Source organism: Apium graveolens, chromosome 9, assembly GCF_009905375.1.
Source record: "Apium graveolens cultivar Ventura chromosome 9, ASM990537v1, whole genome shotgun sequence".
Lineage (NCBI taxonomy): Eukaryota > Viridiplantae > Streptophyta > Magnoliopsida > Apiales > Apiaceae > Apium > Apium graveolens.
In genome coordinates this window covers 126,722,602-126,794,690 of record NC_133655.1, presented here as the reverse complement: position 1 = coordinate 126,794,690, position 72,089 = coordinate 126,722,602, and the positions used below count along the sequence as shown (strand labels likewise).

Genomic DNA, 72,089 nt, shown 5'->3' with positions numbered 1-72,089 from the left:
TCTTAACTCGGTTGTCTTCATTACGTGTCCTGTAAGTTATTTTATACATTGACACAGCTTGTCCATAAGATACTCTGACTGAATTAAGGAATAGATAATGCTATGTTAAATTATTAATCTTCTTATCAAACACACAGGAACCTCAAAGGAAATAACTTTAGTGGAACCATTCCAGCTCAACTCCTTGAAAACCAAAGGAAAGGGGTTCTATCATTAAGGTTAGTAAATTTTGTTCCTTCTACTGCAGAAAGTGTTAAGATGTCTGTATATAAACTCTGTAGAGTGTATACTGTTTTTGAGAATACCATGCCAAACTCAGCTTCATATCTAATAGACTACGTAAACAGTTTTGACGGCAGTGGAAACGACACAAATACTAATGCTCCTCCAAATGACAAAAATACTGAATCATGTGGAACGGAACCATGCCAAGACAAAAGCAAAAAGAAGAGCAATAAGTCAATTCCTGTAATTGTTGGATCTGTAATTGGCGCAGTATTATTCTTGGCCGCAATATTGTTTGTCATATGGATAGTGATGAAAAGGAGAACATTCAGAGGTACTGAAAGAAACTAATGCTTTATAACTTGAGAAGGTTTCCCTATTGATGACTTGTTATACTATTCTGTATATGTTGATCTACATTCTTTTTTCCCGATATGGCAGATAGGACAACGGGTAACCAAACCCAAGTATATATTGGCGACATAGAGCAAAAGAACAGACAATTTACATATTCTGAAGTCTTGAGTATCACTGGAAACTTCCAGAAAGTGCTTGGGAAAGGAGGCTTTGGCACAGTGTACCATGGGTCTGTAGGTAGTAGTGAAGTTGCTGTAAAGATGCTCTCTCCATCATCAAGTCAGGGCTACAAAGAATTCCAAACTGAGGTATGTCATAATCTTAAGTTATGCTTTAATTTTTGCATGAACATGCACTACTAGTGTGTTTTAATTGTAGGCCAGTGTTCTGCTGAGTGTTCACCATAAGAACTTAACATCTCTGGTTGGTTACTGCAATGAGGACGCAAACATGGGAATCATTTATGAGTTTATGGCTAATCGAAGCTTAGATCAGCATCTCCTAGGTAAGTGTTGATTCACATTCTGGAAGTGTTCTTTCTTTCACTCATTTTGTTTGTAATTTACAGATTCTCTGATTTTTTTCAGGTTGTGGTATTTAGTTCTATATATTGGACAAATTAGATAAATTATAATTTAAAGGTTGATCACATGATCACATGGTTCCTACTTTCACGATTTCAGGAAAAAATGATGGAAGTCTAAGTTGGGAAATCAGACTTAAGATAGCAGTGGATGCAGCACAAGGTTAATAGTGAAACATTACTACAACTAATAACTATTTTTCTTTATATTTTATACTCTAGTTGTTGCTATAATTCTCACTACTGTTATAATGAAAACAGGATTGGAGTATTTGCACCATGGATGCAAACCAGCAATCATCCACAGAGATGTGAAAACGAGTAATATATTACTGAATGAACATTTCCAAGCAAAGTTGGCTGATTTTGGGTTGTCTAGAGCTTACTCGGATGAAGGAGGCACTCATGTATCAACTGTTGTTGCTGGCACTCCTGGCTACCTTGATCCTGAGTAATTAAATTTTACTTTTGTTTTTTTTTTTATATTTAGTTATTTCATTGCAAGCTGATTATTACATATTAGTATTACAAAAACAACACTTAGTTGATAGTGCATCCTTTTATTATTGAGCAAGGGTCACAAAATGTCATCAAAGCTACAATTTACTTCTTAAGTTACCAACTCTCCGTTAAACTGAATGTGAGGTATCAGGAGTAACTATGATTTAATTAGAAATATCATGCTTATGTGTTAATTTACTTTTTTTTTTTTTTCTGTTGCAGTTATTATACTTCAGGAAGGCTGACCGAAAAAAGTGATGTGTTCAGCTTCGGGGTTGTCCTACTTGAGATGATAACAGGACAACCAGCAATTTTAAGAAATGAAGACAGGACTCGCATTACAGATTGGGTTGACTCTACTGTGAAGAACGGTGATATTGAACAGGTTATAGATGCGAGGTTCAGAGGTAAGTATGATGTAAACGCTGTGTGGAAAGCAGTAGAATTAGCACTGGCATGCGCATCTCGGAACTCATCTAACAGGCCAACCATGAATGTGGTAGTGACAGAATTAAAAGAGTGCATGGCTATAGAGATTGGAAGACATGATACAGATCCAAACAATTCAATTGGAATGGTCTCTATGGATTTGGAGAACTCCTTGGCACCTAGACCAAGGTAGTTCCCTACTATGTTATGTAGAGATCATATAATTGCTCTCAGAACTGTACCTATCTTATTTTTACTTCTGTTTCGCCCTATCAAACTGGGATTTGTTTTATTTTTCAATGTTGTGTAGTAAATAAATAATGATCAAGTTGTATTGTCTATATCCATTTTGTAACATTCACTACAAAGATATAGGTATCTTAAGTTGGTTCATTTCTTGGGATTGATTTTTAAGTTGATCTTACAACTCTACTGGTCATTTTCGTTTATATACCTCCGCTAATCCCTCCCAAATATAAGCTCAATTCTTTGCCCTAAGAGAACTAACAAGAGCCTTATTATCATCGACTGAAAAATCAAAACAATAATTTTAAGTCCCAACTCTTAACTAAATAAAAGCCAGCAATGGTACGAGACTAATATTAGAACACTAATGATAAGCCATAACCATATATATGGAAGAAGAGAGAGGCAAACTTGAGGAATGAGTGATAAGATGTGTTTGGAACCAGATTTCTTCCGGAGCAGTTGAACGAATACGACTCGGTCGGACCTCCATTTACCTTAGGCGTGACTAGTTTTAACGTAACCAACCACAGTTAAACCTCCTTAGTAATATCGTTAAAAATATTTATTTAGGCAAATTATTTTCACTTATATTAATTAAAAATATAAATTATTTTTTAATAATTATTATTTCATTTAGGTTCACCATGAACCTACCAAAAGTATAAAATTGTGAATGAATCATCATAAAACATGAATATTTGTATTAGATTCAATTTATTTATAATCGTAATTTTGTCATCTATCAAATTATATTATATTATATTATATATAAAAATTGGTGCAAAGGGAGTTAAATTGTTTTTGTGGTCGTGAAATATCACTTATTTTAAAATTGGTGTTCTTACATTGTCACCTATTTCCTCCATCTCATGTTACATATTATTTTTGAAAAATTTAGTCATATTAAAAAAAATGTTATTATACGACTCTTTTGAAAAAAAATGTATATTAAAAAAATGTTAGTTGGATAAAAATTTTCATCAAATAATATTTTATTTAAAAAAATTGAAAATGAGAATATATCTTCTAAAATTTAAAAAATCAAATCTTGGAAATAATAATTATGAAAATAGATTTAAAATTTTACCCTTAAATTTGTATTAAAAAAAGAAATTAATAAATAATTTGAAATAATTTATTATCTCAAAAAAGAACATGTAAAATGAGAGGAAAATATTTTCTTATTACACTTGTTTCCAAACTCCTTTGACTAACATTCTTATCATAAAATTGTGTTTCCTAATTATAATTATAAAACTAAGTACAAGAAATTTCTAAGAGTGTATCTTATACTAAACATGACATACTTAAGAAGAAAATCAAATTAAGAAAAGTGCATGGATAAATGCAGTGATCAAACCAAACTTATTTATATTTTATCTTTTTTAATATTTTGATATTTAACCGTGGTTAATCAAAATATCAAATTATTAATTGAAATTCTCAACAACTAACGTGAATAATGAGCAATAGGAGTTTTTCTTGAGACTTCAAATGCCCGATGTAAATTAAAAAATGCTTTAATATCACAAAAAATATTAAGTACCTAAAATAAATATAATGGATTACCATTACAGAAATAGAATAATACCATATTGTTTAAATGAATTGTTTATTAAAAAATTTATTAGGACTACATAATATAGTAATATAAAAAAATAATAAAACATAAAAGTTAATTTATATGTAAATATTAAATAAATTTATGGTAAATATGTAACCACTAAAAATAGATATATTTTAAAATAAATTAATCACCTTAAAATTTGAATTATGTTACCACTGTATTTATAGACTTATATATAGTAATTGAAACTTTAATATAGAAATTAAGAGTAGTAGATCTAGATCATTTATGTAAAGATAAAGATAAATTCTTATTACATATTTTGCTAATTAATTTGTTTTTAAAATTTTTGTTACTTAGATAAATCTTTGAGATTAATATAACATTTATAATTTTAATGTTACTCAAAATAAGAATAAAAAATTATTTTATATTATTTTCTATTTTTAAACATCTTTTCAATTTACACATTTATTTTATTAAAAAAATACCTATTTTTCTTTATTTTCTGAAAGGAGAAGGTCTATATATACACACAAACATTGCCGAGAATATGCCCCTGTAAAATTGAGGTATGTGATGTGGACACTTGCACGCATTCTCAGACACAGCTGGCAACAATAGGCCGGAGTATGTTAAAGTATATTCTTGGCACACGTATTTTAACACATATTTAAAATTAGTTTTAAATATAATTTTTTTTAAATATATTCTTCTGAATAAAAATTTGTTATTTATTAAAAATAATTACAATTGTTATATCCAATAAGAATCGAACCCTTAACTCTTACTCACAAATTTCATGTTATTGCCATCAAGCTACATAACTTTTTGAGTCCAAATTAAATTTTTTATTAGATAAGCCATATACTCTTCTTTTATCAAATTCTATTTTTTATTACTTTAACTTTTAAGTAAAAAAAATGTTAGTTTATACAAATATATAGTTGTGATGTAAATTTTGTAGTTAGACAAACACACACGTATACATATCAATTATATTATAATTGTTATGATATATATTTTATAAATTTAAATAATTTTTATACTTTTTTGGATTTATTTTAAAAAATTCACAATTTCATTTAATTCAGTTTGACTTGTATGTTTATCGAGTCAAAAGTATTCGGTTTAATCCGGAAATACTTGGAATGAGTAATCAGAAAAAATAATCAAATATACGAGAATCGAACTTGTGACTAAATTTTATGTTAGAACCATGGTGCTATAATGAATTTTAATTTTATTTTAAAAGTTTTGTTTAAAAAATTATATTTTCTCCTTTTTTTAATTTTAACTTTTGAGTAAATAAAATAATATTTTATATAATTATAAAGTTGCAATTTAAATTTTGTAATTAGACACACACATATCAATTATGCTTTAAGATATATTTTATAAAATTAAACATTTTGGATTTGTTTCAAAAAATCATAATTCTGTTTTATTCAGTTTGACTTGTGTGATTGTCGAGTCAAAAGTATTCGGTTTAATCCGGAGTACTTGGAATGAGTACTTGGACTAAAAAATCAAATATATTAAAATTTTAACTTTAAAAACTAATTCATTAGATCATCTCCAACCATTGCTATATTTTAAAATAATTTTATCTTCTGATTTGACCTTTTTTAACTTATATTACCATTTCATCTTCAATCATTCCTTCAAATTTTACTTTAAATCGACTTAATCACTATTTACAATAATTAAATAATTTTAAAATACACAGAAAGTTGGGCTTACATGATATAGAAATATTTGAGAGTGTTCATTATAAAACCAATATCTTCAAATCTACAGTATAACTCCAAATTTCAAGTTGCACGGTGCTTTCCTTTATTTATAAAGATAGGGTAATTCATAGTTGGAGCCCCGTAATTTCATATATAGAGTAAGAAATAAAGTAATATGACATATAAAAATGTGATCGGAGCCTTATTATAGAAATGTATCATATAAAAAATTATATATTACTTTTAAAGATGAAACCAATCAAAACAATATGCATTACTCTTATTCTTATCATTATTACATACATACTCCTACATAACAAAAAAATATTAATTATAATTCATTACGGAGGTAAAAATGTTAATTTTGTATAAAATTGGACATATATAAATTACACAACGAGATGAGTAAGTAAATTTTGTAAGACTCTTAAATAATTAGGTAATTGTGTTGGTTTAATATTTTTCTTACCTTCTATTTATTTTTAGACTTCTTAATTATTTAATCCGAGTATATACAAGTTTGACCTGAGTTAGACTCAAAATCAGGTTTTATTTGACTAAAGAAAAATCAGCTCGTGTATAAGTTCAATTATGTGTACTCGGTCGATATCTTGGCTAAAATGTTCGAGTTTTAGAACAATGAATTGGGTTAGTCGAGCACTGTCACGGAAAAATAAAATACTAAAATTTGATATAATATAAATAATATATTAAATATAGTGCATTTCATTACTTGTATTAAGTATATTTTTAAAATAAGAAAATTAGTGCTGAAAGTTTTATTAAATTAGACAACATTCATTTTTACACGCTCATTTTGGAAAATTTATTTTTTATCATGATATTTTTCTGAGTGTACTTCATTCGTTATTATCTTCTAATAGATAATGTTAGTTTTTTATTAGTTTTAAATATTTTACACTCTTATTAATTTACGCGCTTAGTTAACCTAAGTGTTAACAATTGAAAATTGAGACGAATTAGTAATGAATCTACTCTTTTTTAATCTTCATTTTTTAATCTCAACGAAATAAATAGGAATGGGAATTCACGTCATCCTTTTACCCCGCTCGATCCCAGCCCGTTCGGTCGGGTATTTCGATAAGTTTTCGAGGGCGGGCCTAGCAACGAGGAAGGTTTTATAAAATTTTGGAGGTCGGGCGGAGTTTAGGATTAGTGTCTCCCCGCCCGATTTCCCCGACCCCGATTATATATATATATATATATACATAACAACATATTTATATATTATATTAAATTAATTATTATAAAAATATTAATAAAATATTATTTTATTCCTAAATTAATCTAAAACTTTGTTGATTAACTTTTTTATATTATAATAAAAAATATTTGTTTGGATTTTAATTTCACATTTCTTTATATTGTAAATCAATTTTAATATGATTTGATTTTAAAAATATGAGATATTACTAATGTTTTTGTATAATACAAATTAGTAGATTTTTTTAAAAAAACAAAAAATATACATGATTATTATTTTTAATTATATCCAGAATTCTCGCATAATTTCTCATTCGGGTGAGGACTGAAAAGGAATAGAATCTCTGTTCGGGGTGTAGGGTGGGTTTGGGGATCATATAGCACTTCCTCATCCCGAAATGATCCAATGCATATCCCTATAAACAACTACAAGTATTTTTTGTTATATTAATATAGTTTTAATTTTTTTTGTAATTAGATTTATCTACCTTAAACTAAGTATATAATATCAAAATTATTGGGGGTTGAGCGAAAATCGAAATTTACGATAAAAATAAGTTTTCACCACTTAAGTTGTCTATATGTTCGAAAAGGAAAAAATAAGAAAATACAGTGATGACCTTTATGTCATCTCATTTTCATTGCATATTTATTTATTTAATTTTTTATGAAATGTAATTAAATTTATAAAAATACATTATTCACTTTTATGTAATTAATGTATGAATATAAAATAGAGTTAAAATATTCATTTACTGTATTCAAAAATTAATTTCTTATATAAACATAAATTCATTTGAAATAATATTTCGATATAAATACAGGTTCGTGCCTCGCACGGCTTTTACCCTAGTTATATATAAATACCCATCATAAAAGAGTTCACACGCGATGTCGGAAGGACCAAATCATAAAAGGGAGTTATCAATACACCTCAGGAGTTCAGGGGCTCAACATAATTTGAAATCACCCCTAGGATTGCACTCAAGTAATGTAGCTGTTTTCCTTATACGTCAAATGTCCAGCTTTACTTGTTGCAAGTTGTATACCCGGAAGAAAACATTGTGTTCTTTTGTGTGTAAACTGCAAATGAACAGAGGTGTTCGTGAATAAAACTCGGGATCGGTTCGTTTAAGTAAACTCGGCTCGACTCGTTTTTTTAAACGAGCCGATCGCGAACAAAAAACAAACTCTGATAATTAAACGAGCCAAGCCGAGTTTTTGGTATGTTCGGCTCGGACTCGGCTCGTTTAGCTCGGACTCGGCTCGGACTCGGCTCGGACTCGGTAACTCGGCTCAGCTCGGATAAAATTTTTATATATAACATATAATAAATATTTACTAATCACTTGTATAAATATTTTAATTTTTTTAATTAAAATTTAATACTAATTTTAAAGTAAAATTATTAATTTAATAAAAATTTTGTTAGATATTTTTGATAATGTCATGACTAATATGATTTATGTTTAGTTTTCAGATCTTACTTAACAGGACAAATCAGTACTTATACTGGAAGTCAGGATTTAAGGATATCAGTACTTATATTATCAGGAGATAATCATCAGAAGTTGGATATCAGAACTTAAGTGCTGAAGGACGATCGGATAAGGACAGTAGCTGATTAAAGGAAAGAAGATCGAGATAAACATAAGAAGAGATATGCATGAAGAAGGAATTCTGTGAAGAATGGAATACTTGGAAGAAAAGATATCTGATTGATATATTTTAGGAAGCAGAATTATATTCCATATCAATTAGCGATTATCTTGTAACTGTGTGGTATATTAACACAGACATAGGGTTTACACTATAAGTGTTATCATATTCGAGAAGATTATTCATTGTAACCCTAGCAGCTCTCGTGATATTTGTTCATCACTGAGAGGTAACAGTTCCATACTATAACAGAGTTTATTGTTTCAATAAAGTTTGTTTTCTGTTACTTAAGATATTAAAGTTTGATTTGATTGTATTTTACACTGTATTCACCCCCTCTACAGTGTGTGTGACCTAACAAGTGGTATCAGAGCCCTTCTGTTAACACACATACAGTTAAAGATCCAAACACAATCATGTCTGACACAGAAACTCCAACTAAACCTACCAAAGCTGGACAGACACCTCAGACTCTGAAAGTGAGGAGAACTATGCATTGATGGCAAATGCTGATAAAGAAAGTGCTGAGAGCAGTTCTGAAGCTGCTGAAACAAAGGTACATCAGACTACTTATGCTTTTCATTCTAAAGATATTAATGAGTTGAGAAGATATCTTAAAACCATGTTTGTTAGTTATAGAGATCAAACTTTAACATGTGAAAGATTAACTTCTGAAAATCTTGCTTTTAAGAAAAGAAATGATTTCTTAGAAAAAGAGTTAGTTATGTTCCATCAAACTCAGAAGGATAGAGATGATGCCTTTTATGTTAGGGATGAAGTGCTAAAAATGAATGAATCTCTAAAAACTGAGTTAGAAAAGGAAAGAGAGATAATCAGGACTTGGACTAACTCTGGCAGAACAACTCAAAATTTGCAAAGTAGTGAAAATTGGAAAGAGGGCTTAGGTTATGGAGAGGATAAGAATGATAAAGAAACTGTAGAAATTAAGCCTGTTGTTAAGCAAAAGCCAAAGTTAAAACCTGTTAAGTTTGTAACTGTAAAGTCTGATAATGATAAATCAGAAGTTAGAGAGGGATTAACTTCTGACAAACTAAAACAGGAAAAGACGGCTGAAGTAAACATAGGCTTAATGACTAAGAAGCAGCTTAAGCATAAACTGAAATATGTTAAGAATGTAAAAAAGGTAAAATCACCTAGAAAAATAGGAATGGAAAGAAAGGTGTGAATAAAAGCAATGATTATAAACCTGTTCCTGATGCTCCTAGGAAAACATGTCATAACTGTGGAAGTTCTAACCATCTGGCTTCTTTTTGCAGGAAGAATAAGAACATTAACTCCTTACCTTCAAAATCAGGAGTTAAGAGTCAGTCTGTTAGATATAAACCACAGAATCCTTGTTTTCATTGTGGTAGTTTATGGCATTCCATTTATACTTGTAAGGAATATCATAGTTTGTACTATGATTATTATCAATTAAAACCTTCTTTGAAGAAAGTTTCCATTGTTCCTTCTAGTGTAAATTCTGATTCAAAGTCTAATAGTGTAAGTTCTGATAAGAAAAATGTTAACATAAACTCTGATGCTAAATCCGCTGCAAATGTTAACAAACTTGATAAGGCCAAAGGATCCAAGCAAGTATGGGTCCTTAAAACTAATCATTAGTGGTCTTTGTGATTGCAGGGCAACAGGAAAAATATTCTAGTTCTGGACAGTGGATGTTCAGGACATATGACTAGAAATAAAGCCCTGCTATCAGACTTTGTGGAGAAAGCTGGCCCAAGTGTTTCTTATGGAGATGGCAATATTGGAAAAACATTGAGATATGGAAATATCAATCTTGGAAATGTCATCATTAAAGAAGTAGCTCTGGTTTCAGGACTTAAACACAATCTGCTGAGTATAAGTCAAATATGTGACAGAGGTTATCATGTTGATTTCTTTGAAGAACACTGTGAAGTTGTGAGTAAATCTAAAGGAAAAGTTGTTCTGAAAGGATACAGGCGTGGTAACATTTATGAAGCTAAGCTTTCAACAAGTACTGATGATTCTGCAATCTGTCTGATGAGTAGAGCATCAATTGAAGAAAGCTGGAATTGGCACAAGAAACTCTCTCATTTAAATTTCAACAATATAAATGAGCTGGTCAAGAAAGATCTTGTGAGAGGACTGCCAAAGTCAGTATTTGCTCCTGATGGCCTTTGTGATTCTTGTCAGAAGACCAAACAGAGAAAATCTTCATTCAAGAGCAAGACTGAATCATCAATTCTTGAGCCTTATCATTTACTACATGTTGATCTATTTGGTCCAGTAAATCTCATGTCTATTGCAAAGAAGAAATATGTATTGGTCATAGTAGATGAGTTCACTAGATACACATGGGTGTATTTCTTGCACACAAAAAGTGAAACTGCATCTATCTTGATTGATCATGTCAAACATCTGGATAAATTGGTCAAAGATTCTGTGAAAACCTTAAGGAGTGATAATGGCACTGAGTTCAAGAATTTGACAATGGAAGAGCTCTGCAAAAACCATGAAATAAAGCATGAATTTTCTGCTCCTGGAACTCCACAGCAAAATGGAGTTGTTGAAAGGAAGAATAGAACTCTCGTTGAAGCTGCACGTACAATGCTTGAAGAAGCAAAGCTTCCAACCTATTTCTGGGCTGAAGCTGTGCAGACTGCTTGTTTTAATCAAAATGCAACACTCATTAACAAGCAAGGAAAAACACCATATGAGATGGTGAAGAAAAAGAAGCCAAATCTGAAGTACTTTCATGTATTTGGATGCAAGTGTTTTGTTCTCAAGACTCATCCTGAACAGCTATCCAAGTTTGATCTAAAAGCTGATGAAGGAATCTTTGTTGGATATCCACTTTCCACAAAAGCCTTCAGAGTCTATAATTTGAGAACAAAAGTGGTCATGGAATCTATCAATATCTCCTTTGATGACAAGAAGATTACTGGTCTTGAAGATTTTATTGACCATGATCAGCTGAGATTTGAAAATGAAGACTCAAATTTTGATACTGAAAATCCTGACAGTCTAAGTCCTGATACTGTAAATTCTGATGGATTAAACTGTGATGTTATTGAAACTGTGGTGACTACGCCGAAGGAAGATGCACCTATGCAGGGGGAGCATACTCAAGATCTTACCACATCTCAAGAAACATCAGAACATACATCTGGCTCTTCAAGTTCTGATTCGTCAAGTTCTGATAAGCCAAGTTCTGATAGTGCTGAAAATCTAAATTCTGAAGAATCCAACTCAGAGAGCATAGTTTCAGGGGGAGCATCAGAAAATGAAAATGAAGACAACATGGATCATGGGGGAGCATCCAGTTCTAGAGAAAACCTTCCATCTGCAAGGAAGTGGACAAAATCACATACACCTGATTTGATAATTGGAAATCCTGATGCAGGTGTCAGAACTAGAACAGGTACTTCAAACGAATGTCTTTACAATTCTTTTCTCTCTCAGACTGAGCCAAAGAAAGTGGAAGAAGCTCTTCAAGATGCTTATTGGGTGCAAGCAATGCAGGAAGAGTTAAATGAATTTGAAAGAAACAAAGCCTGGACCCTAGTGCCAAGACCAAAGAATAGATATGTTGTTGGTACAAAGTGGGTATTCAGAAACAAAACTGACAGTGATGGCATAATTACAAGGAATAAGGCAAGGCTGGTTGCAAAAGGATATTCTCAACAGGAGGGAATTGATTATGATGAAACATTTGCACCAGTTGCTAGGTTAGAAGCCATAAGAATATTTTTGGCTTATGCTGCTCACAAAAAGTTTACTGTCTTTCAAATGGATGTGAAAAGTGTTTTTCTCAATAGAGAATTAGAGGAGGAAGTATATGTTGAACAACCTCCAGGCTTTGTAGATTCCAAACATCCAGATTATGTCTACAGGCTTGATAAAGCACTTTATGGACTTAAGCAAGCTCCTAGAGCATGGTATGAGACTTTAACTCAGTTTCTTCTAGAAAGTGGATTCAACAGAGGAACAATAGACAAAACACTGTTCTACCTCAACCATGGAAATGATTTACTTCTGGTCCAGATTTATGTTGATGATATCATCTTTGGGTCTACAAATGACAGACTTTGCAGGAAGTTTGCCAAACTGATGCAGTCAAGGTATCAGATGAGTATGATGGGGGAACTTAGCTATTTTCTGGGCCTTCAAGCCAAGCAGAATGAAGAAGGCACTTTTATTTGTCAAACTAAGTACACCAGAAACTTGCTGAAGAAATTTGGAATGCAAGATTGTTCAAGTGCATCCACTCCTATGGCCACTGCAACAAAACTGGATAAGGGTATTGGTAAATCAGTAGATGTTACTGATTACAGAGGTATGATTGGCTCTCTACTCTATCTAACTGCTAGTAGACCTGATATCATGTATGCTACCTGTCTTTGTGCAAGATTTCAAGCAGATCCAAGAGAACTTCACTTAACAGCTGTGAAAAAAATTTTCAAGTATCTTAAAGGAACAGCTGATCTGGGATTGTGGTATCCTAGAGAATCAGATTTTAAACTAATAGGTTACTCAGACGCAGATTTTGCAGGTTGCAAAATTGACAGGAAAAGCACAAGTGGAAGCTGCCAATTTCTTGGAGGCAGATTGGTTTCTTGGTTCAGCAAGAAACAAAAGTCAATTTCCACATCAACTGCAGAAGCAGAGTATATTGCTGCAGGAAGCTGTTGTGCACAGATTCTTTGGATGAAGAATCAGTTACTGGATTATGGGTTAACATATTTCAAAATCCCTATTTACTGTGATAATCAAAGTGCTATTGCTATGACAGGTAATCCAGTTCAACACTCTATGACAAAGCACATCAGCATCAGGTACCACTTCATAAGGGAACATGTGGATGAAGGTACAGTGGAATTGCACTTTGTTCCAACAGATCAACAACTAGCAGATATCTTCATAAAACCATTGTGTGAAGCCACTTTTACAAGATTGGTAAATGAACTTGGAATGGTTTCAGGTTCTTTCTCTAAATCTGCTTAGTTTTGCTCTGTTATATCAGACTTTATGATCAGTATTTACAGAATTTAATCTTTTTGTGTATTCTGTGCTTAATTGACAAATGTGTTTAAGTACTGACTGTTGTCTGATATATGGTTCTAAACTTTGATAAGTGATATGTCTGTTTAAGTAACTATTCAATCCTATGAGGATAACTGTGCTAGATGCTGACCCGGTAGTCTTCAATAAACAAGGGATCCCATGTAAGAAGTAATTATTTCTGTGGAAATCTATTGACACAAGCAAATTCTGATAATTGAGCTTAGTTGAGTTTACTTTGTCTATCTTATTACTAAGTCACAAATTAGAATAATGATACTCATTTGTTAAGTTCTGATACTAGTAAATCTGCTGAATGCACTAAGTGCTGATAAACCTCACTTATCAAAAGAAAAAGCAAAAGGATCAAAGAATAAAATCAGGTACTCCTTTGAGATCTTGAGTAAAAATGTGGAAGGGACGACCCAAGTGCATTGCTGGTATTAAGTAAATATGCATTAGAAAAGCAAAATATTTTCTTGGTGACTTTTCACACTCTATGATTACTGGAGAAATACTCTGATAATAACATAAATTCTGATAAGCAGTCGTGACTTACTTACACTGAGAAGCCACTGTGAAATGGAATTTAAAAAGATGCATAAAATTAGCACAAAATAGTTGAGGTGGACTCAAGCATGAACTCATTCAACAGTAGGTTTCAGAATAATGACAGCTTTTTAGCAAAGTTTTAGTTATGCCTTATTTCTAAGATGTACTGAAGTGAATCAGACTTTACTCTGTATCTGACATTTAGCTTCATGCACACACTAATCACTCCATATGAATGATGAAAATTACTGTGGTGATCTATGTTGTTTTCGATGAACAGTCATTGTGTCATATTGCACAAATTCTGAGGACAATTTCTGGATGCATGTTCTGATGATTAAGTTCTAAAGAATATAAATCAGAACTTGTTTGCAGACTTACTAAGATAGGCATTCCTTTTTCGAGTTAAGAAATTATGTTCTGATGACTGTTAAGTTCTGATATAAGTCTAAGTTCTGATATTACAGTCTAATTCTTTACTTGACTTATCTGTGGATAAAATTTGATAACAGTCTCGGTTCAAACTAGAATATATTGAAGTGGAAGATTAATAGTCACTATGGTTAGGGTTAGTGGTACTTGTACTTGAACAGTCAACTTTTACTTGCTTCTTGTGCGCATTAAACCATGTTTTCTCTTTCCAATGAATGTTTTTCTTTTTCCAAGTTTGGGGAGACGAGGTAGAATTAATTCTACCTGTCAACATTAAATTTCTTTGCGTCTCCTGGCATTCTCTTGCCTATATAAGCAACCACTTCCCTTCAGCCTTCTCACCAAATCTTTTCTCACAAACTTACCTTCATACTTTTTCTTTCAAAAACACCATGGTCAGATACAACATTTTTTTGAACTACGAAACCTTCAATATGGAGCTAAGCTGTGCTAAGTGGCAGCAGGAATGGCACGTCACTGCCATTCCTGATGAGATATGGGACTCTGTCCCACAGGAGGTACTCACCCACCTCCTGTTCTTCTATATGAATTACCATCGCCATCTGGAGCGATTGGAGGAGGAAAGGCTGGAAGCTCTCCGCCAGCAAGAGCGAATCATTCGACTCGCCATTCTGTTTGTCGAGAGTAGGAAGAAGAAATGATTTATTTTCTTCTTCCTATTTTTCTTCATCATCAGCCTTGCCCTTCTTTTTGAGCTAGGACAAAGGCTGTTGACGTTAGGTTTAGCAACTTAGGGAAATCTTGTACAAGTACTGATGTAATTTTAATTTCATGAATGTATTCACTTGATATATTAACGAAATTTGTTTTTGTTTCAAGATTTTGTCTCTAAGTTATTTTGTCATGTATTGATAAATCCTGATAAATATTCATATTCTAATGACCATATAAATTCTGTTTTAATTTAAGTTCTGATTTTACTTTATCAGTACTTACTCATCTGATTTATCTTGGTCATTTCACTTGATTTATTTTCAGAATATTAATGTTGCAGTGAAAAATAATTAAATAAGTGGGAACGATTTCAATTTTGAATTAAAACTGTTTCACCTTGATTAATGGAATATTTGGATAAGTGGAACGGTTTTTCCTTGAAAAACGGCAAGTGGGTAAGTAATGATTACTGTTTTCTCGAGCCCAGTAACTATCCGTTATTACTGCATGTCTGACAGGTGTCCAACGATAACATTTTTTTTCAGAGTATAAGTAAGAGAGAGAGCGGATTTTTTAATCTTTTATTTCCTTTCATATTTTTTTTTCTCTACTTGCTTTTACTCTCTTTCTTCTTCTAACGTTGGTTTTTCATACAGACAATTTATCAAACACCTAACAGGCACTCTTAAATCTAAATTTTTCACATGGCACCTAAGGATTTAATCATTGATGGAGCTAAATTTGTTCCAAATAACTATGCTGCAATTCTTGATCATGCTGAAGCTCCATCTGAATTGCATTTTGTGCAAGATCTTCTTGCACACAGTGAGATTGGGTATGCATTGACCCAACCTTCAGTCTTTTCGAGCCAACAAGTTCTGACGTTTTGGCGGACTGGGCACTTTGATAATGGTGGTACACATGGCACTCCCAGTATTGTTTTCGAAGTGGGTGATTCTTCCTATGCAGTCACTCCTGGTACAATACACAAGGCTCTACATCTCCCAGAAAAATGTACATTTTCAATTCCAGAGGAATCAGCTCTTCGGGATTTAATGGCCCATTTGGGGTATGAACAGAGTTTGGCAAAGCTTGGGCAGTTGAAACGGGCTCATATCAGAAGAGAATGGAGCTTCTTCTTCGACTGCATCACTAAAGCTTTTGGGAACAAGTGTTCAAATTTTGATGATATTCCTATAATAAGTCAGCATATCGGGTATGCTATTATAAACCAAACTCATTTTGATTTTGCAACTGCTATAATTGATTTTATTGGGGATAGGATGACAGAGGATAGGAATGTTGTTTACTTTGCTAGATTCTGTCAACTTATATATACTTTTTGTACTGATGAACCTCAATTAGTCAGTTCCTCAACTCCACTTTTTTATGGTTGCAAAACGTTACTTTAATGACCTGATAAATGCTGACACTAAGAAATCAGTGGTTAGACCTTTACAGATTCCTCAGTCTGTAAAACAGATCTTAGTAAATGTTGATCCTGGTATTTATAGCTCTGTTTATTCTGATGTCCAACCAACAACAACCACCCAAACACCACAACAACCATCAGCACCTACCACTCATTCTACTCAACCAACCCTCAGGCAATATATATAATCCTATCTCTCCACTTCACAGACAGTTCAACCCTCAACCTCAGTACCTACTGTGAAGCCTTCATCTTCCAAACCTAAGAGGACAAAGACTGTTCCTCAAACACCTTAAAAGAGAAGGAGGATTGCTTTGAGAGATGAATCTGATACTGAGGAACATGTTCCTTCTTCAGAACCCGTTGTTAATGAAGCTGAGAAAGAGACTTCTCAGAAGGATTCTGGAATTGGGGGATCTAGGCTTCTCAAGAGGCTTAGAAGAATGACAGTTCACTAGTACAAAAATGCTTTTTTGCGTCGCACTTTTAGCGTCGGTTGTATAGGGAACCGTTGCCTATACTGCTTTTATACGTCGGTTATAAGTTAAACCGACGCCTCTTGTAACTTTTTCTAGATCTATAGCATCGGTTGCCTATTTAACCGACGCTATTAACCATTAAATGTGTCGGTCACTGAAAAACCGACGCCTAAAAGTGTTTTAGAGCGTCGGGTTTCAAAATGCCGACGCTATAGGTTGGTTTTAAGGTGTCGGATATTAGGAACCGACACTATAGGTTCTGTTTAAGGTGTCGGGTATTAGGAACCGACACTATAGATTCTGTTTAAGGTGTCGGGTATTAGGAACCGACACTATAGGTTCTGTTTAAGGTGTCGGGTCTAGAAATGCCGACACTAAATGTTCTGTTTATAGTGTCGCCTTCAGAAATGCCGACGCTGTAGGTTATTTTCATTTTCATGCTAGCTACCCTTTACCTTAAATTATTTATGATATATTTTAATCTTCTTTAAGAAGTACAAATTAAGAAAGTTGGTCATAAATTACAATTTCAATATTTTTATAACAATTTCTTACTTAATTAATTAATTTTACTTAAATAATTAAATATAATGAATAAAATTTTTTTAATTATCCAACAAATTTCCTTACAATAATAATTTCAATCCATTTTTTTAAAACAATTTGGTTATCAATTTTTTGTTATTAAACCAAAAGTTTGCATAAAATTCCGATTTTCACCGGATCAGAGTTTTATGTGGATCATGTTGGGCTTTTTTCCATATCAAATTTAAATTTTGGTTTTTACTGGATCATATCTGACAACATCTTCAAGAAAAAAATGTGGCCCATTTAAGTCTGCGAGCCAGGTAGACTTTTGCTAATCCAATTTTTCTAATATTTTCTGGGTCGGACGAGTTTGTCAAATTCATATTTTTTGTGTATCTTTGATCCCGCCACCTAACTTATATTATACAATTTAAGTGATTTATTGTAATTTATAAAGTATATTATTTTGTTGAAATTAATTATATATTATTTTACTAATACAAATATTTTGTATTAATTTATTCTTAGAAATTGAATGATAAATTTACATTTGTAAGAAATTATTGATATTTAGATATTAATATTTAAATAATTTTAATTATTTTTAAAATTCAAATTTTAACTGGTATTTAGTTTTACCAATTTTTTTAATTATATTGTGAGTAATTAAAGTATCCGATTTTTTTTACAAATGATTATTTTAAAATTTATAGAAATATTAGATTTTCAAATAATTGAGAATTTTCATTAATTATATTATCATGTGAATAATAATATGATCTGTCATACTATATAAGGAAAAGTTATTAAAAATACTACTCTTCGAGAAGAGATCCAATTTCGATTAACAAAATAAAAATTTTAAATTATTAAAATAGAAATATTTGTTTCAAAATAAATATCTTAGAATTCTCTTCTAAAATTATTTATATTAAACTATCTTTTGACTATTTTTTTTATATAAATATTTTGTTATCAAATTCTTTATATTTTATTTCAATAAAGTTATTTTTTATAAAAATATATATTTAAATTTTTATATTAAAAAATAAAATATAATAATTATTAACATAATTCAAAATTTTGATGTAACATAAGATGAGTAATCTAAAATTCTTTCGAAAATTTGTTTTGTTTAACTAATTTTTTTATATATTTATATAGGGTGTGTTTGGTATTGCTGTTGCTGACAGCAATAGCAGCTTTTCGCTGAAAAGCAGTTAAAAAACTGTTTGGTAAAATTCAAAAGCTGCTTTTCGAAAAAGTGCTTTTGGCTTAAAAGTTGCTGTTAGAAAAAGCAAGTCCCATACTTTTAGAAAAAGCTGCTTTTCAGCTTTTGTGGGAAACATTACCAAAAGCATTGTTATTTTTAATTTTTTGCATCAAAACATATACATATCAAAAAAATTATCAAACAATCATCTCATTTTTCCAACAACACTTTTTTAACAGCACTTTTTCTAACAACACATCAATTTTTAACAGCAATCCCAAACAGAGCCTAAATATTTTGTTATCAGATACTTTATATTCTATTTCAATATAATTATTTTATATAAAATATATATATATTTTTAAATTTTGATATTAAAAATAAATAAAAATATGATAATTATTAACACAATTCAAAATTATGATTTAAACATAATGATGAGTAATCACATCTAACCAAAATCATTTTTGAAAATTTATTATAAAAATGTAATAAAATTTAAAATATATTTTTAATTTTTGAAATTAAAAATAAATAAAATATAATAATTATTAACGTAGTTAAAAATTTTGATTTAAACATAATGATGAGTAATCACATGTAACTAAAATTATTTTTGCAAAATTTATTATAAAAATATATTATGAGTATATTTATTTATATTTTAGATCAATTCGAAATCCATTTATATAAAAATTATATACAAGAAAAAGATTATATTTTTTTAAAAAAAATATAATGGTGATATAAAAGAATCCAAATATAAATAATTTACTCTATATTTCACGCTACTCTCGGGAACCCCGCTATTTCTTTCAATTCAAACCCAGATCTTTATATCGGTCTCTGTTCTCGACCATTTGCGAATCCAAACACTAATTAGGTTTGAATAAGTCAGATTCCTACTAATGCATACACAATCGCTGTACCTATACTGCCACCACCGACAGAGACAGAGATCGGCGAAAGAGAGAGAACATGAATCTGTTTGTCCGGCGGAACCCTAGTTGAGTCACGGCGGTGAGTAGACATTCTCGTCAGCGGCGAAAATGAAGGGCGTTTTCAAGTCTTAGCCTAAATCTCCGATCGATATAGTTCGGCATACTCCTGATATCCTCATCTTTGCTGATTGCTCTGCTTCTGAGGTTTACACTAGCAAGCGCGAAGAAAAGGTTCGTAATTTTGCTTTTTTGATGCTTTTTTTGGTATCTCGTCAAGGTATCTCCCCTCTATCCTAGTCCTGTATGTGATTTACTGATTGTTGGTATTTATTGGATGTCGGAGTCAGTTTCTTGTAGTTGTATATGTTACTTATCAATATATGCTGGATGATTTTACAGTTTTTAAGTTCACCCAGCTTAAAATAACAAGAGTAGGGATTTTCATAGTCCTGTGAGGCAGTGAAATCACAGTTTTTCCTATTTCCTTTAACAAGTCAAATATAGGTCGGTTTGATTTCATTATGGCAGGGGATAATGTTTTTTTAATGGAAAGATCCAAGTCCCCTGTTAGGTTTTTGGATATACATTGTCTGCAAAGTTTTCTGTTGAACAGAAAGGTATAAAAATTTGTCTGGTATTTATTACCAGACATTAGTACTTTAATTGTTCTCGTTCGTAATCGTTATGTCAGTCATTACTCTGTGTTTTATTGTTTTCTTATCAAGGAAGAAGTATACTCTATCATTCTTATATATGTCAATTCTACGATTAAAAGTTTGGTCGCTCATTTGTGCCTGCAACTACATGACTACGCCCAACTACAATACATGTTTATGTTTTCTGGATTCTTAGATATGCACTTTTTTATTTGAGTTACATAAATTATTACGAAAGATATAAAGCTAGCAGAAGTAGGAAGCATGTCAAATTAATTGTACATTCCTATATTGAGGATTGAGATCCATATCTGAAGTAAGTTTCTGTACATTTTTTTGTTACATTCATCCTGATGTCGTACTTGGCACACATTACATTCTATCACCAAATGTATGTTCAAGTCAAAAGTTGGAGATGGTAGTACCTTGGTCATCCGTACAGGTGTGATCATACATACAGGTGTACTTATTTTGTTAAAACCATTAGCGCCACTAATTTTCAGAAATAGTCTCTTTACCATTAATAGTTTTATGTACACCTGGTCATGCTCCTTTACTGCTTGTATCCTGATCATAGTTTTATTTAGTTATAGGTGCTTAAAGACTTCGGCTTAATTACACACTGGAGCCTCTTTTACTGCTTGTATATTGTTGACGCCTAAGAATTGTCTCTCAGTGCCTATAGCTAATATTTTGAATGCTCAGACTTCAATATATCATAATTCTTTTCCTACCATAGGTTAATATATTGTTTTTGAATAGTATTTACTTAGAAAATTAAATTATAGTGACAGCACATTTCAGTCTACTTCTTAATATTCCTTATTTATGGCAATAGAATCAAGCAATACACAGACTTCTAAACAAATTTTATAATATTCAAAGCTCTGGTCTTGCAGAGTATAAACAAAATCCGAAAAATGAAGTCCCCTGTGCTAGTGATACATGTATATGTAGTTACTCATCTATATGTTGTTACTTTTATTGCTTGACCATATTTTATAGTTGTGATGTTAATGTTGGATTTGACGAACTTGCAGAATGCAGATGTTGCAAAGTTTTCAATCTATATACATTCCAAGCCTGGTTTTGTGTTTGACAAATCAACTACTGTTTCTGAATTATTTTATAATCGACAGCTGAGTAGGAGCATCCAGGTGTTTGATTCGTGGACACATAATAATACTCTTGATAATGCACTTTGATATGTCAAACCGATTAGGCTAGGTGATAATAATACTCTTGATAATGCACTTTGATAATGCAAAGCTAGGTGTTCTTTAATCACTAGATTCCTCATCACTTCTATAGGTGTGCTTGGGAAAACCTACTATGATAGAAGCAGAAAGATTGTTATTGGAAGAAGCTCTTGCAGATTCAAAAAACCAGAGATTTGTTCTTTTGTCAGACAGGTTGCTTTGATATGCTTTTTTTCCCTTGTGATTCTATAACTACTGAACTGCATATTTCAATGAATACATGTTGTTAGATTCTTTTCTTGGAAGATTTCTAAACTATTGTTCATGCTGAAAGAGAAAGTTTCCATTCTTTGATAGAGTTTGTTTAGGAAACTATAGTAGTTGATCTATTTCTGCCTAGTAGTCTAACAGATGTCAAAAACAAAGTAATATTGGGTACTATTCATACATGGCCCCTGCTTCAAAGATATTGTCCACAAAGTAATAGTGATACATGTATTCTTTTATTTGTGATTTTTTTATTTGACAATACATCTAGTTAAAAGGAGCCAGTCCAGAACAACCCCCCCTCTTTAGATTGTTGATAAATTTAGTCTTTCTTGCCTATTTGGCCGAGTCCTGCGGGATGATTTAAATTCTGATGTTAATAATATATGTATGATGAATTGCTTCTGATATGGTTTCCTTATAGTAATTCTGCTTGTACTAATGGTGATCTATACTAATGGTGTGTGTTACTAATTTTTGACTTTTTTTTGGTGATCTACAGGTTGCTAGCAGAGACTTAACCCACCCACGACATCTCTGTGCTAAGTATCAATTTCATTTGAACCCACCTATGTACCCTCCAGTCAGGTCCTTGGACCAGCAACAATTCATGCATGTTCATTGTCCACTAGTTTATCCCGGGATTTGATCATTCTGGACAGGTTGTGCCTAGAAACAGAAGGTATTGTTTATCTGATCAAGATTGAACTGTAATTCCAGCGGCGGCAAAGATACAGGGGAATTGGTTGCAGGTCCTGTGTGATTTGAGTAACTATGCAAGTAAAATGTTAAAAGTTCATACTTATGTATATAGAAATCTTTGATTCAGAAAGATATTTAGCATAATTATCTATGAAACCTTGATCGATACATTTTCCTTAAAAATCAAATATATTTATTATTTGTTATGGTTTATTTGTGGTTGTTGTTTGTTATACATAATATCTCATCAAAGTCTTCTGGAGGTGCATTGTGTATGTAAGACAACAAGTTAAGGTTATCAATAAAATAATAAAAGTATTTTTTTAAAACACTATAAGCGTCAGCATTCTTGTTAACCGACGCAATAGGTCTATACTTAGAGCGTCGGCATTTTCGGTAACCGACGCTTATTCATATACCTACAGTGTCGGCAGTTTAGTTAACCGACACTTATGCCTATACCTAAAGCGTCGGCATTTTAGGTAACCGACGCTTATGCCTATACCAATAGCGTCGGTTTCTTAGATAACTGACGCTTATGCCTATACATTTAGTGTCGGCATTTCCGATAACCGACGCTTATAACAATTTTAAGCATCGCCTAAATAACCGACGCAATAGATCCATACCTTTAGTGTCGCCTACATATACTACGCCACTTGACCGACGCTAAAAGTATGTTTTGACTGACGCTATAGACCCTTTTTGTACTAGTGGTTCCTGAAACTCCCAAGGAATCCAAATCTACAAAGAGATACAAGAAACAGAGGGCAAATAGGCCAGTTTCAGATGATGAAGAGGAAGCAGCTAAGGAAGGGGATCAGGAATCTCTGATCTCACAAGAAAAGGAATTTGCTAAGTCACTTCTTCTCCATCAATTCCATCTCAGGAAGCTGTTTCTGAAAAGGTCAAAACACCATCTGTAACTCCTGATGATCCAGGCACAAGTGCTGATATTGATGTTCAAAACTTGGTTGTGCCTGAAGTAATTCTCTTAGAAGCTCCAACAACAACTAATCCTTCAACAACACCTGTTACTGATGCTGTTCAAACTCCAGAGCTATCTACTACACCTTCTCTGCATCTAGATGCTGATGATCAGAATTTAGGTGAGCATCAGGATATGGCTGTTGATCAGAATTTAGAACCAGATCAGCAATTAGAGGATGCTGAAGCCTCCATTGCTACTCACACTGTTGTTTTATCAGAAGATACTGATTCTGTAAGTTCTGATGCTGCAAATGCTGGAGATACTGGTGATGCTGCTCCAAATGCAGATGCTAATGCAGCAGGTCCTTCAGGACATGCTCCTCAACAAACTATTCTTAAGTCTGAACTTGTTAAGAAGTTTGTTACCAGAGAAGCACCAGTGCCTTGGAGTGAAACTCCTGCAGGACATGAGTGGACTAAGGAATAGAACTCAGTCACCTGTGTTCCAACTGCACAGAATCTGGCTGAGCAATTGACAAAAGTTGATGAGATGTTAAATACTGATGATTTCAAAACACAGCTTAGAGTCACTGCATTGAGTACTAAACATTTACAAGGTCTTCATTCAAATACTCATGCAGAGTTACATCTCTTAAGGGAAGAACTAATGAAGCAAGAACATGTTCACAAGATTGATAAAAAAAAGTTCTTCCAACCTACCTTTGACATGATTGCTTATATTGAGAAGACTCAAGATAATCAACAAACTCAGATTGATGATATTCTGAAAAATCAAGCTTCTCAGCAATCATAACTTAATGAAATCCAAGCCTTAGTGGAATTGCTTGTCTCTCTTCTACTACCTGCTGATGCCAAAAAATGGGGAGAAAGTAATTAAGTCCAAATGCAAGACTGACAAGACACTGAAAGGGAAGGATGATGATCAAGGAAACTCTGGAACGGGTAGAGGTCATAGTCAAGGTAGAGGATTCACATCAAGAAAAGCTGAAATCACAAGTCACAGGACAAGTTCTGATACTGGGAAGAGAATTAGTTCTGCTATTGGTAAAAGAATAAGTTCTGATGAACTTTTAGATCTTGATGAAGAAATGTCAAGACAGTTATTTCTTCAGGAAAATCCAGGAATGGACTTGGAGAGTTTAATGGAAGAAGAAGCCAGACTTAAATCAGAGAAAGTCACATCTAAATCTGAAGTTTCTGGTAAAAAGCCACTTCCAAAACTCAAAGGCATTGTGATCAAAGAAAGGACACATACTGAAGCAACATTGGCTAAATCACAACCGCAGATAGATCCAAGATCCAAGGGTAAAGAAAAGGTTGGTGAACCTATCAAGGTTTATGTGCCTCCTGAGGATGAAGAAATTACTGATGAAAAGGATGATCTTGCTCTGACTTTAAGAAAAGTTTTTAAGACAACCTCTGACATGGCTCAAGTTGTTCAGAGTCAAGAGACAGTAAGTTCTGATATTTCGAAGAAGCAAGTAACCTCTGACATAGCTCAAGTTAACTTGATATCAGAAGATAGACCAAAGACACTCCTACCAGGATTCACTAAAGCAAAACAAACTCACCCTTTGAAAACTACTGCAAGTGGTTTTAAAGCTAGAGTAGTTACTGGAAAGGAAACAAGAGATAAAACTGGATTGAGAAGTGCTGATGAAAGGAGAATACAGAACACTACCAATGATCCAACTTCCTTGAGTGAACCAGGTATTGGAGCAACTCCTGAGAGATTGAATCAACTGAAATCTGTACAAATAGTTTACCATACCTACTTGAAAGAACACTTCTTGTTGTACTTCATGACAGATGGTAGGGTTTATCATATAAGGCAAAATGTCATTCCATTGAAGTATTTTGAAGAATTGGAGCATGTACTATTCTTACTTCAAGTGGATGACAGATTGACAGGAACTGCTGCAAACTATTTGAAGGATCAGATTCAGAGACAAAAAAGGCTTTATTCTGTTAAGTCTGACAGCACATATGTTCCAAAGTACAGAGATCACAAGTGTGATATAGTTGAAATGAAGCTCAACACTGCTCAAATTATAACTACCTTTCTAGGGTACAGGGCTGTGAAATTCAATCTTAAGTCTGATAAAGCTTATTTGATCAGACTGGATCAGGATATAAGAAAAGCAAAAATTAATGATCTCAGGGCTGCAATCTTTCAAATTGGTGAAGATACTGCAGAGCTTAAAGATGCTAAAAGGAGGATGATTGATGAACTTAGATATGCTGAGAGATGTTTGTTGAAGAACTATCTCAGAACAACTCCTGACATCAAAGAGAACAGAAGATGAAGCCAAGTCAAAGATCTACAACTGCTTAAATTCTGATAGTTGTACAGACTGAAGTTTTTATCAGAAGTTAAATATTGGTAAAGCTTTAAGGACTGTAAGTTGTAGTTATCTAATCTAATTCTCATGCATTTGTACTTAATGTTTTTGACATCATCATATATCTGTAAAACTTGTATATTATGCTAATTTACAAGTTGGGGGAGATTGTTAGATATATTTGATAATGTCATGGCTAATATGATTTATGTTTAGTTTTCAGATCTTACTTAACAGGACAAATCAGTACTTATACTGGAAGTCAGGACTTAAGGATATCAGTACTTATATTATCAGGAGATAATCATCAGAAGTTGGATATCAGAACTTAAGTGCTGAAGGACGATCAAATAAGGACAGTAGCTGATTAAAGGAAAGAAGATCGAGATAAACATAAGAAGAGATATGCATGAAGAAGGAATTCTGTGCAGAATGGAATACTTGGAAGAAAAGATATCTGATTGATATATTTTAGGAAGCAGAATTATATTCCATATCAATTAGCGATTATCTTGTAAATGTGTAGTATATAAACACAGACATAGGGTTTACACTATAAGTGTTATCATATTCGAGAAGATTATTCATTGTAACCCTAGCAGCTCTCGTGATATTTGTTCATCACTGAGAGGTAACAGTTCCATACTGTAACAGAGTTTATTGTTTCAATAAAGTTTATTTTCTGTTACTTAAGATATTAAAGTTCGATTTGATTGTATTTTACACTGTATTCACCCCCTCTACAGTGTGTGTGACCTAACAAATTTAATACATATTTTAACAATAAATAATTTAATTAATTTCATAGATATCACTAGAACTTGATTAATTTAATAAATAATTTATAATTAAACTTAAGCCTAAATTTCACCTCACACTTTTATTAAAGGAATCTATGATAAAATCGACCAAAATTACGATTTCGAATAAATTAAAATAGTGAGTTGTTAAAATAAATAATAACATTATAATATTTTTACAAAAATATAAAATAATTTTTATTAATTATATTTTTCAACCACTTAAAGGGGCTTACTTCCTCTATTTTATTTTATGTCTTTTCTAATCTAAACCAATTTAACTGAAATATCAAAAATTACTAAATATTTGACAATCGACATTAACAATTTAAAAGTAATATACGTTTTCTAAAGTTATGAATGTTTTAATAATTTAAAATAAAAATTATTTTGTTCTAAAACTCGACTTGTGAAATAAATTGATAAAATTACATGGATTAAGAAACAAGTGTAGAGTGTGAGTGTGCGTATATGATTTTAAAATAAAATTAGTATTTGATCTCCATATAACTTATAAAATTATAAATTATACCTTAAGCTAGGTCGATTAAAAAATATATGCGAACTATTAGTGGACAACTCGACTCGGCTCGAGTTCGGCTCGACTCGGTTGTTCGTGAGCAAACTCGTGTTCGACTCGGCTCGGCTTGTCTATACACGAGCCGCGCGTGAACATTTTTTTCGGCTCGATTTTTAAACTCGGCTCGACTCGTTTTTAAAAAAATTAGGCTCGGCTCAGCTCGGACAGAACTCGGCTAGGTTTTGTTCGTTTGCAGCTCTACTTTTGTGGATAAACTTAAATGTCTTAAATTTTTGAAGTTTTAAGTAGCTCAATCCTGATTATAAACTTAAATTTTTTGAATTTTTTTTCCAATTTTGAATTTTTTTCTAAAAAATTAATTTTAAATTTTAATTTCCGTTCATAACCAAATTTCGTATTTTAGTTTCGATTTTAACTCAATATATTTTAATTTGATTTTCGGTTGAAATTTTTCAGACTATTTCGATTTCCATTAAGGTTAGGTTATCTCTTCTATATATAATAGGAGAACAAGGGTATAATTTCATGAGATTAAAAAGTCTCAATAAAAAGACTAAATTACCCCTGTTTTTAAGATTGAGACTAAATTACCACTGTTTTTAATATTTATATAAAAGATGTGATTTGTGGGAACCACTGTTTTTAATATTTATATAAAAGATGTGGTTTGTGAGAATCGAACTCAAGTTATTTCATTCAACTATACAACCTCTTACCACTACACTGTATTGTCACATGTACTTTCTATCATACACATAATATGTAAGTGTGCTAAATGAATATTTTATTTAACTTTAAAGATACTTACTTGAATTCCGCAAAAAAAAAGCATAGTTAGTTGAATATTTGTACAGTTAATTTTAAAGAATTGAATTCCAGATATAAAATTAGGCATAGTACATAAATGAATTATTATCTTATTTATTAATCGTTTTTTAGTTTGAAAATATATCTCATATTTTTAAACATATTTTTTTATTATAAAAAGTAATTAAAATGTACATATATAATTTTAAAAAATATATTGAAAATAGAATCGCTTATATATAAATAATTTATATTGGTATTACATATTTAGATAAGTTCGAATTATAATGAGTCAATGCATTTTAGAACTTGGCCCATTGTTCAAAAAATATTCGAAATTTGACTACATGACCCGGCCGAAAAACATCATCACATTCTACGTTTAATAAATTTTTAATATTTTATGTTAATATAAATTAATGTGTTTGAGGTCTTTATAGGATCAAATCAATTGATTATTTATATTAAAATTACTAACTTCACTGATAACGTATTATTATTTTTGGAATTTGTCCCGATTTTAAGAATATTTGAAATTTGAAATGAGATCTCACGAGATTTATTAAAACTACGATGATATATTAAATCGATTTATTTTTCATTTTTCACTTTAAAAAAACTAGCTTTTAAAAAGAATTATTTTAGATAGCAATATTCATTGATCAAGATAATATTGTACAAATATTTTGAATTATTTTAATATTTTGAATTATTCAAATAAAAGTTATATCTATACTATATTGTAGCATTTGATTCAATGCATTTTATATTATTTAAGGACAAAAACATATATTGTTCAATAATTTGAAGGAATTAACAAGGTTAACTGATATTTACAAAACTTTATCGAACTGAATTTTTTTAATTTTTGGAGAATAGTATAAAATGTTATCAAATTATTATATGAAGAAATATTAGAGTCGTAATGAAAGAAACTTAAAAACGGTTTAAATAACGATATAGTTACAATTTTTCTTTCGAATTCTTTATAAAAATCATGAATATCAATAATAAGTCTTAAAAATATATAATTCATTTTTAAGTTACAACCATGATTGATATTCGGTTGCGTATAAAATAGATATGGATTTTTTGTCAGTGATAATGTGAATACCATATATAAATTATAACAATTTATTTATTACATAATTTCAATTTTTGAATAATTATAAATGCATGTTATTTAAGTAATCAATTGCCTCACTATATGTTAATAATGATTATACATGTACATAAATCAAATATTTAACATATAAATAATTGAAATCATCATAATTTACTAAAAAAATGTAACATACAATGATTTACATGCTAACACACACATACATATAACTTAATCTTGCTTTGTTAATAGTAGTGTAAATAAAAAACTAACATTTTTCCATACATACATACGTTGAATTTCAAAAACTAATATTTTTTTTAATTAAAATCAACTTTAATATTAGCAATAATGTAAATTTTACATTATTGTATATTATGATTGCAAGTCATTCTGACTTCGGTTATGAATCTTTTATCTTTTTAAATGGAGTAAGTTAATTGTAAGTTAGTAGTTAACTCAGTAATAATATAGAGCTGTACATATAGTTTATTTAAATAAAATTTAAGATTTTGGTCAACTCTGTATTCAACATATATATTAATTTTTAGTTTTTTATTTGTAAGCATACTAACGCCATTCTATAGATTAAGTTTAATCGTTTCGTTTTAAACGTACACTTACTACCCTGTTTATTTTCATTCATTAAATATAAAATAACCTGTAAGAAAAATATAATATAATAATAGTTGGGGGATATTCACTCCTAAAAGTGAGAAAGCATCTAATGTTATAAAGGGGACATGAAACTTGTTGGAGAGAAATTTTTAAAAAAACTCTTAAAAAAACTCTGGAAAATGACTCGTGTCTCGCACGGATTATTATGCTAGTAACCATAATGCACAGATTTAAATAAAGAGAGTTTAACCTGATATAGATGTTAAATATAAGCAAGAACAATACTGTTAAACAGAAATGAAAGCAGCTATATTGATAACTGATGAGTTTTACAATCTGAGAGAGTTAACTAAAACAAATGCAACTGAAGCAAATTTATCTAAAACTACTGAGCCTAAACTGATAGATACAAACCAGGGCTAAACACCTTAGTTTTCTCCACGACTTATTCTCCTAACTACACATCCTAACAACTGTGGAGTCCTACTCTTACTGCAATACTAATACTAGTGACCAGCTGATTTATTTAAACAATAAAACAAATAAAACGTTTAGATTAATTCCAACATACACCCCCTTAATCTAAACTGACTTGAGCTGCTTAACACCCAACAGATTCCTCATTTTCTCAAACTTTGCTACGGACAGTGCTTTAGTGAGAATGTCTGCACGCTGCTCATTTGTGCTGACATATTTAATTTTAATCAGACCTTGTTCCACGCATTCTCGTATAAAATGATAGCGAATGTCTATGTGCTTGCTCCTACCATGGAAGACCGGATTCTTGGCGAGATCAACAGCAGAACGATTATCGATATATAACATGACAGGCCCGGGCTCAACATCTGAAATGTAATTAAGAACTCGTTGCAGCCATATCCCTTGACAAGCAGCTGTTGTGGCTGCCATAAATTCTGCTTCACACGACGATAATGCAACACATCTTTGTTTCTGAGAAATCCAAGTTATGAGACTGTCATCCAAGTAAAACGCCACTCCACCGGTGCTCTTACGATCGTCCACACATCCTGCCAAGTCGCCATCTGAATAACCTGCCAGCAAATAGTTACCTTTTCCAGCCTTGTACAGTAATCCAAAATCCAAGGTTCCTCGTACATAACGCAATATTCTCTTAGCTGCAGAGAGATGTAACATAGTTGGGCGTTCCATGAACCGACTGACCACTCCTACTGCATAGGCGATATCAGGCCTGGTGTGCACTAGGTAGCGCAAACCTCCAATTATGGATTTAAATTCTGTCGGGTTCACAGGTTCACCATTTTCATCTTTGTGCAGCAGCAATTTCGGTTCCATAGGATATCTGACGGGATTACAGTCACTCATACCCGCCTTCTCCAGAATTTTCTTAGCATAAGCCATTTGTTTTAGTTCAATAAACCCCTGGCCTTGCTCGACTTCCAGACCAAGATAATAAGTGAGTCGTCCCAAATCAGACATCTCAAATTCCCTGCCCATTTGCTCCTTGAAGTTGATTATGTGTGAAGTACTGGTGCCGGTGATCAAAAGATCATCAACGTAGACACCAACGACCAATGACTCGGTTCCATCTCTCCTGGTGTAAACAGCGTGCTCAAACGGACATTTAACAAACCCCAACTTGTGAAGACATTTATTGAGCTGAGCATACCAGGCCCTCGGTGCCTGACGTAAACCGTAAAGGGCCTTTAACAACCTGTACACCTTTGACTCTTGTCCTCTTTTAACATACCCTTTAGGCTGCGCGACATACACCTCTTCCTGCAATTCTCCGTTGAGGAAAGCTGATTTTACATCAAGATGGTGTACTTCCCAAGAATTCTTTGCCGCAAGAGCTAGTAAAAGTCTTACTGTTTCAAGCCGTGTAACCGGGGCGAAAACCTCCTCATAATCTATCCCATGTTTCTGAACATAACCCTTTGCCACTAACCGAGCTTTGTGTTTTACAACCTCGCCATTAGTATCCTTCTTAGCCTTGAAAACCCACTTTAAGTCGATGGCTTTATGCCCCTTAGGCAGGTCTGTAAGAACCCAGGTCTGGTTTTTCTCGATAGCATCGAGTTCAGCTTTCATTGCGTCCTTCCAGATTCGACTCTTAGCAGCTTGCTCATATAACACAGGTTCATCGATGCTCAACAAGTGCAATTCCTCTATTAACTCTAAGTCTTCATCTTGAGCATAAATATCATTCAGATTTCTGAACCTCAGAGGTGCACTACTTTCGCTTGAGGTAGTTGAGATACTTCCTTCATTTGTTTCAGATCTAGATTCAGTACTCTGAACGACAGACGCATTAATTTGAGGAGTTGCAGTCTGACTTTGACTCGAGGTACGGCTGCTTGATTGCGGTGTGGTCACAATGGTGTCTTCACTGTCTGCGGTTTCAGCCTCAGGTTCAATATCTTCTATTCCCACCACTATGAACTTTTCAACTTCGGCACTTGTCGATTCACTGTGATTCCAGGACCAGCTTTTCTCTTCTTCAAAACAAACATCCCGACTGACATGTATAACTCCTGTGGTTGGGTCATACAGCCGATGGGCCTTTGTGCCCGGTTCTCTACCAAAGTACACAACTCGTTTGCTTCTGTCGTCCAACTTTTTAACATAGACATTTGGAATTTTCATGTAAGCTACGCACCCAAACACACGAAGTTAATCAACATGAGGTTTTTCACCATACCAGGCCTCGTGAGGCGTGATTTCTGAGAGGGCTCGAGTGGGCAATTTGTTGAGTACATAAACTGCGTGTCTAATTGCTTCTCCCCACATTTCAGATGGAACATTCCGCTCTTTTAGCATACTCCTTCCCATAGCTACCACTGTTCTATTACGCCTTTCGACCACCCCGTTCTGTTGCGGAGAATATGGTGCTGTGTGTTGTCTCAAAATGCCCATCTCTTCACAAAATTTATTGAACTCTGTTGAGCAGAACTCTCCTCCGTTGTCAGTCCGTAATACTCGGATTCCTGGTGTAACACCATTCTCAACTAGAGCTTTAAAACCCTTGAAAGCTGTCAGTGCTTCAGATTTTGCTTTGAGCATGTAAACCCACATCATTCTAGTAAAATCATCAACTAGTAACATAAAGTATTTATTCCCCGCTGGTGTTATGGGAGTGATAGGGCCACATAAATCTCCATGTATTAATTCTAAAACACGCTTCGCAGAAAAAACAGAGTGAGAAGGGAATGGCTTACGTGATTGTTTTGACATGAGGCAGCCACTACATGTTCCTGCTGGTTGCATCACCTTGGGTAGGCCATAAACCATTTGTTTCCGGGACATAAGTTGCATAGCTGTAAAGTTGACGTGACCAAGGCGTAGATGCCAAAGTCGTGTCTCATCTTCCACCTTTGATAGTAAACAGTCACCTCGAACTCCCTTGACACATAGCTTGTACAATCTGTTCGTACCTCTTTGTACCTTGATTAAGAGTTTTCCATCTGCGGTGTATACCCACAACATGTTTCCATCAAGAACAACTCGATTACCTTCCTCGGATAACTGACCCAGGCTAATTATGTTATTTCTGAGGGTTGGTATATAGTATACGTCTTTTAGTTCACGTTCTTCACCATTTTTACACACAAGCTTCACAGTTCCTCTACCTTTTATGTGTACCATAGACCCGTCACCAAACTTCACTTGACCCATAACAGTTTCATCTAAATCTTTGAACTTTCCACGATGCCCAGTCATGTGACTGCTGGCACCATTGTCTAGATACCACGTGTTGTCCTCCTCCGTATTAAGTTTAGTGCCTCTGCTGTTGTCGATCTTGTCGAATTCAGCCACAAGCAATGCGGGCTCATCATCAGTGATTTGAGTTAGATTTGCCTCAGCTCGTTGTTCTCTGTCTCTCCTTGGCTTACGGCATTCAGAAGCGAAATGTCCGTGATTATGACAGTTAAAACATTTGACTCTGCTCCTGTCACGAAACATTCGACCGTCCTTACGGTAATCTCCATTTCCCCCATTTCCTCCTTTGTTAGCTCGCTTCAACCATTCGTCCCGTGTAAACAACAGTTTGGTCTCAGTGCCTTCACGTCGTGACCACTCCTCTTCAGTAAGCATGAGCTGGCCGTTATTCACTTCATTCTGTCCGCGTATTCTCTCCTCGTGTGCCTTGAGGGATCCCACAACTTCTTCTACGGACATTTTCTCCAAATCTCCAAATTGCTCAATCGCTGATGCAATTTGAAGAAACTTCACAGGTACTGCTCTCAAGAGCTTTTTGACGACATACGTCTCATCAACCTTCTCTCCTAACATCCGGATGTTGGTCACCAGGCTATTCATCTTCATGCAGAAATCATCTAGCTGTTCTGTATCTTTCATGACAAGAGACTCAAATTCAGCCTTAAGAGTTTGAGCTTTCGCCTTTTTAACTTTGTCTACTCCAAGGTGAACCGTTTTTATTGCCTCCCAAGCTGTCTTTGAGGTCGTTTTGTCAGCTATTGACATTAACAGATCTTCACCTATCCCCTGATATATAATAGCCAAAGCTTGCTTATCCATCTTGTCTTCAATTGCAGCATCTGCGTCTTTGGGTTCAACCGCATCCCATACACCATGGGCCTGCATGAACACACGCATTTTCATAGCTCATGCTGTGTAATTTGTCTTAGTTAGAATTGGGTAGCTTAAACCGAAAGAACCTTCTTTTCCCTTGTTGGTCTCCATTTGCTTGAAGTGTGGCTTGCGATCGAGTGAGGCTCTGATACCAGGTGTTAAATATAAGCAAGAACAATACTGTTAAACAGAAATGAAAGCAGCTATATTGATAACTGATGAGTTTTACAATCTGAGAGAGTTAACTAAAACAAATGCAACTGAAACAAATTTATCTAAAACTACTGAGCCTAAACTGATAGATACAAACCAGGGCTAAACACCTTAGTTTTCTCCACGACTTATTCTCCTAACTACACATCCTAACAACTGTGGAGTCCTACTCTTACTGCAATACTAATACTAGTGACCAGCTGATTTATTTAAACAATAAAACAAATAAAACGTTTAGATTAATTCCAACAATAGAAACGAGCGCTTAACCTGATTTTTTTGAAAACATCTAACTTGCATTACTCAAACTGATTCAGCAACAACATTACATGCTATAAAATCTGGAGCATAATCAATCCACTCTTGAGAGCCTGACGTAGAACACATAGCTTGCGCTAACAGATGCGCTATCGTATTCGCAGACCTAGGACTAAACACAACTAACACTTCAGCAAAGTATTTTAGAATATCTTTGCAATCCTCTATAATTGCATCAAAATAAGAACTACCTCCTGCTTTGTGACACGCATCCACCACCATTTTAGCATCACATTCAAATATGCATCGATTTGTTCTCCATTCCTTAGTCCAGGATAGAGCTTCTCGCAGGCCTATAGCTTCCATTTCTCTAGGTTGCAGCTGACCTGGGATCATCTAATTCCTAGCTCGAATAAACCCACCATGATCATCACGCGCAATACATCCCACCCCCATCTTCCCTGTTTGTAAGTTACAAGCTGCATCAGAATTAATTTTTATCCAACCATTAGGTGGTTTATCCCACCTTTGACTACCAGCTGTACTTCGGTTCAACTTCTGCACCCTTTCCTCCCTGGCCCTGTTCCATTCAACTGTCATACTAACAGCCATTGACTGGATGCCAAAGCTTGACGTATTCACTCGATTCCATACCCAATCATTCCTTCTTTGCCACAGATTCCAGCACACCATTCCCACCATACCAATCTGATCTCGAGTACCACACTGAAACACACGCTTTAATATTGTCATAACCGAATCATTTGGAGTTACAGACACTAACTCTGTCAACTTCATTCTTTCCCATACTTCCTCAGCAAAGCAGCAACCAAATAAAATATGCACATCATCCTCTACCATCCCTTGACACCAAGAACAAGTTGAATTAATATCCACGTGTTTCTCCCTCAAAGCATCAGCTGTTGGTAACACTTGACGGCAAGCACGCCAAATTAAATTTATAACTTTACCTGGTAGTTTTAGTCCCCAAATCTTTTTCAAAAATGCTTTTTTCGGACACATAAATTCTCCTCGAAGGCGCCTGTAGCAATTTTTAACTGAGAATTGACCGTTATCATCAAAGCACCAATACCATGAATCTTCTCTGCTACTCAACGGTGTAGGAATTTTCTGAATCAACTCACAATCACGTTCATTAAATATATCCTTTAACACATCAATATCCCAAACTCTAGTATGCTCATCCACTAAATTGACAACCTTGGCATCTTTCAAGTACTCAGGCATATTAGACGCTATAAATCCACTTATATCACCTGGTAACCATGGTTTCTGCCAAATTCTAGTACTTTGACCATTACCAATCCGCCTCCTACAGCCTTGTCGGATAATTTCTTGCGTTTCTATAATACTTCTCCAGACATAACTTGGGTTATGTCCTAGTTTAGCGTCAAGAAAGCACGATTTTGGGAAATATCTAGCCTGCATAATTTTCATTACCAGTGGATTTTCATCGTTCACAATACGCCATGCTTGTTTAGCTAACATAGCAATATTGAACTGCCCAAGTCTTTTAAATCCCAAACCACCGTCTTCTTTCACTGAACATCGACGCTCCCACGATAACCATTTAATCCCTTTATTCAACTTTTGTAATATATGTGAATTTTAATAATAATAATAATAATAATAATAATAATAATAAATCTGAATTAGAATAGAACTAATAATATTAGTTAGTTCAGTAATTTGATTAGGAAAAGAATTAGTAATTTAAGTTGTTATTAATAATTAATATTAACCTTTTTATAATCTCTTTACTAGTTTTATTTTAAATTGAAATCATTTGTTTCTCTAAAAGTTCTATTAGCTATAGGATATTAGAGGGCTATATAAAACTATAAACTAATTAATGACAAAACCCTAAAAGAAGAGAAACAAACAGAGCAAGCCGCAAAAGGCTGGAAAGGAGATCAGGGGAATTGTTTTCTAACCATTTTCTTTTATTAAAAGGAGAAGGTAACTCTTTTATCATGTACCATATAGTAGTAGTGTTGTTATACGTTTATGGATATGAATTCTCACATTAATATCCACTATTCTATCAAGTTTGTTGCGATGTGAGTCTAAAGAATTATATTTTAAGTGCTATGATTGTATTGATTGTATTTGTACATGGGGTCACAAATTTTGAAACATGAGTAGGGCTGTGGGCTGAATATTTTTGATCGAATATTTTAGTTTACATATTTATGTATTTTTTTATCTTTATGTAAACAAAGTTTTATTTTGGCCATAAATGTTATATAATGCTAGTTTACAAGTTTTCTGTTGTTGTCCAACTTTATATTAAATATGTACAAGTAGGTTCAATATTCATGTCATCTATTTTTATTAGCTTAAGTTAAAAAAATAATATAATAAAATTATTATGATGACCCAATTTTATTATTGGTTCATGCGGAAGGCATCATTATTTGGTATCACCTAGATGTATAGAGTTTATGTACTAGTTCTTTTAGTATATATATTAATAATAATATAAAAGAATGAATGAGGTCTAGTCTATTTGACTTAGTAGAATGTTAGTAGCTCATTAGATAATGGTAGTAAATAATGACAGTGAACTAGTATGTTTCTGTTAAATGAAAAATAAATGATTAATAAATTGTTAATAATAAATTATGATCTTTGTAATTAGTTCGGGACTCGGGAGTTTAGAGGGACTTTTACGGAACTGGTTAGTATTTAAGTTGCGATATTCAAGGTACGGATTATGTCCCCTTTTTATTCAGCACTCCTCTTCTTAGAAATTTAATATCTCTACTTTGTTGAATTTCATATTTTATTCGCTCCGTTAAAATTGTTTGGATATTTTGACTTCTGAAAATTGTTATAAAAATTAATTTGGAAAATTATAAATATCTGTTTATGCAGTTTTCAAAATTATTTATGACACCCTCTATTTTAAAAATCTGAATTAATTATCTCGAGTGATTTTAAATTTTGCGAGAATATTTTTATTTTGAACCCTTAGTGTGATTTAGGGTATACCGAGTTAACCAGCTGTAGGGGTACTACAACCATGTCATTGCGGCACCAGTGACATGACACTTCCGTGACAGTGTGATTGGTCACGGCGTATCCTTCTGTTATCTCTTGGGAGGAACTTTGGCGCATTTGATATTTGTTCAGGATACGTGGGTGCACCCAGAGTTTGATTTGTGATTTGATTTATGGTGACGTTGTATATGCCGTTCACGTTATCCATTCTGTTGCACGCATTAGGTACCCTATGATGTGCGTATTTGTATTTGTTCTGATCTCGGTATGATATATCCTAACCCCTCGTTGCTTCAGCCTTACTTATTTTGAAAATTGTTGTTTATTATAAATTGCTGATTATTTATTTCTGATCTCTTGTTTTATAAACTGTATTCCAAATCCGTACTGGGCGTTTGGCTCATGCCGTATTCTTTTTCTGGCAGGTGCTTAGGGGGATCTGTGATTGTGTGATGGAGAGCTACCCCAATTCGTTGATGAGGATTTCGGTCTTATCATTAATTAGACTTAATTATTTATTTAGAGAATTCATAATTTATATTATTGGTTTAGACAGTTTGAAGATTTAATATTATTTTGAAGATTTTAGACTGTTTAATTTTTGTTTAGAAATATATTAGTGCTCTGTTTGCAGGTTTGTGGATTATAGGTAATATCTCCTTCTATTATTAAGAAGGGGGTGTTACAGAGATGACATCAGAGCTTAGGTTCTTTCTTATAGAAAACCTACTTAGGTTGACCTGTGAGTTTGGGTAGACGATATGATGGGTGTTCCATTTAATTTCGTTTCATTATGCTCTTTATCGTTTCATTCTGCTTCATCAATTTGAAATCTGTTTGTAACTGCTTCATCATATTTATTCTCGTAATCTTCATTCGTTCACTATCTTATATTGTAGATGCCTCCTAGACGTGATCCTTTTTACATTGACCCCGCTCAGCTTACTGAGATGATAGGGCAAGCAGTGGCTCAGGCTATACAGCAGGCCTTGGCAAACCAAGGAAATCAATATGGAGAGGGAAATCAGAATGGAGAAGGAAATCAGAATGGAGAGGGAAATCAAAATGGACACGAAAATCAGAATGGCAATGGGAATCAGAATCAGAATGGTCAGGGCCATCAGCTGGAGCCGTTTGTATGGTTGGAGAGGTTTGTGAAGCAGAAACCAGACTCTTTTAGTGCAGCACCGACTTCTATTGATGCTGAAAATTGTATTGTTCATCTCGAAAAGATTTTTGATGTAATGGGTTGTGATGAGATTCAGAAGGTCAGGTTAGCTGTGTATAAGTTGGAGGGTGATGCTCAGAGATGGTGGAGAGGAGTGAAAGCTACTAGAGGGGAGCAGTTGTAGAGGCTTTGGAATGGCAGGGATTCAAGGAGGTATTCTATGAGCAGTACTTCTCTACTGCTGATAGGGAGGCTTATTTGAGGGAGTTTCATTCGATTGCGCAGCACCATGATGAGAGTATTACTGATTATATGGCGAGGTTTATAAGGTTGGATGGATTTGCTGGGATAGTTGCAGGGACTGCTGCGCAGCAGGCTGATAAATTTAAATGGGGGTTGAAGTCTTATCTGAGGGGTTCCATAATTTCTTTTAAATTTGATAATGTGGCAGAGGCGGCTGATGCGGCAAAGGATGTTGAGAAGGAGCGCATAGATTTCAGGACTTCCAGGTCTAACAGTGGTAGTAAGAGAACTAGGGATGATCAGGGTTTTGCACAGGGTAGACAGTGGTATGGAGGTCAGAGTGGTCAGCAGGGATAGTGGCGCAGACAGAATCAGAATAGGGTTGGTCAGTCATTTCACGGCCGGAATCAGTATGTTGGTCAGAATCAGAATCAGCAGTTTCAGCGATAGAAGCAGCCTAGATAGTGGCAGAATCATTAGCAGGGGCAGAACCGTTACTCAGTGTATGGAAGGAACCCCAATATGATTCCCGTGGCTCCTTGTGCTACATGTGATGGACATCATCCCGGTAGAGCTTGTTACAGACAGACTGAGGCTTGTTTCTTGTGTGGTAGCATGTCCCATAGAGCAAAGGATTGTACAGTGTCACGCAACACTGGTGGAGGAGGAGCTGGCGGTGGTAGTGGCAGTGGCAGTCAGCAGAATCCTACAGCCAGAGTGTTTGCATTGACTGCAAATCAGACAACAGCTAGTTCAGGTACCGTTTCAGGAACACTTCTTATTGGTAGACGTGATGCTTATGTGTTATTTGATACTGGTTCAACCCATTCTATTGTGTCTTTATCGTTTGTTCGTCATCTTGGCGTTGAACCTTCATTATTATATCCTCATATGTCTATTGCTACCCCTATCGGGAATTCTGTTATTATATCTGATATATATCCAGACTGTCTGATAGTTGTTGGAGATAGAAATCATAAGGTTAACTTGCTTCCAATGGAGATGCATGATTTGACATTATCTTGGGCATGGATTGGTTGAGTGAACATCGTGCCACAATTGATTGTCAAGGAAAAAGGGTGATCTTTGGGGATGCAGATAAACCAGAATTTGTATACCAAGGGTCTAAGCCGAATGAGGAGGTTAAATTAATTTCTGCTCTAAAGGCGAGTAAATTGTTGTCTAAGGGTTGTGATGGATACCTTGCTTTCGTGAAGGATACATCGAAGGATGAACCTCACATCGAGGGATGAACCTCACATCGAGGATTATCCAGTTGTCAGGGAGTATGAAGATGTGTTCCCCGATGAGCTACCAGGTTTGCCGCCACATAGGGAGGTGGATTTTACTATTGAACTTGTTCCGGGTGCTGAGCCTATTTCTAAGGCACCTTACCGGATGGCGCCAATTGAGTTACAATAATTGAAGGAGCAGTTGCAGGAGTTGTTGGATAGGGGATTTATCAGGCCAAGTGTGTCTCCGTGGGGAGCTCCTGTATTGTTTGTGAAGAAGAAGGATGGTTCCATGAGATTGTGCATTAAATATAGGGAGTTGAATAAGGTGACTGTCAGAAACAGGTATCCTTTGCCACGCATTGATGACTTGTTTGATCAGTTGTAAGGGGCGAAGTACTTTTCGAAGATAGATTTGAGATCTGGTTACCATCAGTTACGAGTTAGGGAGGAAGACATTCCGAAGACTGCATTTCGTACTCGTTATGGTCATTATGAGTTTCTCGTGATGTCCTTTGGGTTGACGAATGCACCAACGGTATTTATGGATTTGTTGAATCGGGTCTTTCATGATTATCTGGATAAATTCATGGTGGTCTTCATCGATGATATCTTGATATACTCTAGAAGCAGAAAGGAGCATGAGTAGCATTTACGTAATGTACTTGAAATTTTGAGGGAGAAGAAGTTGTTTGCGAAATTTTCCAAGTGTGAATTCTGGTTGGAGGAAGTGGCATTCTTGGGGCATATTGTGTCTGGTAGGGGCATTGAGTTGGATCCTGCGAAAGTCGAGGCTATTACTAATTGGCCCAGACCTAGCAATGTGACGGAGGTGAGGAGTTTCTTGGGTTTAGCAGGTTATTATAGGCGCTTTGTGGAACGTTTCTCTTCCATAGCTTTACCATTGACTCAGCTCATGAGGAAGGGCATTAAGTTTGAGTGGAATGATGATCGTGAGAAGAGTTTTCAAGAGTTGAAGAAGAGGTTGGTGTCTGCTCCAATACTTGTGTTGCCATCAGGGAGTGGAGGTTTTCAGGTTTATAGTGATGCTTTTAAGAGAGGATTGGGGTGTGTTCTTATGCAGCATAGGAAAGTGATTTCTTACGCCTCTAGGCAACTTAAACCTTATGAGGTGAACTATCCTACCCATGACTTGGAGTTAGCAGCTGTGGTCTTTGCTTTGAAGATTTGGAGGCATTATTTATATGGAGAGACTTGTGACATCATTACTGATCACAAGAGTCTCAAATACATTTTTACCCAAAAGGAGCTTAATATGAGGCAGCGAAGGTGGCTTGAACTTCTTAAGGATTATGATGCTAATATTCAGTATCTTCCAGGAAAGGCGAATGTAGTGGCAGACGCTCTGAGTAGGAAGAATTTGGGGAGTGTTGCAGCTCTCATTACTCAGCCGCACCTTATTTCAGATGTGGAGCGATTGGGCATTGAGTGGCATGTTAGAGGGTCAGGTTGTAGCATTGCATGTTTGAAAGTGGAACCGAATCTTATTTCAAGGGTTAAGGAAGCTCAGAAGAATGATGCAGGTCTGGAAGCTATTAGATCCGAGGTGGCAGGTGGAAAACAGATACATTTTCGTGTTGATGAAGAAGGTGTGACATGGTTGGGTGGAAAATTGTGCGTGCCCTCAGACCCGACGATTCGTGCGAAAATTTTAAAGGAGGCTCATAGTTCTTCATTCTCTATCCATCCAGGTTCCACCAAGATGTATAGTGATTTGAAGAAGCACTTTTGGTGGAGTGGAAGAAGGGAGATATAGCAGAATTTGTGGGAAAATATCTTACATGTCAACAAGTGAAGATAGACCATCAGAGGCCTAGTGGACTGTTGCACAGCTAGATATTCCAGTTTGGAAGTGGGAAAACATTACTATGGATTTTGTGACTCATTTTCCGAGACTTTCAAGAAAAACGATGTCATATTTGTGGTGGTTGATAGACTTACTAAGTCCGCTCACTTTTTACCTATTAGAGAGACTACTCCTGTTCATGAGTTGGCAGAGATTTTTCAGCGTGATATTGTTAGACTTTATGGTGTGCCTGTGTCGATAGTTTCTTACAGGGATTCGAGATTTACATCGCGTTTTTAGAAGGGATTCTAGCAGGCTTAAGGTACGAGGCTTAATTTTAGTACAGCTTATCATCCGCAGACCGATGGACAGTCAGAGCGGACGATTCAGATATTGGAGGATATGTTGAGGGCATGTGCCTTGGAGTGGACAGGTGATTGGGATAAATATTTGTATCTAGTTGAGTTTGCGTACAATAATAGTTGGCACGCGAGTATTGGTATGCCACCATTTGAGGCTTTGTATGGTAGGAAGTGTAGGGCACCATCTTGTTGGGATGAGGTTGGTGAGAGAGTAATTGAGGGGCCATAATTGGTTAGAATCACTAATGAGAAGGTGGAGAAAGTTAAAGAAAGTTTAAAGGAAGCTCGATCGCGTCAAAAGAGTTATGCGGATCAACATCGGAAGTTTGGTGGATTTGAGCCAGGTGATCATGTGTTCTTTAAGGTGTCTCCTTGTAAGGGTGTGAAGCGTTTTGGTATGTAGGGAAAGCTTACTCCGAGATATATTGGCACTTTTGATGTTATGGAGAAAGTAGGGAAAGTATCTTATAGAGTTGCGTTGCCACCACAATTATCTCATGTACATAATGTGTTTCATGTGTCTGTTTTAAGGGGCTATAAATATCATCCGTTACATGCAGTGCAGTATCCATTGCATAAGATTAGAGAGGACCTTTCATGCGAGGAAGAAGCTGAGGCTATCTGAACTCGAGAGGAGCGAGTTTTGAGGAAGAACACTATTCCGTTTGAGAAAGTTTTGTGGAAAAATCATTCGGAGAGAGAGGCTACTTGGGAATTAGAAGAATATATTCGTGAGAAATATCCGCATTTATTCGATTCAGGTACGAGTATTTATTTTCGTTTGATTCCGGGGACGAAATCCTTTTTAAGGGGGTATATATGTAATATATGTGAATTTTAATAATAATAATAATAATAATAAATCTGAATTAGAATAGAATTAATAATATTAGTTAGTTCAGTAATTTGATTAGGAAAAGAATTAGTAATTTAAGTTGTTATTAATAATTAATATTAACCTTTTTATAATCTCTTTACTAGTTCTATTTTAAATTGAAATCATTTGTTTCTCTAAAAGTTCTATTAGCTATAGGATATTAGAGGGCTATATAAAACTACAAACTAATTAATGACAAAACCCTAAAAGAAGAGAAACAAACAGAGCAAGCCGCAAAAAGTAGGAAAGGAGATTAGGGGAATTGCTTTCTAACCATTTTCTTTTATTAAAAAGAGATGGTAACTCTTTTATCATGTACCATATAGTAGTAGTGTTGTTATACGTTTATGGATATGAATTCTCACATTAATATCCACTATTCTATCAAGTTTGTTGTGATGTGAGTGTAAAGAATTATATTTTAAGTGCTATGATTGTATTGATTGTATTTGTACATGGGGTCACAAATTTTGAAACATGAGTAGGGCTGTGGGCTGAATATTTTTGATCGAATATTTTAGTTTACATATTTATGTATTTTTTTATCTTTATGTAAACAAAGTTTAATTTTGGCCATAAATTTTATATAATGCTAGTTTACAAGTTTTCAGTTGTTGTCCAGCTTTATATTAAATATGTACAAGTAGGTTCAATATTCATGTCATCTATTTTTATTAGCTTAAGTTAAAAAAATAATATAATAAAATTATTATGAGGACCCGATTTTAGTATTGGTTCATGCAGAAGGCATCATTATTTGATATCGGCTAGATGTATAGAGTTTATGTACTAGTTCTTTTAGTATATATTAATAATAATATTAAAGAATGAATGTGGTCTAGTCTATTTGACTTAGTAGAATGTTAGTAGCTCATTAGATAATGGTAGTAAATAATGACAGTGAACTAGTATGTTTCTGTTAAATGAAAAATAAATGATTAATAAATTGTTAATAATAAATTATGATCTTTGTAAGTAGATCGGGACTCGGGAGTTTAGAGGGACTTTTACGGCACTGGTTAGTATTTAAGTTGCGATATTGAAGGTGCGAATTATGTCCCCTTTTTATTCAGCGCTCCTTTTCTTAGAAATTTAATATCTCTACTTTGTTGAATTTCATAATTTATTCGCTCCTTTAAAATTGTTTGGATATTTTGCCTTCTGAAAATTGTTTTAAAAATTGATTTGGAAAATTATAAATATCTGTTTATGCGATTTTCAAAATTATTTATGACACCCTCTATTTTAAAAATCTGAATTATTTATCTCGAGTGATTTTAAATTTTGTGAGAATATTTTTATTTTGAACCCTTAGTGTGATTTAGGGTATACCGAGTTAACCAACTATAGGGGTACTACAGCCATGTCATTGCGGCACCAGTGACATGACACTTCCGTGACAATGTGATTGGTCATGGCGTATCCTTCTGTTGGCTCTTGGGAGGAGCTTTTGCGCATTTAATATTTGTTTAGGATACGTGGGTGCACCCAGAGTTTGATTTGTGATTTGATTTATGGTGACGTTGTATATGCCGTAGACGTTATCCATTCTGTTGCACGCATTAGGTACCCTATGATGTGTGTATTTGTATCTGTTCTGATCTCGGTATGATATATCCTAACCCCTTGTTGCTTCAGCCTTACTTATTTTTAAAATTGTTGTTTATTATAAATTGCTGATTATTTATTTCTGATCTCTTGTTTTATAAACTGTATTCCAAATCCGTACTGGGCGTTTGACTCATGCCTTATTCTTTTTCTGGCAGGTGCTTAGGGGGATCCGGGATTGTGTGATGGAGAGCTACCCCAATTCATTGATTAAGATTTCGGTCTTATCATTAATTAGACTTAATTATTTATTTAGAGAATTCAGAATTTATATTATTGGTTTAGACAGTTTGGAGATTTAATATTATTTTGAAGATTTTAGACTGTTTAATTTTTGTTTAGAAATATATTAGTGCTCTGTTTGCAGGTTTGTGGATTATAGGTAATATCTCCTTCTATTATTAAGAAGGGGGTGTTACAACTTCCCATTCCCCCACCAAAAGGCATTTATTTTCCTCTCTATTTTCTCGCAAATCTCCACCGGAACTAGCAACATACTCATCCAAAAGTTCGGAACCACCTGGGCGGCAGTTTTCAACAACGTCACCTTTCCACCCTTAAACAGAGTTTTATGACTCCACCCATCTAGCTTCTGATCAATTCTTTCCACCTAAAAATTAAAAGTTTCTGCTTTTCTACGACCCACAATCATTGGCATACCTAAATACTTACCTGGGTTCTGAGCTTCTCTAACACCCAGTTGCTGACACACTTCCTCTCATTTATCACCACTGGTATTTTTTGAAAACGTAACCAAGGATTTCGAATAGTTAATCATTTGGCCTGACAAATTAGCATATCTATCCAAGATTGTCCTCATAACACCAACCTCCGTTTTGTTTGCACGGAAGAAAAAATAACAATCATCCGTAAATAATAAATGTGAAATTTTGGGGGCATCTCGAGCAATAGAACACCCATGCAGCAGACCCATATCCTTATTCCTCCGAATAATTGCACTGAGCCCTTCCACACATATAATATAAATATATGGCGATATGGGATCTCCTTGACGAATACCTCTATAAGGAATAACATCTCCAAAACTACTTCCTTTTCGAGAAAAGCTATATGATACAGAATTGATAAGCCCCATGATTCTTGCAATCCACAATTCAGAAAAACCAAATTTAATCATCATATTTTGGATATAATCCCATTCCAACCGATCGTATGCTTAGAGATGCCAATTTTAAATCCTGCTATACCATTCAACCCTTGTAATAGTCTCCTCATATAATGGTTAATTTCAAATGCAATCAACGCATTATCATTTAGTAACCTTCTTTCAACAAAAGCACTTTGCTTGTCCGATATTAGGTGCTTGAGACATGGCTTCAGCCTATTTTCCAGAACCTTAAAAAGAACACGAACAAGAACATTGCACATTGAGATAGGCCGTAAATCAGTCATTCTCTGAGGTACTTTTACCTTCGGTATAAGACAAACAATCATTTGGTTCACTCCACTCGGTAGCTTACCAGTTCTCATGCACTGCCTACAAAACTCAATTACATCTCGCCCAACTATGTTCCAGTATGTTTGGAATAACGCAGGGTTCAATCCATCCAAACCCGGAGCCTTTTCTTGATACATGGCATCAACTGCATATTTCACCTCCTCAGGCGAGATTTCTTCCACTAAAACATCATTTTCCTCCGCTGTAATTCGATCAACGGTCTCTCGATCTGATAACTTCCCCTGTGCACATGAAGATTTAAACAGGTTCGAGAAATAACTAATTATTGTACCTTGAATCTCATCCTCCGTCTCCATCCATACTCCTCCTCATTCTGAATACATTTGAACTCTTTTTCAGTTCGCCGAGCTGATGCATATTTATGAAAAAATCTGGTGTTTTGATCACCATTTTGCAACCAAAAAACCTTGGCTCGCTGTTTTCAATACACCTCCTTTTTTTCCAAAAGATTCAAGAATTCCCAACGAGCATCATTATAACTTTAAATACCAGCTGCATCTCTTCTAGCTCTACACTTTCGCATAGTTTCCCGACACTCCCTCAATCTTCTCTTGTCCACCTGATTTTTCCCTCCTCCCCATTCCTCAAGCTTAAGACAGCAGTTTCCAATTTTGTCTAGAATTCCCTTCCCTTCCGTATATTCCCAACTGTTTTTCACGACATTTAGACACTCCTGCTCTTTTATCCATACATTTTCAAACCTAAATCTTTTTTTCTTGGGCACATAAACCTTCGTATTCAGAGTTAAATATAAAGGCACATGGTCAGATGTGGTAACTTCACCAATTCGAACTTCAGCTAAGGGAAACAACTCTCTCCAGTGATAATTAGCAAAACCACGATCCAGCCGTTCCTGGACCCAATTAGTTGTTCCGCGAGACTTTTCCCATGTAAATTTATCTCCTACAAACCCAAGGTCCATCAACCCACTTTCTCTGATTACCTCCCTAAAACCTGTCACGCAACTACGGGAATGAGCTCTGCCTCCGCTCTTTTCATCTGCAAAAAGTAAATCATTAAAATCGCCGATTATACACCATGGCAACTCTGATTTACCTGCTAAATACCGAATCAAATTCCACGATTTATGACGTCTTCTTCTTTCTGGGCATCCGTAGAAACCAGTGAACCTCCATCGCCCCACCTGATCATGCTCAACTTCAAAATCAATAAAGTGCTTATTTGTTTCCAGGATAGTACAACCACCCTCATTCTTCCAAAAGAGGGCAAAACCCCCCCTTATGACCTACAACACCAACTACGGAACAACCCGCATAATTTATTTTTTTACATATGACTTCCACTTTATTTTTCTTAGTTAGAGTTTCTAAAAGAAATATAAAACTGGGCTCACTTTGTTTTATGATTTCATCTAGAAATCGAACTGTCCGTGGGGAGCCCAGCCCACGACAGTTCCAAGCCAAGACACTCATTGCATTGGGCGGGCCTGCTCCACAGGTCCCGCCCCTATTACATTTTTTGGCCCATGTTCCAGGCTAAGCCTATTTGTTATGATGCTTGTATTTCCCCCCGTACTAACCTCATCATTAACCCGCCTTCTTTTTGGATCAATCATAACTATTTCTTTTTCAAACTTATTCCCTTCCGTGTTATCAACTTTATCATTTAAAACATAATTATCTTGATTCTCGCTCTCCTGATTTTGCTGCACAATCCTAATCCCACCTGTATCTCCACCAATCTCGGCTAATTTGCCATCTACCTCCATGAACCGTGCCTCAACCCTGTCTCCGCCACGTACGGTGGTCTCCGCCTCAGATTTTTTCACTTCTGCTTCCCCCACTTTACTACTTTCAGTCCCGTTTCGCAACCACTTTGCCCCCACATTCTGATTACTTGAGTTTCTTGTAGACGCCGCAGCCATACTCCATAAGCACGAACAATTTCTTTCTCTGGATTTGCATATACTAGGCCACAATCCTTTCAAAATGCCCCATTAAGCCACACACGAAACAAAACGTACTTAATCGCTCATATTTAAAATTCACCCAACTCCAATCTCCTCCCTCTCTCTTTATTTTCATACGCCTCTTAATTGGCTTATTTATATCCATAATTATTCTTATAAGCGTATACTGTTTCCCTCCTCCATTCAGATTGGCAGGGTCCAACTTCACTACCTTTCCCACAAAATTTCCAATATTTGCAAGAATATTCTCCGACTACATTCCTCACGGAAGATCATGTACTTGGACCCATGTATCAGCGTTCTGCAAGTTAACTAGTTGAGGATCTTCATTCTCTTCCATCTTATGGTAAACTAATAAACTTTGTTCGAACGTCTATGGACCACCCTCCAACACCTTTTGCATATCCAAAACATCATAGAACACGATTGAATATCTCTGACCCCCCAGATCATGTACCTCCATTCCTTCTTTAGGTCTCCATAATGAAGCAAAAACATTCCTCATAGCATTAAAATAGCTACTTCAGTTTAACTAATATCCGGTTGAATTGCTCAATTGTTTAAGAGTTTATCCTCAGTTGTCCAAGATACTGGGTTCAATTCTCGCTCACCCCGAGAATTTATGAGAACAAATACGGCTTTGTAAGGCTATAAGCCTTATTTGCAAAAAAAAAATATCTTGTTGGTCTAAAAGCAAAACCACGTATATGTGGCCAAATATATATAATGTAAATTTTAGGAGATGAAATTTAAATGTTTTCCGGAAAGAACTCATTCAAAATTCCAACCGATCAATCAATTAATATATACTTACAAAATATGCCAGTTCTCGTTTCGATTTATTATATTATTATTATTTTTTTGAATTATTAAATATATTTAAAATTTCAATTAACTCATATTTCCCCAAATTTTCCTTTCAACTCAAATAATTACCATCTTATTATTTTTCTACTCTTTTTACCATAATTAGTAAAATTTAATCTTAAATCAAATTATCATCTTATTATTCTCCTAAATTTTTTGTACCACATTATATATTTTTTAAAAACACTTTATTATGGAGTCAAATGGTAATTACCTTATTTTCTATAAATTTGTATTCTTAACTCAAATTAAAAAATTATAAGTCTCCTAAAATTTCTCTAACATGATAATTTTAACTTAACTTTTTTTTCAAGTCAAAGCTATCATTTTAATATTTACAAGGTCAAATTTGGAAAATATATAAATTGAATTTCATTATATTATAAAATTAATTATTGATAATAAATAATATAATTTCATTATATAATTATTGGAGTAATCATACTTAAAAAGAGTATTTTTTTTTATAAAAAAAAAGAGAGGAAGCTGAGTAACCTAGTTTTTTTTTTTGCCAAGAGGTAACCAAGTGTAATGCAAGCAATCACTATTATTTGACTAGGAAGGGGTAAAAGCCTCTGAATAGTCTGCTTTCGTCAACATGTCGAGACTTGGGAGTCGATAGTTACAATCTTGTGTCTGTTCGGTATACTTTTGTTAACTTGAACAAAAGCTGATTTTGTTGGACCAGTGTATTCAAATATCAACAAAAATTTAGCCGTGACTGTGTGTATATATTATAATTAAACATTCATGTACTGGTGTTTCAAACACCATAAATGACTGAATTTGGTGTGACATTTATTCATAGAAATACGTAAATACATGTTTATTAATCCAGAGGTGATCCCTTAAAAAGGAACATCTCATTCATCACACAATATCACTATATATCAGCAGAATATATATAATATAAATGTATTTATTGTAGGAGACTAGCTAGTCCATGCTCCAGGGCAGCAGGTAGATTATTACTGAATTTGGACCCAGATTGCTTCGCTAGGGATGTCCTGGTGAACCACAAACAACATATAAAAACCAGATGGTGCTAGATTCCCTGACCCAGGAGTCGTAACCCGTATTTCATAATTCCATCCATCTACCTTTGTGGCGTTCCCGCTCCCAAGCACTAACAATCTTTGGCTCATAGAAAATGAGTGTGTGTTAAACGCTGGTGCAACCATTGTGACCCTCACCAAATCTGTGTTCACTCTACCCGGGACTGTAAAACGAATCGCTATTTGCTGTCCATACTCGATCTTCGTTTGAGTAGCAGGTGAAACGATAGTTGGACGTAAATTAGCTGAACCAGGATCCAGATACGCAGGCGAAAATGATTGCAAACTCAACTCTGTAGGGAACAAAACTCCGGTAAAATTATAAGACTTATGAGGATTGCTTCCCCCAACTAAAACACGGCCATCACTTAGCAAAACTGCTGTTGAGTGGTACATTCTTGGGATGCTACTTGGGTTTTGCGTCTCGAATCTTGACCCGACTGCACCATCTGGTTTGTACAAAACTGGACTCAAAGCAGGCTCCCGACCAAGCTCCCATCCAGCAGTACCTTTTGAACAACCATTAATGATTAATACATTAGCATTAGGAAGCAACAACATGTCACCTATCACCCTGGGCATTGGCATTTTTTCCATCACCCATTGCGGTGTCTGGTCGGTAATTTTAATTCTCCCGCAAGTATCCAATGCTTGTAAAAAATTGCCTTTTTTAGCGCTCCTGAATCCATCTTTTGGTGCCCCACCACAAACTAAAACTTGAGCTTCAGTTTTATCGTCTTGTAAATTTTTAAGAGGTAGAAGAATAGCAGAGCCGGTGCTCGGATAATTCCTAGGATCGCCGCCTGGAATGTCTGGGTAGGTCCTCACCACCACATTCTTAGCATAATCAAATAGTATGGATTTATTATTCGCGAAAATAAATAAATTCCCGTCAACATTTAAGAAAACAAACGGGTACAAATTATTTTCATTCCGGTGTTCATTAAAAGTTTGCTCTAAAAATGGCAAGTTATATGATTGAGTTCCCCCAGTCTTGGGGTAAAACTCATAATTAAACTGGCCGTCGCCCCCGATTATAATTTGACGGCCGTCAGGCAAGATATGATTTGTGGCATACCATCTTCTCTTAATTAATCCGTATTTGATTTCTTCCCAGTCACATGTATCATTATTGCATGGCCTGAAAGTTCTAACAGCAAAATCTCCATCATTATCTCCACCTGTCTGGACCAATCTGCCATCGGGCATGACAGCTCCAGAAGAACACCAGGTATCAGTGAGTACCATTAATGGACGTACTACGTTCTTCTTGATGTCATATTCTACTGAATGCGCAGTGCAGTCAATTTGGAGAGCAGTATCGTTTAGGTCGATTCGACACTTGTTATTAGGCAGTGAGATGTTAGACATTCCAAAATCAGTACGGTCGAACATTATGACACGGTTGTTGTTTAGGAGCTGCATGTGCATGGCTGAGATGCCAATGCTTGATTGTAAAAGATCCCACTTGCCACCAGTGATGGCAGCAGCAGGGTGGAGTGAGAGGTTGGCTAATAGGAGGAATAGTAGTTGCAGTTGCCACATGATTCAAGGAAAGAATAAGATGCGGTAGAGGATCGAGCTAAAATATATACTGGGGGATGGTGTGTGTCTTGTAATGGCTTGTAATATTTGCTTGGATTTGTGACTTTGTTGTAGCCTTGTAGGTGCTTTATATAGTTTTTGTGAATGTACCTAAAAGTTGAAAAACACTGGATCAGGAAGATAGGGCACAGTAAGCCCCAAGCCAGCTTATCCATGGATCAGATATTTGATCCAATCCTCCAATTCTTACTAATTTAAATAGATATTGATAACTCCGGTGAGCGGGCGGCTCCGTCGTCGGCGTTCCTGGACCTTGTGCGCGTGAGAGAGGTGTAGCTGCAGGTTGGGCACCTGCAAAACAACACCGGAAGGGGGGTTTGGCTCCCACGGCGCCTCCGGTGTGAGAATAAGAAGAGGCTTTGGAGAAGATGAAGGTATATATGTTTTTGTAACTTAGAGGCTGCTGTGTATGTGTGTTTATATTTGATGGCTGCTGTGTGTTTTTGAGTGTATGAGAGTGTGTGAGTGCAAGAGTAAAAATATTTTCCAACCCCTAAACCCTTCAGTCTTGGGGGTATATATAGCCCCAAGGTAGGGTTTAGGGGTAGTTACCTCTAAATCTGGGCCGTTGGATGTCTGGGACCAGAGGACGCCTGGCTTGGGTGGATTGTTTACACGTGTCCAGGGGAGGACCACCTCCAGAGTGTCCAAACGGCCTCTGACACGCGCAGTGCTTGTCTAGTGCGCTGGTTGTTCATAGCTGTCATAGTCACGTGCCCACGTACCTTTGCTTGGCGGGTTGCGGGATGTGCATGTGCTTGATGGGACCTCCCTCACTGTGGTTTTAGCCCTGATCCGGACCCGGGTATGCAGGCGGATCCGGATCCGGGAAGTAGGATAGGCCCGGGCCTGGGCTCCTATGTTTGATTGGCCTGGGAGAGGGGGGTCTTAGCATGTTGGTTGAGCCTTCCTCCATTTAGTCCAAGTTGAAGCATACCCGGGTCTGCTATGCCCTATCATTAGCCCCCCACTCCCTTATGCAGATTTTCTGGATGAGGGAGTAGAGTATGATCGCATATTTGGCTTAGAGAAAAGTTTCTGCCCCCCAATCCGGATCTGGTGTAATGGATATCAATCCGGATTAAAGTATAATAGTTGATTAAGAAAAATTTTATCCAATCCGGATCTGGTGAAATGGATACCAATCCGGATTAAGGTAGAGTGGTTGCTTAGGAAAATTTCTGCCCCTGGTTGCCCCCCAATCCGGATCTGGTGAGGTAGATGCCAGTCCGGATTAAGGTAGAATAGTTGATTCAGAAAAATTTCTGCCCCTGGTTGCCCCCCAATCCGGATCTGGTGAAATGGATACCAATCCGGATTAAGGTATAGTGGTTGCTTAGGAAAAATTTATGCTCCTGGTTGCCTCCCAATCCGGATCTGGTGTAATGGATACCAATCCGGATTAAGGTGGAATAGTTGCTTCAGAAAAATTTCTGATCCTGGTTGCCCCACAATCCGGATCTGGTGCAATGGATACCAATCCAGATTGATATGTTCCTGTGTAGGCTTATATGATCCGGGTAGGAAGCTTTAGGTCCTGTGAATTTTTTGGAATTTGTAACGTTTTTTGTTTAATTTCCCCCCATAAATTTGAAATTCGACAGTTGTCCTCCTAGAAATCCGCCCCATAATGATTATGGGGTTTAATTCGCATTTATATGTGTGTAATTACACATATATATGTTTTTTTTTTTTTGTAACTGCTTTTTCTTCCAACCCTGATCTGCCACGTGGCAGGGACTGGTTATCTCTTCTTTTGCCTATAAAAGGCTGAGCCTCTCCTTTATTTTATTTTTTATTCTCTCCCAAAGACGAACAGCCGTTTCTTTCTTTCTCTTTTCTCAATTTTCTTCGAAGGTTTGCGTTGTTGGCTACTTTCTTCCACCGTTGATTCGCTGTTGCCTCGTCCGTCTGCAATTTGTAAGCTTCCTTGTGTTTTTCTTTTCGATTTATTGCATTTTTCCTTTAAGTTCTTGCATGCCTCGAGTTCGCTTTTCTATCTGTGGATTAATGGTTTTGTGGTGAATATAACTGTTTGTGGCTTTGTATTTTTAGATCTGTAGGTTTTGGGCACTTTGCTATGTGTTTCACACGAAAAATTGGGTTTGGGTGTTTGATTTTTCTGAGGTTTTTAGGTCTGTTCTTCGCGTTCTTGATAGAATACAATTGTATGTATATGTGAAATGTGTGGATTTTGCTGTTTGATTCTTGGGTTAACTGTTTGTGGGTTAGGGTTTTTGTTTGGATCCGGGTCGAGGGTAGGTTTTTGGTTAGAATTATATGACTTAAGTTTTTTGTTGGTATGGATCCGGATCTGGGTATTCGCCATCAAGATCCGGGTCCACGGTGGTTTGCTTTTGTGTATTGTAGTCAGCATGATCCGGATCGTTGATGTTTTTCCGGGTTGGACTTGCATTGGTGGTCCGGATCATTAGGTTATGAGTGTAAGAGTAAAAAATATTTTCCAACCCCTAAACCCTTCAGTCTTGGGGGTATATATAGCCCCAAGGTAGGGTTTAGGGGTAGTTACCTCTAAATCTGGGCCGTTGGATGTCTGGGACCAGAGGGCGCCTGGCTTGGGTGGATTGTTTACACGTGTCCAGGGGAGGACCACCTCCAGAGTGTCCAAACGGCCTCTGACACGCGCAGTGCTTGTCTAGTGCGCTGGTTGTTCATAGCTGTCATAGTCACGTGCCCACGTACCTTTGCTTGGCGGGTTGCGGGATGTGCATGTGCTTGATGGGACCTCCCTCACTGTGGTTTTAGCCCTGATCCGGACCCGGGTATGCAGGCGGATCCGGATCCGGGAAGTAGGATAGGCCCGGGCCTGGGCTCCTATGTTTGATTGGCCTGGGAGAGGGGGGTCTTAGCATGTTGGTTGAGCCTTCCTCCATTTAGTCCAAGTTGAAGCATACCCGGGTCTGCTATGCCCTATCAGATATGGATTATTATAATGAAAAAATTTCGATCTAATATATATGATTTGAATAATACTTCCATAAAATATGAATTTCTATTAGAGAAATATTATGTTCTCCAAAATTTCCACAAATGCTTATATGTTACACAATAGATAACAATATTCTTAACGCCCACATGATAACCACATCAAAATATTTGGGGAAGATTTTTGATAACCTAGCACTACTCTTTGTCTTTGTCTTAATCTTGTTTATTCTCTATCTAATCCTTTAGTCATGTATATCTATACAATATTACCTATTATATCCGAAAAGAATTTTATCCAAAATTTTGATATAGCATACAAAAATACGATAAGGATTACAAGATCTCGAAATAAATACACGAGAGTTGGCCAGATTAAATTTAATAAAGAAACATTTTGTATTTAATTATTTAAACCAAATATAAGAGGTATCATAAATTTAACTAAACTTCTAATGTAAAAGTGGTAATCTACTTTTGTTGTCAATCTATGCATACTTTTAATTGTACATTAATTTAAAACCATCAATGAATCAAATAATTTTCTGTAAATTTCGCATGAGTGAAAAGTAAAATCGTCAAAATCCGATATCTAGAACTCAAGAGAGAAAGTCCAAATGAAATCAAACACTCGAAACCTAATAAATTAAATTTATTTTTATTTAATTATTTATACTCCAAATATATACTTTTCTTTTAAATATTTTAAATTAATAAATTACTTGTTTCTTTCCATAAAATATTAAATTCTATCTACTATAAGATAATTATTCTCGAAGCCTGATATATACATTTATGTGTCATTTTTAAATCAATTTTTTTTAAATTTTTCTTCAACTTCTATAAATTTATAATTTTTTTTATGATAATAAAATATTATAATCTATCTGATGTAAATAACAAAATTTTAATAAAATTGATATAATGGCTTGTGATTTTTGGCTGGGGTTGTGAGTTTAAAGGTAAAGGTGATGAATGTAGTAAAATTTCAAAAATATCGCTGTGAATGTTTGTAAAAGTTCAAAAATATTGGATTACTGGGATAGGGCATACGCATCAGACCTTATCAATGGATAAGATACTGGTATGATCTTTACTTATTTAAAAAAATAGATAGAGATAGAGCACGATTTGATAGTTTAAATGTTTAAGATTTTATTTTCTATTAAGTCCCTGGTTTCATTTTTATTCATTCTGAATTTTTTTAGGATAAATACTAATTTTTAAATATATAAATTATATTTATCAAAAAAAATAACTAGAGATTATTTCGAAAATTATTGGATTCATTGAAACGTTGTTCGATAAAAGTAATCAGTATAATAAATAGATAGATATAGATTTATCCTGTTTATTCATGATCTAATCCCTTGAGTTACATATATATCTCTATAATATTATCATATCTTTAAACCTAATAAACGTAAGAAAAATATTATTTTTAATTTTGGTACACAATAAACACAAAATTAACCACTATATCTCGAAATAAATAGATGATGTCTTTAATAATTTAAACCAAACATAAAAGTTATCTAAAATTTATTAAATTTTTATATAAAAATCATAATTATATTTTCTCTTCAATTTATTTAAAATAATGGTACAATATATTTTTTATTTTGTTTGTTCAGTCAATTATTTTGATAAAACTGAACTAAAATTATTCGATTTTTATATAATATAAACCAAATTTAAAAGACTCGCCAACCTTAAATTCAATTATAAATCAGTAAACCCACCTAGAGTTTCGGTTGGATCGTTTTGTTTCGATCGGTCTAGATGGTTTCTGTAACGCCCTCAAATCTGAGGTCTGGATTTGGGAGTTACTAACTGACAAACAATACTAAAATATGTACATCGGAATAAAATAATAAAGATGACTCCTTGCATGCAACTGGATCGATCACGGGTTATAGTATGAAACAGGCACTTCTACAAACCAGATATTATTACAACCCATAAGTCTAATTAGTTTTACAAATTATTCAGTTTTTATTACAAACCACTAGACTAATCGTTCGTCTCAAGACAGACTATCTAGAAAGCACACCAAAACTATTTACAAGCACACGACTCCTAATTCTAGTTGGGACTCAGGTCTGCTCTGGCTTAGCTGAAAGATCAGAATAAAAAACAAGTATGAGCGAAAGAAATGCTCAGCAAGCAGTACAAAATGCATGCTTGAAATGATAAACCGCATTATAATAATAACTGATGAACAGAAGATAAACAATAATATTTGAACAACAATAATATTTGAACAACAATAAAAGCTAAACAGGCTATAAATAGTTAGCGATAATTTTTAGATTGGAATCTTTCACCGACGGACGTACTATCACATGTTGATCAGCCCGTGTGATAGCACTGGATCATGGTTCGTAGAAATATGTCCCATAACACGAGTACTCAAATAAAAAGGCAACATATATGCCTGAGGCATAAGTTGTATTATAACTATTTCATATAATACTTGACCCTCCGCTGGACCGTCCGTCCCGATCACTTACGCATTCATCCAATCAAAATATGTTTCATAAAGGAATCGAATCAATCGATGTCCCCAAGTAACCCCCTTCCCTTTTTTCACAGGGTCCGGAGTAACCGCATCAACTGATCAACTGATGGCGAGATAACTAGAACAATTAGTTATTCGCTAATCTCATCTCAAAGTTCCACTGTATAGAGTATATCTGGATAGTATAGTTATTCACTATCTATCAAATTGAAGATTATTTCAGCAAAATATAAAACGTTTTACTATTCTGAACTTAGAATAGGAAATACTTGCAATATATCACAAGGAGGTTCGAGAATACTTGCATGATTATAATTAAACAATCTGATATGTAAAGCGATAAAATATTCTGAAATTAAAATAGTATAGAAAACTTGCCTAGTATGCTCAATAACTTTTCACTATAACCACGGCCTATAACTGCAGGCGAACAACTCAGTCTAACACCTGACTGCGCTCCTTGCTAGTCGATTCTATAAAAAAAGTACTATTTCAATTAACAGAAACAAACTCAATCGACGTAACTATACGTCTCGACTTCTACCCGATCGTTTTTAACTAATCATGGCATTGAAAACTGTAAACAGATAGCATGCGGTTCATATAGCATGTAATCATGTTATTTATATAACATATAAACACATAATTCAAGTAACACATAAGTCAAATCATCAAAAGATAGGACTCAGTACTTTTAGAATTGAAATCGGGTCAAAAATAGTATTTAAGGATCAGATATCGACTCAGAACGACTCGCAAAATAAACGACCTTTAGATACAAAAGAATTTAGGTCTCGAAAATATTTATATTGGAAGCATAATTTTTCTGAGTCTAGACGCTTTCGTTTCGTATTAAACGGATGAACGGTCTATTTATTTTGAGTAAAATATGAATAAATCAATTAATAATGACATTAATTGATTATTAAATACTCAAATATAATTTTTAAAGGCTCAAAATAATTTTTAGGAATTATTTGAATTAATTATAAATAATTATATTTTATTTAACTATTTATAAATAAAATTAATTGATTAAATGAATAAATCAATTAATTAAATCTATAAATAATTACTTTAAATAAATTATAAGTAATTAAATCAAATTCTGATTTTTGAAATAATAAAAGAAAATAATTTATGGAATTTAAAATAATTTAGTTAATTAAATATTTAACTAACTAAATTTTGGGAATTAAAAAAATGATTTTTGAAAATAGAAAATAAATTTTGAATAATTTTTAAAAAGGAAAATTCATAAACAAATTTCAGGAAATCAACTTGCTAATTTTGAGATCAAAAGCGGGTTGGATTAAACACAAAAACGGGTCCTGAGAACCCGCTTTCGAGTCGGGTCGAAGCCAACCGGAAACAGGGTTGAGCAGAATCTAGTGACTTTTGCCGTATTTCGGCAACGGTTTTTCCTGGCCAAAAACACACGGCCAAGCTCAGTTTATAGTCCTAATTGATTCCAAACCAATCCTGATAATCAGACGCACCAAAAACCATTACAAACGAACTATGGTTCGTTATTCCGGCAAGGAAATACCATGAACACTGAGCGGAGATTAAGGTTTCTGGCCAAGATCGAACGGAACCAATTCATAATCCAAATTCAATGAACTATATATTAAAATGATGAACGAATCACGCACTATATATTAATCCTAACCATATAAACCTAGAATAAAAAACAAGAACCTAATTCGAATTCTAAAAGCAGGGCAAAATTTGACTTTGTTCAAAACTTAATCAAACCACTACAAATTATATACTAAAATGAAGCTTGGACTTCATATAATCTAATACCAACAATCAAGTTATCAAACAATCATCAAGAAGGCTGAAAAATTTGAAAATATGATAACTCTAAGTCGAGGAACTCGACCTTAACAATCACGCAATAGAACGACCACACAATTAATATAATTCGAGTATTTAGACCATGATGAAGCTATACATAATATCAAGATAAAACAAGAACCCTCACAATTCATGAATCCAATTCGAGTCAATGAAGAACATGTTGATTTTTTAATTTACCCAACTTTATTCGTAGATTTTGGTATCAACAGAAAGATGATGGAAAAGGGCTTCGAATCAGTTATTTAAGCTTCAAGAATAGATCAGAAACGCTCTCAAAATCATAGATACAAGATGAAGAACAAGATTATACCCCCAAAATCTGTTTTCTATCTTCTTATTTTTTTTATAATTATGAAAATAATAAATAAAATTCAGATATTTATATTTTTAGAAAAATAAATACCCCAAAATCAATTAAGGTGTGTCTTAATTAAAATAATTAGGCCCAGAAATAATAATTATGGGGAATAATTTTTAAAAAATTTGCCCACAGCAGACTATAATTTGAAGGAAGACAAGGATGATGATGAGCAAAATGATGACAATCAAAAACCTTCTGGCTCAAATTCAAGTCAATCCAGTACGGTAGCTGGAAGCAAGGGTGGAGAGAAGAAGGAGGATGAAAAGAAGGATGTTGAAAGTAAGAGGAGAGGTGAGAGAAGAAGCAAGAAGAATTATGATGGCTCAGAACCACAACAATCCCTAAAAATACAAACAACTCTAGCTCAACCTTTAGCTTAACCTTCAAAGTCAACAACCTCAATCGTCAAACCTTCTCTAACCTCTAAGCTAAAGTTTCTATACAAACAAACTGCAAACACCTTTCTTAAAACTCCAATCACCTCAAACCAAACCTGTCTCAAGAAAATCACTACCTTACCTTTAGTCAAGCCTTCACTCAAAATCAATTTCAAATCTGTTGGGAAGAAACCTAGAAAAGTCAAGCCTATAGAAAAAGTAGAAATCACTGAAATGGCTCTCTCGAATTGTTTCAAGCAAAATGACTTTCTACCCTTGAATTGGTGCATCTCAGATGAAGATTATTTTCAATAACTAGTTGAGGAAATAGTTAGAGTTTCGGTTGTATCTTTAAAGGAAGTCAGAATTTATTATGCAGATGGGTCCTTCACTTTCCTTGGCTGTGCTTTAATGTATTCTCACTCTCCCACAGAAATCAAGAGAGTGATAAGTTTGCTAAAAGACAAGGATACTGCTACAAGGGCATGAAGATCAGTTTTGGCTGAGTGGTTGATCGAAAGGGAAGAAAGAAGAAAAAGAAATGAGGCTGAATATGAGGAAATAAAAAGAAAGTATGATGAAGAGATTGAAATGTTCATGAAAAGATCAGAAGAACTCAAGGCTAAAGGAATGAGCAGAATTTCAAAAGATGGAAAGTTTCTAAACATCAAAGCTGGCAAATTCTCTAGATTTAGAATTGATTTACTAGACAGTGGTTATCCAAAGGCAGACAGGATCAAACTAGTAGAAGCTCTAAGTGGGACACCTATTGTAGAAGAACTTGAAATTCTTGTCCAGTTAAGGGATATCCTTAAAGAAGAAACAAAAGCAAAAATAGTCTTTACCTGATGCTTGTAACTACTTAGACTTTGTAAATCTTCTAATGTATAAAAGTTATAATTGTGTCAATTTTCATGTAATTACTCTATTTTTCATCTTAACTTGGGGTTAGTCTTGTTAACAGGCATGAATTTATGTTAAGAAATCTTCTCACAAATTGGGGGAGATTGTTGTACAAGACATGCCTGTACTTTAACAAGACTAAGTCAAATTGACAACCCTAAATAAGTTGTATTGTAATCTTAGTTTGTATTTTATACTTATAACATTTAAAGTCTGTAAAAATGTTAAAGGAACAGACTGGAGTCTTTTTCTGTAAACAGTGTCAAGCCTAAGAATTCTATCTGAAAGAAGATCAAGAAGATCATGTCTCAGAAGAATTATGAAGAATCTTGGAGTTGAATAAATCTGTTTTGAGAAAAATATTCTAAGTCAAGATCTCTACAAGTCACAGATTTAGTGTTATAGAGAAGTCACTCGAGAACTCCAAATGACTTATAGAGAACTCAAAAAAGATACTAGAGAACTCAGAGATATCGACAAGCCAAATTGAAGACATGAAGATTGAAGATATCGACAAGTCAATTCTTCACTAGCAAACTCAGAGTTATCAATAAGTCAACATTCATAAGAGAACTCTGAGTTATCGATAAATCAAATTTCACTAGAGAACTCAGAGATATCGATAAGCCAAAGTTCACTAGAGAACTCTGAGTTAGCGACAAGTCAATATATCACTTGAGAACTCAAAGATATCGATAAGTCAAAGTGAAGATATGAAGATTAGAGATCTCGATAAGCCAAATTCTCTTATAGAGAACTCAGATACCTCTACGAGTCAAATCAACTATGGAGTATTAGAGATCTCGATAAGCCAATATACTTATCGAGATGTCAAGATCTCTATATGCCTAATTGGAGATCTCGAGGTAAAATCTCAAAGTACAAGTTGCAGACCAGTTCAATATCCAAGATTAACAATCAACAAACAATCCAACTAGCTGGATTGACAAGTCTACAAAAGCAGCTTGAAGAATGTGCAAGATCAAGGGTGAAGATTAACTGACAAAGGAAGATCAAAGTTAACACAGTATGCAAAGATATGCTAAGCCAGAAATGGAAGATATACTTTTCCTAAAATGGAAATGATTAGTGACAGTTTGCTAAAATAAAACGCATGTCTTATTATACACTGTGTAAACCAGAAGTTAATTGAGTTATAAAGTTAACGCTGGTCCTTTGTTAGATGTAACAATTGAGGTCAGGAACTCTTGTACTCTTGCAAGATAGAAGCTAAGCTCTTTATTAACAAAGAGCCTATAAAATTTATAGCAAAACATTCTTAATTTTAATATAAAATTAAGTGAGTTTTGAAAGATCTGTGTTCTTTATTATTGCATGTTTAATTTCTGCATTAACACATTTCACTACAAGATTTGATTTACTTTGTTCACAACCATAAATAGTTCAAGAAAAGCATAAAAACATAAAAACACATTCACCCCCATATGTGTAATTCATTACCTAACAAGTAGTATTAGAGCAAAATCTGAATAAACAGATTCAAGATCTTGGAAGAATGAATACACATAAAATCAGTAGCATCAAAATTCTTACTTTTGACAAAGCTAACTACACTCTTTGGAAAAAAAATGTTGTTGTTTATCAGGATGACCAATGCACTATACATTCAAATTCTCAAAAATGGGCCCTTCACTCCTATGGTTAGAGTTGAGGAATTAATAGATGGTGATATGGTCATTTCAGCTCATTATGCTCCAAAATACCCTTCTGAGTACACTGAGCCTGAAAAAGAGAAAGTTTCTCTGGATAATGGCTTGCAACTGATATTGATAGAGTCACTTGACAATGTAATGTACAACAACATTGTCAACTGTGACACTGCCAAGCAGATCTGGGAAAATATTGAAATACTCTGTGAGGGAACTGAGGAAGTTAGATCTAATCAAAGAAGGATACTGATTTCACAATATGAGGGTTTCATGGCCAATGCAAAAGAAAGTATCACTGATGTGTTTTAAAGGTTCAATAAGCTGATAAATGACTTGCGGCTCCATGACAAATACTATGAAGCTGAAGAAGTGAATCTTAAATTTTTGCTTATACTTCCTGACCATTTGGAACAGAAAATTTCTGCAATCAGAGAAGGGAGAGATATAAGCAGGATAACACTGGAAGTTTTTTATGGAATCTTAAAAACATATGAATTAGAAATGAATCAAAGAAAATCATTAAGAGCTGGTCAAGGGCATGTTGTAGATGGTTCAAGTGCTCTAATTGTCAATGAAATCCAGACCTCTAATGATGAGCCAAGATCCCAAACTCCAGTTGCCTCAACAAGTGAGCAAAAAACAAATGATTCACAAGAACAAGTCATTCTGGAATTGGAAGAAGATGAGTTCTACACCTTGGATGAACTTGATGAGCTTGATCAGTCAATGACCTATCTGGAAAGATAGTTCTCTAACATTAGAGTAAAGAAGCCAAGGTTCTTCAAGGGTAAATTCAACAAAGACAGCAGCTGGAAAGGAAAAGGGAAATATACATCTGATAGCAAAAATGGTTACAAAACTGGATCTGTTGACAGATCAAAGATAAGGTGCTTCAATTGTGATGAACTAGGACATTTTGCTACAGAATGCAGGAAAACCAAGAAAGCAAAGAAAGATAAAGCTTATCTTGAACTGGAAGCAAAGTATGAAGCTCTTCTGAAGAAACAGCAAAGCAAATCTTATATTACAGAGGGAAAAAGTTGGGATGATTCTGATAATGATGAAGATGAGGAAGTTGGAAATTATGCACTAATGGCCTTGGAGCAAGGAGAGTCATCCTCATCAAAATTACAGGTACCAACTCTCACCACCATTGATTTAAATATGAGTCAATATAAGGAAACTGTAGAGAAGATGAGCACATAAATGTTTCACATTCATACAAGTATGGCTGATGCTAATGAAGAAGTTAGCAGCCTGAAAAAAATAAATGAGAAGCTTGAAAGTGAGAAACAAGAAGCTAAATTGTTATTGGTAGAGCTTGAAGCTGTAACACAAGAAAATGAATATCTTATGAACAAGCTCAAGTGTGCAAGTGAAATTGAAGCAGTGCTAAGGGGAAAAGCTAGAATATAATGAAGTTAAATTGAAGTCCTTCAAGAATGCATCTAAGTTAATTGGACAATACCATGAGAAAAATAAGCCATGTGCAAATATTGCTATTGGTCTTGATTATGATGCCTTGAACAGCAAGAAGAAAAATTTAGGTGACAAAGGGAAAGCAACTATAAATGAAAATATTACAACAATCCTGAAAAAGGTTGATTCACCCATGTTCAAGGCATGTGAAGTTAACTTCAGTGAAGAAGAGTTGATTAGCAAGCAAGAAATTGCCGATGAAGACAAAGATGAAGAAGCAACTCAATCTTTCAAAACTGAAGAGAAGCTCATGGATAATCAAGGTTCCAAGACACCTGTCAAAGAAACCAAAACTGAAGATGCAAGAAAGAAAAAAGAAAAATAGAAATGGGAAAATAGGGATAAACAAAAGAAATAAGTTTGCTTATATTGCAGATGCTCCAAGAAAGAAATGTGAAAAATGTGGATCTGTGAATCACCTAACTCACCTTTGTAAAAAGATTGTTAGCAAGCCAGCTGAAGGAGCCTGCAAATACAATGAAGCAGATACAAATGATCCCTACTACAAGTTTGATTGCATCCCTTGCAACTTAAAAGTGATGAAGAGTTGCCACAAACTGAGAGTAGACCTTAAAGAAACAAAAATTGGTCCTACATCAGATAGGGAAAATGCACAACAGTCATTGAATTCTATTTTATCTGAAATAACTCATTTTACTTCTGCTAAATTAGTTAACAAGAAGAAAGTGCCCAACACTGCTGGGGTTGCTAAACACACTTAAAACTCATTGTGTGCAGGGAAAAATGAAGAAGGTCATATGGATCATAGATAGTGGATGTTCCAGACGTATGATAGGTGATAAGGCCCTACTATTACAGTTTGAGGAGAAGGCTGGCCCTTTGGTGACCTTTGGAGACAACAACAAAGGATTCACAATGGGATATGGCAAGATTGTTTCTGAAAATGTTGTCATTGATGATGTAGCACTGGTAGATGGTCTTGAAGTGAATCTTCTCAGTGTTAACCAATTTGCAGATAAAGGCTTTGAAGTTTCATTCAACAAAGAAGAATGCACTTTTATCAGCAAGAAAACTGGTGAGGTTGCTCTGAAAGGTGCAAGGAAAGGAAGCTTGTTTGTTGCAGACTTGTACTCAACAAATAAGAATGGAATTTGTTGCTTGTACACCAAGGCATCAGAAGAACAAAGAAAGCTATAGCATAAAAAATTGTCTCACTTGAATTTCAAGGCAATTAACACCTTGGTCAAAAAGGAGTTAGTAAGAGACATGCATAATCTGGAGTTTTCTCAAGTTGAAGTTTGTCAAAAAGGAAAAATGAAGAGATCAAGTCACAAGTCAAAAACTGTGAATTCTATAAGTGCACCATTGCAACTTATTCATATGGACTTGTTTGGACCAGTAAATGTCTTATCATTTCAGGAAACAAATATGCACTTGTGATGGTGGATGATTTCTCAAGATACACTTGGGTAGAGTTCATGCACTCTAAAGATGAGACTCCACATATCATAATTAAGCACATCAAGAAGATATAAAAATAGGCTGAAGATCACAATTGTGTAAAAAGATTGAGAAGTGACAATGGAACAGAATTCAGGAATGCAACATTGAGTGAATTCTGCAAAAATAAAGGCATTGTACAAGAATTCTCAGCAGCTAGAACACCTCAACAAAATGGAGTAGTTGAAAGAAAGAACAAAACATTAGTTGAAGCTGCTAGAACAATGCTGCAAGATGCCAAGTTGCCAACAAGTTTCTGGGAAAAGGCTGTTAACACTGCATGCTACACTCAAAACAGATATCTCATTAACAAGGTTCATAGCAAATCACCTTACTCAATCATGTCTAAGAGAAAGCCTACTGTAAAGCATCTTCATGTGTTTGGAAGAAAGTGTTACATTTTGAAAGACAACTCTAAATATGTGGGAAAATTTGACTCAAAAGTTTTTGAAATAATTTTTCTGGGATATTCATTGGAGAGAACTGCCTACAAAGTCTATGTGATTGATCAAAAGAATATTATGGAAAGCACATATGTGACTTTTGATGATGACAAGTGTCCAGGCTTGGAATGCCTTGATGAAAATGAAGTTGAAGCCCTTGCATTTGAAAACCTCAATATTGATAGTGATTCTGATGGTGAAGATGAAGTTAATGCATAACGGATGTTGAATAAAGAGATTACTGAACAGGAAAATCATGGGAATGGAAGCTCATCTCAAACACCTGAATTTGATAGCACAAATTCAGGGGGAGAAAGAGAAGAAGGATCTACCAGTCATACCATAATGAAGAAAATGATGAAGGCACAAGTCAACAAACTCACACAAGAAAGTGGGATATAAGTCACACTAGAAAAGCAATTATTGGTGATCCTACTGCTTGTGTGAGAACTAGAAGTACAACTGCTAATGAGTGCCTACATGGATGCTTTCTGTCTCAAGTAGAACCTAAGAAAACTGAAGAAGCTCTAATGGATCTTAATTGGATATCTGCCATGCAGGAAGAGCTGAATCAGTTTGAAAGAAACAAAGTCTGGAAGTTAGTTCCTGCACCAAAGAATAGAAGCATTATTGGAACAAAATGGGTGTTCAGGAACAAGATGGATGAAAATTGTATAGTTACCAGAAACAAGGCAAGTTGGTTGCAAAAGGCTACTTACAAGAAGAAGAAAATGATTTTGATGAAACTTTTGCTCCAGTTGCAAGACTTGAAGCAATAAGGATTTTTCTAGAATTTGCTGCATATTCAAATTTTAAAGTGTATCAAATGGATGTCAAGAGTGCCTTCCTAAATGGTGAGTTAGAAGAAGAGGTTTATGTGCAACAGCCACCTGGCTTTGAAGATTCAGAATTTCCAGATTTTGTGTACAGCCTACTCAAGGCTCTATATGGACTAAAGTAGGCACCTAGAGCTTGGTATGATACATTGTCAGAATTCCTGCTTAAACATGGTTATACTAGAGGTACTATAGACAAGACTCTCTTTTACAAGAAACATGGTGAAGATATAATCCTAGTTCAGATCTATATGGATGATATCATCTTTGGCTCTATAAATAAAAATCTTTGTCAAAGATTCTCCAAGCTTATACAGAATAAATATGAAATGAGCATGATGGGGGAATTAAGTTACTTTCTTGGACTTCAAGTTAGTCAAAGAAGTGATGGAATCTTCATCAACCAATCTAAGTATGTTAAAGATTTATTGAAAAAGTTTGGCATGGTTGATTGTTCACCTGCATCTACACCTATGTCTACTGCAATAAAGTTGGATGAAGATAGAAAGGGTAAAAGTGTAGACATTTCAAGCTATAGAGGGATGATTGGATCATTGCTTTACTTAACTGCAAGTAGACCAGACATCATGTTTGCAACATGTTTATGTGCAAGATTTCAAGCCAATCCAAAAGAATCACATTTGATGGATGTAAAGAGGATTTTTAGATACTTAAAAGGGACTCCAAACTTGGGATTATGGTATCCTAAGGGAACTGGTTTTGAAGCTGTTGGCTACACAGATGCAGATTTTGCTAGATGCAGGGTTGACAAGAAGAGTACTCGTGGAAGCTGTCAATTTCTTGGACAAAGACTTGTATCCTGGTATAGCAAGAAACAACAATCTGTATCAACTTCTACAACAGAGGCTGAATACATAGCTGCAGGAAGTTGTTGTGCTCAAGTGCTTTGGATTAGAAATCAACTAATGGATTATGGCCTAGTGTTGCATAAAATTCCTATCATGTGTGACAATACCAGTGCAATATCTATATTGGCTAATCCAGTTAATCATTTTAGAACATAGCACATTGATGTAAGGTACCATTTTATTAGAGAACATGCTACAAATGGTACCATTGAGCTCATTTTTGTTCTGACTGGAAAACAATTAGCTGATATTTTTACTAAACCTTTAGATGAAGCAACTTTCACCAGACTTATAGGTGAAATTGGAATGCTTAATTCTTCATCCTAAGGAAAGAACTCAGCTAATTTTTTGCAGCAGCTTAATTTCTAGTAAATCAAAATAAATTTGATTTAATTGGAAATTAACTGAAATATGAATTATAAATATTTCATAAATCTCTGCATATTTATTTTTCAAAACAAAAATTTTAGCTTGGAATTTTTCAAATTCTAAGTAAACTGCTCAGTTGTTAATTTACATCCTTAATATGTAAAATTAACACAAGGTGGAATTAAGTTGATCAAAAGTATATAGAGAACTGAGTTCTCTATAAGTCTAACTAACTTATCGATAAGTCATTTTAAGATTTCTCGAGTGAGTTCTCGATAAGTCAATTCACTAACTTCTCGAGTGACTTCTCGATAACCTTTATTATGACTTATCGATAAGTCCTTGCAGAGTTCTCTAATAATGTTAATTCACAGAGTTCTCTACAAGTATAATTTTTAGACTTATCAATAACTCAGAACTGAAATAATTTAAGTTAATAAATTATTTTGGTAGTATACTTTTGGCAAATTTATTCTAATTTTATTTTGAATTTATTCAAATAAAAGTTGGAATTAATTCAGTCCATTTTTGGACAAATTGGGTATTTATTTGACATATCGATAAGTCAATTTTTAGTTCTCTATAAGAGTAATTTAAAATGACTCCTCGATATGTTTTTCACTTCTTAAATTGACTTCTCGATATGTATACTCCAAATGTTTATTTTTGACTTCTTGACAAGTCATTTGCTTTTACTATAAATACCCAGACATCTTGATACATATACATACTTACAACTTTCAAGATCTCAAGTGACCTAGCATTTCAATCCAAAACCGATTTCTCTCTCGTTTTTACTTCTTTCTCACTAATTTTTCTTACCCATTCACACTTACCAATCAACAATGGCACTCAATATTGTTAGAGCAACTATCCCTGAAAAAGGAATAAACTACCTAGCTTTTACTGATGCTAACCAAGCCCCTAATAGTTTCAAGGGGTTTATAAAATTTCTGTCTGAATCTTACCTTGCATGAGCTTTAACTGCTAACCCAGTGTTGTACCTAGATGTGTTGTATGAGTTTTGGATAATAGCTGTGGTAAGGACTATTATGAGTGATAATTATGTATCTCTGGTGGTAACTTGCTCAGTTGGAGGCCAACAAATTGAGTTTAATGAGCAAGATAGGAACATAGCATTGAATCTTCCAACCGCAAACTTAGTGGAGGTGCCCACTTCTGATGAACTGACTGAGTTTATGGACTTCATCAACTATGGTGGAAGAATCAACTTGCCAAGCCTAAACATGACCAACTTAAGGAATGAATGGTCCTTTGTGTTTGATTCTGTGGTGAGGGCATTTACATGCAGGAAGACAGGGTATGACAATATTTCAAGTGCGGTGCAGAAGCTGGTGTACTCAATAGCCCACAAAAGATACTTGAATGTCGGTCTATTGATCCTGGAAGAACTTGCAACCAGGCTGACCATGCCCCTATCTGCTAGAGGTAAGGAAATTTTCTCTCCTAGATTCATTATGTCCACTTTAAATCATAAAGTAGCAGACATACATTTGTTGTATAGATAACACTAAAATAGGCAATTGTAAGAAAGTGTCCAAAATAATATTTGGTTCACTTACTACAAAGAACAAGGTAAATGTAAGTCTAAAAACCACTCCATTCATGTTGGAAAGGTTTAGGACTTACCCTTACCCAATGCCTAACATGAGATCCAATGTACAATCTACCACAACTATGATTCCTGAACCTGTGGAAGTACAAACACAGGAACATCCACAGGGATCTTCCCAAGTTGAAACCATTTCTTCAAAACCATTAGTAGCTAGGAAACCAACCACCTCATCTTCTCAAAAGGATGAGGTGAGTAAAAAGAAAAGAAATGAGGTAACCTTAGCAGTTATAACCGAGAGTGGTGAGGATCAAACTAAAGCTGAGTCACCCTTGGTCAAGAGATCAAAGAAGAGTAAGAAATCTGAGCTGACCACTCAAGCCACTTATGTATCCTCCCAACAGGATGCAGTTGTAAAAATGGGGACTAAACAGACTTTAGATACATCCTCTCAACAGGGTGTGTTTATTGAAAAGAGCATTCACCCCAATGCATCTTATACAGAGTCTGCACAACCTGCACCTGAAGCAATTCAAGTGTATGGTAGGAGGAATAAGGATGGCAAACACAGTGAGGGCATATCTTTTGAAGCTCCCTCATCCATTCAGGGGGAGCTGCCAATAGTCACATCTGAGCAACAATCTCTAATCTCTCAAATTTCTTCTCTGCCTACAGCACTTGAATCCTCTTCTCAAGTGCAAGCTAAATCAAGTGACTTGGTTCAAGAAACCTTGCTCACCACCCAGACACTCCAATCAGATGGTGAGAGGCTACTAGCTAGGGTAGACCTTGATGACACCATCAAAGCCATGGGGGATTCATCAGTTTTTATTGAAGACCCCATGGAGATACTAAATGCACCTTCATGTGCAAATCAGTCTTCACAGACTGTAAGGTTTGAGGGTAGTACTCCTGAGGGGGAGCTATCTAAATCCTCTCCAATTCAATTGAAGGTTCCTCATGTAGGAACAACTCCCCTCACAACCCTAGCAGAAATTGCATTAGCAGTTGATGCTAGGAGTACAATTGCCAATGATCCTGTCATAAGGGAGGCAAATATAGCACATTCAGGTGACAGTATGGTGCAAGATACAAAAGGGTTTGAGACTGGTATACATGACAGTAACCCAGTCAAATCCCCTCAATTTCAATTGGAGGTTCACACAACAAGTGTGGAACAATAACTGATCATAAACACAGAGCATTCTGTGAGTAAAACGGTGACTTCAGTCACAGGTGGTTCTGACTCTCAACCATCCACCTCACAACCTCAACAGGAACACTTAATCTCCCAGTGGCTTCAGAAAACCACACATCAACCTTCCACCATTGAAGATCTTAGAGTTGATCAACTTGGTGGCCTTGCACAGATATCCCAACAACTACTCACTTCAAACATGTCCAACCAGGACTACCAAGCTATCATGCTCACCTACTAGGCTGATGTTGAAGAAAATCAAGCAAAGATTGTTTATGAAGCTGGTCAGGATGCCAACTGTGATGCTTGTGTTGGGTTTCAAGCACATAAACGTAACAGAAACAGTAATTAAAAATGTAAAAAATTCGAATTTTCGAAACCCACCGCAGGATCCATGCGAAAAGCATATATTTAATTCAAAGATCAGATTGTTTACCTTAAGAAGCTTTACCAATTGGTTGACTAATGGAGATCTAAAGCTTGTACAATCACCACGTATCCCGCTCTCGCGATCTACACTCCATCGGTATCCACACGAATGCTTGAACTCACGGATTGAATGTGTACTAACACTAACTCGTTTCTTCTTGCTCTCTCCATCTTCTCCCTTGGTGGCTAGGGTTTTAGTAAAAGTCTTGCTTGCAAAATCAGCCACACAAGAGATATTATATAGAGAGTAGAAAAATGAATTATAACTCTTAACTAATTAGGAGTTATTATTAATTCGAAATTCCTTTTTGTATTATAATTAAGTCTCACTTAATTAATTAACAAATAAATTTCATAATTAATATTAGTAAATTCGAATATCATATTTATCTAATTAATTAAGTCATACTTAATTAATATTATAAATAATTTGAATTACTTTATATAATTTAAATCCAATTTAAATTAAATAATCCTTCAAGCATTCTTAGTGTGTGACCATATAGGTTATTATTATGTTGACAACAAATTTTAAATCTAATTTAAAATCGTAAACAATGAGCGGCATCTAGTAATACATCATTGCTACCCAAGTAATAATAATTGGATCGGTGATCGATTAAACCTTTTGTGAATAATGTACAATGTAATATAATCCCTTTAACCAAATATTATAGATT

At 34.7% G+C, this 72,089-nt stretch overlaps 3 protein-coding genes across 3 annotated transcripts in view; 2 read left to right on the top strand and 1 right to left on the bottom strand.

Annotated features, from left to right (window-relative positions):
• Nucleotides 1–2,493, top strand: part of LOC141682755 (putative leucine-rich repeat receptor-like protein kinase At2g19210) — a 4,556-nt gene extending 2,063 nt beyond the window's left edge. Inside the window, exons 6-13 of the mRNA XM_074487451.1 lie at nt 1–31; nt 138–218; nt 348–559; nt 667–890; nt 961–1,087; nt 1,266–1,328; nt 1,427–1,616; nt 1,889–2,493. The exon at nt 1–31 is cut by the window's left edge and continues 41 nt beyond it. Of these exons, the coding sequence (XP_074343552.1) occupies nt 1–31; nt 138–218; nt 348–559; nt 667–890; nt 961–1,087; nt 1,266–1,328; nt 1,427–1,616; nt 1,889–2,288 (1,328 nt within the window). The 3' untranslated portion in view covers nt 2,289–2,493. The remainder of the gene's footprint in view (nt 32–137; nt 219–347; nt 560–666; nt 891–960; nt 1,088–1,265; nt 1,329–1,426; nt 1,617–1,888) is intronic.
• A 37,314-nt stretch (nt 2,494–39,807) lies between these two features.
• On the top strand, nt 39,808–40,326 carry LOC141685556 (uncharacterized). The gene has a single exon (XM_074490650.1). The coding sequence runs from the start codon at nt 39,808–39,810 to the stop codon at nt 40,324–40,326; it is 519 nt and encodes a 172-aa protein (XP_074346751.1).
• Nucleotides 40,327–50,416: 10,090 nt separating this feature from the next.
• Nucleotides 50,417–52,080, bottom strand: LOC141687276 (aldehyde oxidase GLOX-like). The gene has a single exon (XM_074492486.1). The coding sequence runs from the start codon at nt 52,046–52,048 to the stop codon at nt 50,417–50,419; it is 1,632 nt and encodes a 543-aa protein (XP_074348587.1). The 5' UTR covers nt 52,049–52,080.
• Between the last annotated feature and the right edge of the window lie 20,009 nt (nt 52,081–72,089).

Bases quoted from the DNA above. Each gene is read 5' to 3' on its own strand.
- LOC141687276 (XM_074492486.1), bottom strand. From the start codon at position 52,048: ATGTGGCAACTGCAACTACTATTCCTCCTATTAGCCAACCTCTCACTC.
- LOC141685556 (XM_074490650.1), top strand. From the start codon at position 39,808: ATGATTCCCGTGGCTCCTTGTGCTACATGTGATGGACATCATCCCGGT.